Raw genomic sequence first — 72,089 nt, 5'->3', positions numbered from 1 at the left:
GAAGATTGGTAGAGCAGCTTAGTATACATTTTTTGCAAAAAACGTATCAACCAAATACCCTGTTTTTTACATCTTTTACTAGCACTTGCGGATTACTGCAACATTTTTTCAAACTGAGTGTTTTTGGTTTTACTATTCTCTTTTGTGTCTTCACGGCCGAGCACAGAGCAGACACGGCCAAACACGGAGCAGACATGACCGAGCACGGAGCAGGCACAGCCGAACACGGAGCAGACATGGCCGAACACGGAGCAGACATGGCCGAGCACGGAGCAGAAACAGCCAAACACGGAGCAGATAAGGCCGAACACGGGGCAGACACGGCCGAACACGGAGCAGACACGGCCGAGCACGGAGTAGAAACAGCCGAACACAGAGCAGACACGGCCGAACACGGGACAGGCACGGCCAAACACGGAGCAGACACGGCAGAACACGGAGCAGATATGGCCGAGCATGGAGCAGAAACAGCCAAATACGGAGCAGATACGGCTGAACACGGAGCAGAAACAGCCAAACACGGAGCAGACACGGCCGAACACTGGGCAGGCACGGCCGAACACGGAGCAGAAACAGCCAAACACAGAGCAGAAACGGACGAACACGGAGCAGAAACAGCCAAACACGGAGCAGAAACGGACGAACACGGAGCAGAAACAGCCGAAAACGGAGCAGACAAGGCCGAGCACGGAGCAGAAACAGCCAAACACGGAGCAGACACGGCCGAAAATGGGGCAGGCACAGCCAAACACGGAGCAGACACGGCCGAGCACAGAGCAGACACGGCCAAACACGGAGCAGACATGACCGAGCACGGAGCAGGCACAGCCGAACACGGAGCAGACACATCCGAACACGGAGCAGACATGGCCGAGCACGGAGCAGAAACAGCCAAACACGGAGCAGATAAGGCCGAACACGGGGCAGACACGGCCGAACACGGAGCAGACACGGCCGAGCACGGAGTAGAAACAGTCGAACACAGAGCAGAAACGGCCGAACACAGAGCAGACACAGCCGAACACGGAGCAGACACGGCCGAACACGGAGCAGACACGGCCGAACACGGAGCAGACATGGCCGAACACGGAGCAGAAACAGCCAAACACGGAGCAGACACGGCCGAGCACCGAGCAGACACGGCCGAACACGGAGCAGACATGGCCGAACACGGAGCAGACACGGCCGAGCACGGAGCAGAAACAGCCAAACATGGAGCAGACACGGCCGAACACGGGGCAAACACGGCCGAGCACGGAGCAGACACGGCCGAACACGGAGCAGACACGGCCGAACACGGAGCAGACACGGCCGAACACAGAGCAGACATGGCCAAGCACGGAGCAGAAACAGCCAAACACGGAGCAGACACGGCCGAACACGGGGCAGGCACGGCCAAACACGGAGCAGACACGGCCGAGCACGGAGTAGAAACAGCCGAACACAGAGCAGAAACAGCCGAACACAGAGCAGAAACGGCCGAACACGGAGCAGACACGGCTGAACATGGAGCAGACACGGCCGAACATGGAGCAGACATGGCCGATCACGGAGCAGAAACAGCCGAACACGGAGCAGACACGGCCGAACACGGGGCAGACACGGCCGAACACGGAGCAGACACGGCCGAACACGCAGCAGACATGGCCGAGCACGGAGCAGAAACAGCCACAGAGTAGACAAGGCCGAACACGGGGCAGATACGGCCGAACACGGAGCAGACACGGCCGAACACGGAGCAGACATGGCCAAGCACGGAGCAGAAACAGCCAAACACGGAGCAGACACGGCCGAACACGGAGCAGAAACAGCCGAGCACGGAGCAGAAACAGCCGAACACAGACCAGAAACGGCCGAACAAGTAGCAGAAACGGACGTTTTTTTTTTTTTCGCAGCATGTCAAATCTTTTTGCAGATCTGCAGCGTTTCTGCACCCACTGACTTCCATTGTGTCAGGCCATTCCACAGCAAAACCACAGGTTTAAAAAAGATCTGTGGATTTGCGTGCAAGAAACACTGCAGATCGGGAGGGATAGAGTGTGTGTGTGTGTGGGCGGAGACTGTCTGTGTGCAAGTGTAAATAAAAAACACATACACACATACAACATACAGCACATACCAATCACCTAGTCCCCGAAGCCCTTGATCACCTGGAAAAAAATAATAAACCATCGTATACTCCCTGATCTGATGTAATCCATGTAATAACGAGTGTTCCACGGCAATCTCCCATGGAGAGCTGTCACATCGGCAGATGCGACCGCTCTCCAGGGGCTCCGGGATACAGTGACGGAAGGTATCCTTCCGCACTGTATCCCTCTGCCGCTGTGAGTACAGTACAGTTCATACTGTCACTTGCAGCACCTCTGCGTGGGAAAATACTCACGCAGCAGTGCCGTAAAGTGAAAGGCCATTTGACCCTCAGTGATAACACTGCAGGAGCCATTGTCTCCTGTCAGTGTGTCACTGGAGGCCTATAGAGCTGTTACATTTCCTGATGTGACAGCTCTATAGGGGAGATCGTTGTGGGACACTCGTTACTAAATGGACTGCATCGGACCAGGGAGTATTTGTGTTGGTTTATTATTTTTTATATTTTGCAGGCGATCGAGGGCGTCGCATGGATTGGCAGAAAAATAAAGATGGCAAAACTGTGTGGTGTTTTATTTCATTAAAATACTTTATTCTGGGGGGGCGTGGCCTGACTGCTCAGGAGACAAGTCGCATAAATGGAGAGCTCCTACCCAACCCAGGGATTTCTAAAGTTATAAAACTTTACCAACCGAGAAAACTGACCCGAACTCATCCTGGGACATAAGGAGGAAAAATCGGTACCAAAAAGTGTCTCTGCTGCAGCTCTGGCTGAGCTAGGAGACAAACAGTGGAGACGCACCAGGAAGAGAACGGACGCCATCTTCCTAAGACAAAGAGCCGTGACTGTCGGCGGACTGGCTAGCGGTGCATACCACGGAGGTAACATTTATATAGACTGTCCGGGCTTCCTACCTCCCGTCCCCCTGAGTGCTCGGGCTGGAGCTGGCCCTCTCCACATTCCACCAGCTGATTTATGGCACAGGCACGCCGAGTAGTGAAGAGTTCTGCTGCCGGCTCCCTGGGCGCATCTGCCCGGCTCCTCTGAGAGAGCAGGGAGGTCGCTGTGGGGTCACGGCTCACGGCGATTACTCACCGCTGTAGATCTCTCCCGACTCCCTCCATTCTCACCTCTGTTCGTGACGGACTGCAACGGAGCTGGGAGTCTCCCGCCACAATCTGGCGCCATATTGAAAGGTGCCACAGCACGCTGAGGACCAGTGGAAAGGGGACACATAACAGAGGAGGGTGAAGGAGGTTAAAATATAACAAGATCCGCGGGAGCGCTCGGCCGGAACTCCTGCAGGGAAATCCCTGGGGAGTGCGCAGACCGCGCTCCACCGAGGAGGAAGGTGAACAAGGTAGGACTGGTGCTGGTGGGACAGGAGACCCCCCTGGGGCGCCCGCCATAGTGCCCCCAGCGCCGATTATTTTCCCGCCAGTGGGAGGGTGGACGCCATCTTGGGGACGGATCCCCTCGCGGAGAGGCACTCCTGCGTATTGCCTTGCTTATTATCCTTACTGCAGAGGTGGGACAGTCACCCTGCCATTGCCCTTTGCTGAGTTGTCACAGTGCCTTGTCCACATTGGTGCTGGAAAACAGAATCCCAGCATACTACTTAGGGTACGTTCACATTTGCGGTTTGCGCCGCAGCGTCGCCGCCGCAACAAAACGCATGCGTCGTGCGGCCCTATCTTTAACATTGGCGCTGCATGGGGCCGCATGTGCATGCGTTGTGTTGCGTTTTGTTGCGTTTTACGCCGCATGCGGCGTTAGGGCGCACCTGTCTGGGCGCGGCAAACGCAACATGTTGCATTTTTCGGGCGGCGCCGACCTTTTAAAAAACGCATGCGTCGTGTTTGCGTCGTGTTTGCGTCGTCGATGCGCCTTTTCCCCCATAGACTTGTATTGACAACGCAGACGACGCAAGTACCTGCGTCGTGGTGCGTTGTACGACACATGCGTTTTCCAATAAAAAATGCAAAACATTGTCTAGACTTTGTCTAGACACAAAAAAAACAACCTATATATATAAAAGAAAAAGGGGTTTGCCATTGTCTTTCACAAGTCATCAACCAAGAGAGAATCTGGAGAGAATCTGCTTTCCAAACTTGTAAGTATATATTTCTCTTTGCACATTTTGTATTCTGTGTTTTATTTCTTGATTTTTGTTTATTTTTGCAATGTTTGGTCTGTGCTATTTTACGGTTATGGGTTGTTATTGAAAAATTGTTTTTCTGGTTCTGATGTTCTTCTGGCTTTATATGATTGCGTTTATTGTCTTTGGCCTTTTTTTTTTTTACGTTGGTTTTGGATTGGTTTTGTGTTTTGTTCTTGTGTCATGTGGTTGTTCAATGTCTTGATTTTGGCTCATTTTTTCTTGTAAAATTTCAGGTGCATGTTTTTCTGGTTTCTATTGTTGGTGGTAACTGTGTGGCATTTTCTTGGCTCATGTCTTGCTGTGTTTTTATTATGCTGTTGGCTTTATTTTTTCTTTCCTTGAGTGTATTTTCTTGCTGGTGGGGGGGCTACATTTATGATGTCTCATTTGTATTGTATAGTTCCGTGCTGCTATGCCATTATAGTTTCAATTGTACTTTCCCTGTATTTAAAAAAAAAAAACTCTGATGTTTTTACGTCGTTTTCCGTATGGCATATATCTTCCTTCATTGACTGTTTGCATTGCCAAGTGTGTAGTATAATTTTTTTTTGTTTTATTTTTTTTGGGTGGTGCCCTTTTTTAAAATTTCATGTGTTTTCTTTTCTATTTGACTATGGTTTATCTTTGGGTTGCTGTATATTTTTACAGCGGTTGTCCCGTAATGTTTATTGCTTATTATCTAGAATGGTAATTATTGCCTTTTTCTGATGTCTTTTGTCACCAGATGGTGTTTTTTTGGATCATGTCTTGTTGCAATTGTAAAGTATGGCGTTCATTATTTTGCTATTTCATTGTCCTTTTTTGTGCCTGTAATGTTTTTTTGGAAAGTTATGATATGTAAAAATTTGGACATAGGTGTCTATTTTTGCTTAATTTTGTTTGGGTCTATTCTTGTATAGTTTCTTCTATTGTCTTCTCTTGCAATGTATGGCGTTGTGGTGTCGCTTTCTGATTTTTGCATTGTCCTATCAGTCAACAGTCAATTGTGGTTGTTTAAATTTTTGTGCCTATTTTATTGTATGTGCCATAGTTAGGTTTGGATGTGATTTTTTTATTCCATTTTTTCATGGCAGAACAAACTTGCAAGAATGGCGAGTAGGGTTGAGCGAAACGGGTCGTTCATTTTCAAAAGTCGCCGACTTTTGGCAAAGTCGGGTTTCACGAAACCCGATCCGACCCCTGTGCGGGGTCGGCCATGCGGTACGCGACTTTCGCGCCAAAGTCGCGTTTCAATGACGCGAAAAGCGCCATTTCTCAGCCAATGAAGGTAAACGCAGAGTGTGGGCAGCGTGATGACATAGGTCCTGGTCCCCACCATCTTAGAGAAGGGCATTGCAGTGATTGGCTTGCTGTCTGCGGCGTCACAGGGGCTATAAAGGGGAGTTCCCGTCGACCGCCATGTTACTGCTGCTGATCTGAGCTTAGGGAGAGGTTGCTGCCGCTTCGTCAGAAGCAGGGATAGCGTTAGGCAGGGTCCATTAACCACCAAACCGCTTGTGCTGTAGCGATTTCCACTGCCCAACACCACCTTCGGTGTGCAGGGACAGTGGAAGCTACATTTTTTTTTTTTTCCCCCTCAGCGCTGTAGCTCATTGGGCTGCCCTAGAAGGCTCCCTGATAGCTGCATTGCTGTGTGTACGCCGCTGTGCAAACCAACTGCTTTTTTCAAAGCACAAATCCTCTTGTTCCTTCCTTTCTGCACAGCTATCTTTTTGGTTTGTACATACTTTTTATTTAATTTGTGCATCAGTCCACTCCTTATTGCTGCCTGCCATACCTGGCTGAGATTACTGCAGGGAGATAGTAATTGAAGGACACTCCCTGTTTTTTGTTTTTTTTTTGTGGGAGATTAAGATTGACATTTCTGCTAGAGTGCCATCCCTGTCTGTGTCATCTCTCACTCAGTGGGCCATAGAAAGCCTATTTATTTTTTTGCTTGATTTGGGTTATAAAATCTACCTGAAAAAATCACTACATCAATCAGTGGGAGAAAAATATTGGCCTCAGGGCTTGTGTGCCACTCTTGACTCCTGTGTGCATCATCACTCACTCAGTGGGCCATAGAAAGCCTATTTATTTTTTTGCTTGATTTTGGTTCTAAAATCTACCTGAAAAAATCACTACATCAATCAGTGGGAGAAAAATATTGGCCTCAGGGCTTGTGTGCCACTCCTGACTCCTGTGTGCATCATCACTCACTCAGTGGGCCATAGAAAGCCCTTTTTTTTTTTTTTTTGCTTTATTTGGGTTCTAAATTCTACCTGAAAAAATCAATAAATCAATCAGTGGGAGATTAATATTGGCCTTTGGGCTTGTGTGCCAGTCCTAAGCGTGCCATCTCTCTCTCTCAGATAGTGGGCCATAGAAAGCCTATTTATTTTTATTTTTTTTTATTGGGTTTATAAATTTTCCCTGGAAAAAAAAAAAAAGTGGGAGATTAATATTGGCCTCTGGGCTTGTGTGCCAGTCCTGAGCGTGCCATCTCTCTCACAAATAGTGGGCCATAGAAAGCCTATTTATTTATTTTTTTTTGGTTTTATAAATTCTCCCTTAAAAAAAAAAGGGAGATTAATATTGGCCTTTGGGCTTGTGTGCCAGTCCTAAGCGTGCCATCTCTCTCTGTCTCTCAGATAGTGGGCCATAGAAAGCCTATTTATTATTTTTTTTATTGGGTTTATAAATTTTCCCTGGAACAAAAAAAAAAAAGTGGGAGATAAATATTGGCCTCTGGGCTTGTGTGCCACTCCTGACTCCTGTGTGCGTCATCTCTCACTCAGTGGGCCATAGAAAGCCTTTTTTTGTTTTATTTGTTTTCTAAATTCTCCCTGAAAAAATCATTTTATTTTATTTGGTTTCTAAATTCTTCCTGAAAAAATCATTTTATTCTATTTTTTTTTCCTAAAGTCTCCCTGAAAAAAAAACAAAAAAAACAAATCAGTGGGAGATTAATATTGCCCTTTCTGCTTGTGTGCCAGTCTTGACTCCTGGGTGTGCCATCTCTCTCTCTCTCTCCAATTGTGGGCCATAGAAAGCCTATTATTTTTTTAGCTTGATTTGGGTTCCAAAATCTACCTGAAAAAATCACTACATCAATCAGTGGGAGATAAATATTGGCCTCTGGGCTTGTGTGCCACTCCTGACTCCTGTGTGCGTCATCTCTCACTCAGTGGGCCATAGAAAGCCTTTTTTTGTTTTATTTGTTTTCTAAATTCTCCCTGAAAAAATCATTTTATTTTATTTGGTTTCTAAATTCTTCCTGAAAAAATCATTTTATTCTATTTTTTTTTTCCTAAAGTCTCCCTGAAAAAAAAAAAAAAAATCAGTGGGAGATTAATATTGCCCTTTCTGCTTGTGTGCCAGTCTTGACTCCTGGGTGTGCCATCTCTCTCTCTCTCTCCAATTGTGGGCCATAGAAAGCCTATTATTTTTTTTAGCTTGATTTGGGTTCCAAAATCTACCTGAAAAAATCACTACATCAATCAGTGGGAGATAAATATTGGCCTCTGGGCTTGTGTGCCACTCCTGACTCCTGTGTGCGTCATCTCTCACTCAGTGGGCCATAGAAAGCCTTTTTTTGTTTTATTTGTTTTCTAAATTCTCCCTGAAAAAATCATTTTATTTTATTTGGTTTCTAAATTCTTCCTGAAAAAATCATTTTATTCTATTTTTTTTTTCCTAAAGTCTCCCTGAAAAAAAAAACAAAAAACAAATCAGTGGGAGATTAATATTGCCCTTTCTGCTTGTGTGCCAGTCTTGACTCCTGGGTGTGCCATCTCTCTCTCTCTCTCCAATTGTGGGCCATAGAAAGCCTATTATTTTTTTAGCTTGATTTGGGTTCCAAAATCTACCTGAAAAAATCACTACATCAATCAGTGGGAGATAAATATTGGCCTCTGGGCTTGTGTGCCACTCCTGACTTCTGTGTGCGTCATCTCTCACTCAGTGGGCCATAGAAAGCCTTTTTTTGTTTTATTTGTTTTCTAAATTCTCCCTGAAAAAATCATTTTATTTTATTTGGTTTCTAAATTCTTCCTGAAAAAATCATTTTATTCTATTTTTTTTTTCCTAAAGTCTCCCTGAAAAAAAAAAAATCAGTGGGAGATTAATATTGCCCTTTCTGCTTGTGTGCCAGTCTTGACTCCTGGGTGTGCCATCTCTCTCTCTCTCTCTCCAATTGTGGGCCATAGAAAGCCTATTATTTTTTTTAGCTTGATTTGGGTTCCAAAATCTACCTGAAAAAATCACTACATCAATCAGTGGGAGATAAATATTGGCCTCTGGGCTTGTGTGCCACTCCTGACTCCTGTGTGCGTCATCTCTCACTCAGTGGGCCATAGAAAGCCTTTTTTTGTTTTATTTGTTTTCTAAATTCTCCCTGAAAAAATCATTTTATTTTCTTTGGTTTCTAAATTCTTCCTGAAAAAATCATTTTATTCTATTTTTTTTTTTTCCTAAAGTCTCCGAAAAAAAAAAAAAAATCAAATCAGTGGGAGATTAATATTTACATTTGTGCTTCAGTGACAGTCCTGCGTGTGTGGCATCTCTCTCATTTGTTGCCACCAACAACAGAGTGTGTAACATTGTGCCTGATTTTCGTTGTGGTCTCACTCACCTGTAAAGGGGTAGGTAAATCATACTGAAGTTATAGCTCACCGTGTAATTTGTGTGACAGCAACAAATACCGTTAGTTTGTTTACGTTTTTAAAACAATGAGAAAGTATGGTGGAAGAGGTCGTGGCCGGGGGCGTTCATTGTCAGCTGGTAATGAGGGTAGTGGTAGTGGTGGAGCATCAGCTGGTCATGGGAAAAAAAATATTGCACCTAAGTCTGGAGCTGTGGAGCCAGGTTCGTCGTCTGGCTACACAAGGCCTCGAACGCTCCCTTTTCTGGGAGTAGGAAAACCGCTTTTAAAGCCGGAGCAGCAAGAGCAAGTTTTGGCTTATCTTGCTGACTCAGCCTCTAGCTCTTTTGCCTCCTCTCGTGAAACTGGTAAATGTCAAAGCAGCGCGTCGTTAGTGGATGTTCACGGTCAGGGACAAGTCGCTTCCTTGTCCTCTTCAGCAAAAACAACAACAGAGAAGAATGCAGCAGGTGACACAACGGGTTACTCCATGGAGCTCTTTACACATACCGTCCCTGGCTTAGAAAGTGAAGAAGTTAACAGTCCATGCCCATTACAAGTTGAATCTGACATGGAGTGCACTGATGCACAGCCACAGCCAGACTACTATGCTGGTCCTTTGACTCAGACCACAACATTGCCCTCGCAGGGTGCTGGTCAAGAATCAGACCCTGATGAGACTATGTTGCCCCATCACGAACGCTATACCACCGACCGACACGGTGACACAGACGAAGTTGCACACGAGCTACAAGAAGAGGTAATAGATGACCCAGTTCTTGACCCCGATTGGCAGCCATTGGGGGAACAGGGTGCAGGCGGCAGCAGTTCTGAAGCGGAGGAGGAGGGGCCGCAGCAGGCATCAACATCGCAACAGGTTCCATCTGCCGGGCCCGTATCTTGCCCAAAACGCGTGGCAAAGCTAAAACCTGTTGGAGGACAGCGTGGCCATCCGGTTAAAGCTCAGTCTGCAATGCCTGAAAAGGTATCCGATGCTAGAAAGAGTGCAGTCTGGCATTTTTTTAAACAACATCCAATTGATCAGCGCAAAGTCATCTGTCAAAAATGTTCAACTACCTTAAGCAGAGGACAGAATCTGAAAAGTCTCAATACAAGTTGCATGCATAGACATTTAACCACCATGCATTTGCAAGCCTGGACTAACTACCAAACGTCCCTTAAGGTTGTAGTACCCTCGGCCAATGAAGCTAGTCAGCAACGCAACATCCCTTCCGGCAGTGTAGGGCCACCATTTTCCGCACCACCTGCAGTATCTGTGCAGGTTTCTTTGCCAGGCCAAAGCCGTCAGGGTCAGGGAATCACCAGTTTCGTAGTAGGAAACACTGCATCTAGGGCACCGGTGGCAACAATACCATCTCCCACCGTCTCTCAGTCTGCCATGTCCACCGGCACCCCCGCTAGTTCCACGATCTCCAGCTCTCCAGTCCAGCTCACCCTACATGAGACTATGGTTAGAAAAAGGAAGTACTTAGCCTCGCATCCGCGTACACAGGGTTTGAACGCACACATAGCTAGACTAATCTCGTTAGAGATGATGCCCTACCGGTTAGTTGAAAGCGAAGCTTTCAAAGCCCTGATGGACTACGCTGTACCACGCTACGAGCTACCCAGTCGACACTTTTTTTCCAGAAAAGCCATCCCAGCCCTCCACCAGCATGTTAAAGAGCGCATCGTCCATGCACTCAGGCAATCTGTGAGCACAAAGGTGCACCTGACAACAGATGCATGGACCAGTAGGCATGGCCAGGGACGTTACGTGTCCATCACGGCACACTGGGTAAATGTGGTGGATGCAGGGTCCACAGGGGACAGCAAGTTTGGGACAGTTCTGCCTAGCCCACGGTCTAGGAAACAATTGGCTGTAGCCGTTCGCACCCCCTCCTCCTCCTCTTCGTCCTCCTGCAGAAGCGAGAGCTCGTCCACAGACCGCAGTCGCACAACCACTCCATCCGCAGCTGCCACTGTTGCACACCAGGTCTCCCATTATGGGGCAGCTACTGGCAAACGTCAGCAGGCTGTATTGGCTATGAAGTGTTTGGGCGACAACAGACACACCGCGGAAGTTCTGTCCGAGTTCTTGCAGAAAGAAACGCAGTCGTGGCTGGGCACTGTAGATCTTGAGGCAGGCAAGGTAGTGAGTGATAACGGAAGGAATTTCATGGCTGCCATCTCCCTTTCCCAACTGAAACACATTCCTTGCCTGGCTCACACCTTAAACCTGGTGGTGCAGTGCTTCCTGAAAAGTTATCCGGGGTTATCCGACCTGCTCCTCAAAGTGCGTGGACTTTGCTCACATATCCGCCGTTCGCCCGTACACTCCAGCCGTATGCAGACCTATCAGCGTTCTTTGAACCTTCCCCAGCATCGCCTAATCATAGACGTTGCAACAAGGTGGAACTCAACACTGCACATGCTTCAGAGACTGTGTGAACAGAGGCGGGCTGTTATGTTTTTGTGGGAGGATACACATACACGGGCAGGCAGTAGGATGGCAGACATGGAGTTGTCAGGTGTGCAGTGGTCGAAGATTCAAGACATGTGTCAAGTCCTTCAGTGTTTTGAGGAATGCACACGGCTGGTTAGTGCAGACAACGCCATAATAAGCATGAGCATCCACCTAATGCGTCTGCTGATGCAAAGTTTGACGCACATAAAGGATCAGGCGTCTGCAGCTGAGGAAGAGGAAAGCCTTGATGACAGTCAGCCATTGTCTGGCCAGGGCAGTGTACAGGACGAGGTAGCGGGCGAAGAGGAGGAGGAGGACGAGGAGGATGATGGGGATGATTATATTTTTAATGAGGAAGCTTTTCCGGGGCCACTGGAAATTGGTGGCGCGGCAAGGCCGGGTTCTGGTTTTTTGAGGGACACAAGTGACGTGGATTTGCCTGAAACTGCCCCTCAACCAAGCACAACCGCAGATTTGAGAACTGGAACTTTGGCCCACATGGCGGATTATGCCTTACGTATCCTCAAAAGGGACACACGCATAACTAAAATGATGAATGATGACGATTACTGGTTGGCCTGCCTCCTTGATCCTCGCTATAAAGGCAAGTTGCAAAATATAATGCCACATGAGAACTTGGAACTAATATTAGCAACCAAACAATCAACTCTTGTTGACCGTTTGCTTCTGGCATTCCCTGCACACAGCGCCCGTGATCGTTCTCACACGAGCTGCAGGGGCCAGCAGACCAGAGGAGTTAGAGGGGCAGAAATCAGAAGTGGCGTTGGCCAGAGGGGTTTTCTGACCAGGTTGTGGAGTGATTTTGCTATGACCGCAGACAGGACAGGTACTGCAGCATCAATTCAAAGTGACAGGAGACAACATTTGTCCAGTATGGTTACAAACCATTTTTCATCCCTTATCGATGTTCTCCCTCAACCGTCATTCCCATTTGATTACTGGGCATCAAAATTAGACACCTGGCCAGAATTGGCAGAATATGCATTGCAGGAGCTTGCTTGCCCGGCAGCTAGTGTCCTATCAGAAAGAGTATTCAGTGCTGCAGGTTCAATACTAACAGAAAAAAGGACTCGTCTGGCTACCCAAAATGTAGATGATCTAACCTTCATTAAAATGAACCACAACTGGATTTCGAAATCTTTTGCCCCACCTTGCCCGGCTGACACCTAGCTTTCCTATGAAAAGGTCTTGCCTGTGGACTATTCTGAATGCCTTTTCCAATCTCGTAATTTTCTGCACCTGATTGTCCAGCATACGACATGTTTACACCTCACTAAATGGCCAAACTCCCCACACGGGGCCGTGGTATCGACACTTGGCGACAGCACCCGTGAGAGTGCAGTTTGTCTGAAGAGGTGGGTGAGCCCGCTTTTGGTCGACGGCACTGCCACTGGGTCCCTCCTAGTACAATAAAGTGTCTCTGGCGGTGGTGGTGCGCACCCAACGTCAGACACACCGTTGTAATATGAGGGGCCCTGGGCCTGTACCGCCGGCCACAAGACAGTTTTCCCCCACCCCAGCTCAAACAGTGCTCTACCACTTGCAAAATTATCTCACAGCTCCACCAATGTTTAGTCTATGCGCTGACATCCTTCAATGCCTGCCACTGACAATACCATTGTATTGACATTTTTGTTATGTTAGGCCTTCGATGCCTGTCTGTGGTCACTCCTTCCACTAGGCCTCCACTGACCACACCACTGCTGCCCGTGTACCCCTGTAACCAATTTAAAATTGCCTACAGCCATGTGTTATTATTTTAGGCCTTCGATGCCTGTCTGCGGTGACTCCTTCCACTAGGCCTCCACTGACCACACCACTGCTGCCCGTGTACCCCTGGAACCAATTTAAAATTGCCTACAGCCATGTGTTATTATTTTAGGCCTTCGATGCCTGTCTGCGGTCACTCCTTCCACTAGGCCTCCACTGACCACACCACTGCTGCCCGTGTACCCCTGTAACCAATTTAAAATTGCCTACAGCCATGTGTTATTATTTTAGGCCTTCGATGCCTGTCTGCGGTGACTCCTTCCACTAGGCCTCCACTGACCACACCACTGCTGCCCGTGTACCCCTGGAACCAATTTAAAATTGCCTACAGCCATGTGTTATTATTTTAGGCCTTCGATGCCTGTCTGCGGTCACTCCTTCCACTAGGCCTCCACTGACCACACCACTGCTGCCCGTGTACCCCTGTAACCAATTTAAAATTGCCTACAGCCATGTGTTATTATTTTAGGCCTTCGATGCCTGTCTGCGGTGACTCCTTCCACTAGGCCTCCACTGACCACACCACTGCTGCCCGTGTACCCCTGGAACCAATTTAAAATTGCCTACAGCCATGTGTTATTATTTTAGGCCTTCGATGCCTGTCTGCGGTCACTCCTTCCACTAGGCCTCCACTGACCACACCACTGCTGCCCGTGTACCCCTGGAACCAATTTAAAATTGCCTACAGCCATGTGTTATTATTTTAGGCCTTCGATGCCTGTCTGCGGTCACTCCTTCCACTAGGCCTCCACTGACCACACCACTGCTGCCCGTGTACCCCTGGAACCAATTTAAAATTGCCTACAGCCATGTGTTATTATTTTAGGCCTTCGATGCCTGTCTGCGGTCACTCCTTCCACTAGGCCTCCACTGACCACACCACTGCTGCCCGTGTACCCCTGGAACCAATTTAAAATTGCCTACAGCCATGTGTTATTATTTTAGGCCTTCGATGCCTGTCTGCGGTCACTCCTTCCACTAGGCCTCCACTGACCACACCACTGCTGCCCGTGTACCCCTGTAACCAATTTAAAATTGCCTACAGCCATGTGTTATTATTTTAGGCCTTCGATGCCTGTCTGTGGTCACTCCTTCCACTAGGCCTCCACTGACCACACCACTGCTGCCCGTGTACCCCTGGAACCAATTTAAAATTGCCTACAGCCATGTGTTATTATTTTAGGCCTTCGATGCCTGTCTGCGGTCACTCCTTCCACTAGGCCTCCACTGACCACACCACTGCTGCCCGTGTACCCCTGGAACCAATTTAAAATTGCCTACAGCCATGTGTTATTATTTTAGACCTTCGATGCCTGTCTGCGGTCACTCCTTCCACTAGGCCTCCACTGACCACACCACTGCTGCCCGTGTACCCCTGGAACCAACATCAGAAAATATAAAAATAAGTATTTTGCTTATAAAAAAGAAAATACTGGAGAGATATCAAATGCAGACATTTTAACATTAAAAACAAACACATACAACAAAAATCTGGTACAGTACTAAAAATGGCCACCAGCTACAATAACTTTCTCCTGCAAGTAGTTAACTGAAAGGTTTTTTCAATTTTAAACACAGATATGGCATCCACCGAGTGTTGTCCTGTCGCGTCTTCTTTATATTATTGCCAAGAAGATGCAAAACAATGAAAATAATAAAATCATTATTTACCAAAAAAATAGAGTAAGTCAAAACCACATTGCAAATAAACATTCATTACAAATAAAGAAGCAGGGCGCGTCCGAGGGTGAGTATATACCTAATAAGAATATAATCACCCTCGGACGCGCCCTGCTTCTTTCCGACAGCCTTCCTTCCTAAGAATCAGCCCTTCCGTGGTGTAGAGAGAGGGTTTGTTACACTCCAAGGTGTTCCCCAGGTTGCCTTTCCTGGGCTTCGATCTTCCGGCTCTCGTTTAGTAGTTGTTGGAAACTACGCTGCATTGGGCCTACAAATTGGGTATGGGGTGTAGAGAGATGGTGTGTTCCACTCCAAGGTGTTCCCCAGGTTGCCTTTCCTGAGCTTCGATCTTCCGGCTCTCGTTTAGTAGTTGTTGGAAACTACGCTGCATTAGGCCTACAAATTGGGTATGGGGTGTAGAGAGATGGTGTGTTCCACTGTAGAGAGATGGTGTGTTCCACTCCAAGGTGTTCCCCAGGTTTCCTCTCCATTGCTTCGATCTTCCGGCTCTCGTTTAGTAGTTGTTGGAAACTACGCTGCATTAGGCCTACAAATTGGGTATGGGGTGTAGAGAGATGGTGTGTTACACTCCAAGGTGTTCCCCAGGTTTCCTCTCCATTGCTTCGATCTTCCGGCTCTCGTTTAGTAGTTGTTGGAAACTACGCTGCATTAGGCCTACAAATTGGGTATGGGGTGTAGAGAGATGGTGTGTTACACTCCAAGGTGTTCCCCAGGTTTCCTCTCCATTGCTTCGATCTTCCGGCTCTCGTTTAGTAGTTGTTGGAAACTACGCTGCATTGGGCCTACAAATTGGGTATGGGGTGTAGAGAGATGGTGTGTTCCACTCCAAGGTGTTCTCCAGGTTGCCTTTCCTGAGCTTCGATCTTCCGGCTCTCGTTTAGTAGTTGTTGGAAACTACGCTGCATTAGGCCTACAAATTGGGTATGGGGTGTAGAGAGATGGTGTGTTACACTCCAAGGTGTTCCCCAGGTTTCCTCTCCATTGCTTCGATCTTCCGGCTCTCGTTTAGTAGTTGTTGGAAACTACGCTGCATTAGGCCTACAAATTGGGTATGGGGTGTAGAGAGATGGTGTGTTCCACTGTAGAGAGATGGTGTGTTCCACTCCAAGGTGTTCCCCAGGTTTCCTCGCCAATGCTTCGATCATCATGCTCTCGTTTAGTAGTTGTTGGAAACTACGCTGCATTAGGCCTACAAATTGGGTATGGGGTGTAGAGCGATGGTGTGTTCCACTCCAAGGTGTTCTCCAGGTTGCCTTTCCTGAACTTCTATCTTCAGGCTCTCATTAAATTGTGGTTAAACGGAACAACTGCATTTGGCGTACTAGTTGGTTTGGGGCCTACTATCGGTGTCTGCCGCTCCTTGCTGTTCTCCTGGTTTCCTGTCCTGAAATTCCGTTTTCAGGCGCTCGTTAAGTAGTTGTTAATGTTAGACTGCATTTGGCCTACTAGTTGGGTTGGGGCCTACTATCGGTGTCTGCCACTCCTTGCTGTTCTCCTCCACTGAACAAAGCTGTGCCGCCTGTTTACTACTGTTGCCAATTTTGAACTGCATTTCGACTACTTACTGATTTGGGCCTACTCTCTGTGTCAGCCTCTCATTCCAGTTGTCCTCCACTGCAATGCCCCCTGATTAGTCCTGTGTTACCAATTTTGAACTGCATTTAGCCCACTTTATTCTTTGGGCCTATATCTGTGTTTCCTCCTCATCCTGCCCATTGCCCAGCCAGTGATAGATGAGTCTGCTGGTACATTGACCCATAACGCAACATTTCCCGTGCACGCTACACTGCAAGATTGTGACCCTGCTGAAAGTCAGGTCCCCCTTCCCGCATACCATACCACCTTACACGGGGACAAACAGGAAGGTGCAGATGAAAGTGCAGGTTCCTTCATCAGGTGGGGGGAGGAATACTAGTTGGCGACGTCACTGGCACAGGGCCTCTCATGGTACGCAAAAGTGTTGCTGCCGGTGGGAGGCGCCCCCGCCGTGCAAACACACCGCTGTACTTTGAGGGGCCCTGTGCCAGTGCCAATGCCAACGAGTGGGCCCCCCCTGCTTGCTCAGGTTCACAGCACTTGCAAAGTTGAAATACTTACCTCTCCCTGCTCCACTGCCGTGACGTGGTCCAGATTTCCTGGACCCACTAATTACTTGAACCAGCCCTACCCACCACAACTTTAGCCAAATGACCCCCAATTTCAAATGCCTTCCAATTATTATAAGGTAAATTACGCTTGACAAGCTTAAGAATGGATGGTTTTGACATTAAAATGGGCACTCTAGGTGTTTTCCTGGCCCCCACTCACTGCCGACTATGCTGCCCCATTGACTTGCATTGGGTTTCGTGTTTCGGTCGATCCCGACTTTACGTCATAATCGGGCGATTTCACTCGACCCGACTTTTGAGATAGTCGGGTTTCGCGAAACCCGGCTCGACTCTAAAAAGGTCAAGGTCGCTCAACTCTAATGGCGAGTGATTCTGAACATAGCCAATCGGCGCAGGGGAGTGCGGTGAGTAATTATGTCCATTTGCTTACTATTCGCTGTCATTTGTAGTATTGAAAATAATTTCTTTATACAATTTTTACAGGCTTCTTCAAATGAGGGGGAAGGCAGTCAGCGGGAGCAGCGAGGTCAGGGCCAAGGTGTGGCGTCAGGACGGCGAGTGAGTTTTTTTTTTTAACAATTTTTTTTTTTTTTTGAGTAGCATCCTGCTGTGCGGAACATTACATTTGAGTAGCATCCTGCTTTCACTAGGGATGTTTAGTAAGCTTACATTATAACTTTTCAGGGTATCAAGTATTGGGGGAAGGTAACAAAGGTGAAACTTTCAGAACAAAAACATTCCAAAATACAGGTGTAGAAACCATCAATATACATATATCAAATGGCAAAGGATAGGGCCAAGGTACATATCATGACAGGTGCTGGTGGTTGTTAATATTTGCATATTTCTAACCTTTTTGGTTTGTAATTTTTCTAGGTTTCACAACGGGACCAAGGAGTAATTGACGTGGAGCTCCTAATCTCCAGCATCCAGGAGCGTGGCCCGTTGTGGGACAGCTGTGACTCCCGGCACATGGACCAGGTGGTGTTGAGGTGTTTGTGGGTAGAGGTGGCAAAGTCGCTGTGGGAGGGCTTTGACATTGCTCCAGCCAAGGACAAAGCCAACTTTGGTGAGTATTGCTGATACGCCGTGCTGATACGCTGCTATGACCCATCTTTCCAGGATAAACACAACCGTGTGTGATGCAATCAACGCCTAAAGTTTGCATCGCACACGGTTGTTTTATCCTTTTAAAATGCTAAATATGTAACCTTTTTTTTTTCTTTGCATTCACAGTTAAAAGGTTGAGGATCAGATGGCGATCCATGAAGGACCGTTTCAATAAGGGGATCCGGGCTGAGGAGGAGCGATCAAAGAGTGGTGCTGCTGCTGCGGCCAAGTCTGTGCCATACAAATACGGCAAGGCTTTACAGTTCTTAAGACCGATCCTTGGCCGCCGACAGTAAGTATTTTGTCCACAAACCATATTGCACAGCCACATTACAGTGCCCAGCCACATAGCCTACTGCACAGCCACATAGTACATTGCCCAGTCACGTACATTGTGCATCCACATAGTATATTGGCAGGGCACTATATCGCAGCCACATAGTACACGTTCTAGCCACGTATCCACATAGTATATTTCCCAGGCACATAGTGTATTGGCCATCCATGTAGTCAGCGTAACATATTGGCCATCCTCGTAAATTTATCCCTAGTGAAATGGTATATAGGCCATTAGTTATTTTTTGGGTTAAGCGTGAGTCCTTGTAGTCCATGACAGGTTAAGTTCTGAGTCAGGGTAGTTCTGATCGCAGGAATAATGATGAAGTCTCGATCACATGATCCTAACGTCATGGTCGTTCCTGCAATCAGATCAGCGAAATCACTGTGTATTTTTTTTTTTTTTTATCTTGACATTAAATTTTAGAATATTTTTGCGGCATAGGCAGCGTCAAGAAAGAGTTTTCGATTCCAAAATTTTTTTAACCCACAGTGGTATGCGGTCAAAAGGCTTTGGCAGCGGGAATGTCCATGATTGTTATCGTCAGCCATAACGGTCAGCTGGCGATAACAATCAGCAATTTATTATAGGCCACACAGACTGAGAGACAGAGGATTTGTATTGTTGTGTAATGTAATGCTATTTTTATTCCAGGAGTTGGCGTATGGGATAGGTTATTAATTGAAGACTAATTTTTCCATTATCTTTTCACAGGACACACAGCAGCACCCTCGAGAGAGCTCGCCCCGCAGGAGCGGACCTTCATGAATCGCCATCTGACCCATCACAGCCCTCCCACAGCGACAGCAGGCTTGCACCGCCATCTGGAGAACCGGCAGCCGGTACATCAGGTGTTCCCCTGCCCGAGGCCTCTGGCGCACCTTCGTTTGGGAATTCCCGACAGCGCCATCGGGCCTCGGACAGGCCAGCCATGCCCGAATTTTTGCATTTGAGCACGGTTTTCCAGAACTGTTTCAAGGCGTTGAGCGATAAAATGGACACTCGTCTGGCCAATATCGACCGGCGCCTTGAAACTATGGAATCCGAGCTCTCGAGTCCGGCCAAACATTTCTTTAGCACCATTGCTAAGGGCATGGTGGAACACCTTACGCCGGAACTCCAGATTTCGGTGATGCAGGCCTGCAACACTACCTACGTGAGGGCTCTCCAGCAGGCTCGGGTCATGCAGTCAGCGACAATGCCTGTAGTGCCGTCGCTGGCAAGCATGACTCCGACTCCTGCTGGAGAGCCACTCCAGCCACCCCACCGTGGTCCACGTGCCGAGCGACGCCACCACAGGCACCATAGCATAGTGCCACCGACTCCTGCTCCTGCCATGCCCTCATCCTCCCGTAGGCGTCATTCTGGGGGAGCTGCCGCGGGAGCAAAAAAACACAAAAAAAGGAAGAGGAGACACACTCAGGCACACACTGAGGCTCTGGCTGCTCCAGTACAGACACCAAGTGCGCGTCGGGGCTCTAGCCGCAGCAGGAGCAGCCAGGGCCAACCAAGAAAAACTCAAAGGCTTGTGTTGCCTCCTCCCTCCCCTACAGAGGTGGCGGTTTCTTCCCCAGTATACCCTGCGGAGGGTTTGGACCTGCCATCGAGCCTCCTGGACTATAGGACATCATCCTCCTCTTCGCCATCATCCTCCTGTTCATCATCATCCTCCCCTTCCTCTCCCCATTCCAAACAAGACACATACCATTCCCCCATGGTGGCACAGGTTGAAACCCCCTAAGTTTATTTCCCCCTTTTTTTTTCTGTTTACCCCCAAATAAAAAATTTTGGTTTAAAAAAACAATATTTGTTCTTATTTTCCAGAATATTTCTCGGCAAGTCACGCCGTGTGCTGTCTACACATATTATGTGCTTCAAACACCTCATATATGCAATGTCAGACACTATTTTTACAATTGTTAGTTTGCCTTTTTTTGGGTGTCTCTCATTGCTGTATGAGGTGTTCACAAACACTAAAGAGTATGAGGTGTTCACACTTAATGCAGCAGCGAAACAGACAATGATGCAGATCACTGCAGCGTCGCTGTTTGGTCACTGGAGAGCTGTCACACAGACCGCTCTCCAGCGACCAACGATGCAGAGGCCCACGGGTAACCAGGGTAAACATCATGTTGCTAAGCGCAGGGCCACGCTTCCGATATTTACCCTGGTTACCATTGCAAAACATCGCTGTTATCGTTGCTTTTGCTGTAAAACACAAAGATACACGGTGATCAGACAAACAAGTAAATATGTTATGGTATGGTATAAAAATGTTATTTGAATCGTTATAAAATTAGAAAAAAATTTTATTAAACAACAACATTTTAAAAACAACGGGTTCCAGTTTTTTATAGGCACATTAAATTTGTGAACTATAGTTAGATGCCAAATTTGACATATACCCAACCAACCTAAACGGAACATTTATTGCACATTTACTGGAGAATTACTTTATTTTCATACATTGTTAGCACAGTCACAGTAGGGGTATTATTGGTGTAGTTACAATCAGAACACAGTCCAACAGTAACATTACTACACCATTTGATCTTGCCATGACACACGGCCAACATCTGACACAAAATAGGCCGCAAAACGATCACGCATCTGCGCAATTTCCACACTTGTCCTCAGAGGATGATCATGGTAATCGGGCAATGGGTTGGCTATGGGTTCATCGAGTTCCACATTTAGTCTCTCTTTGGCCATAATGAAATTGTGGAGAACCACACAAGCCTTCACCACCTCATCCACTGTTTCAATTTTAAGATTAATGGCGGATCCTAATATCCGCCATTTGGAGACAAGGATGCCAAAGGCGCATTCCACAGTCCTTCTGGCCCTGGACAGTCTGTAATTGAAAACCCTTTTTGTATGGTCCAAGCCCCGACTGGAGTAGGGTTTCAATAGGTTGGCAGACATTTGGAATGCCTCATCCCCAACCACAACAAATGGCATTGCAGGGCCTTCGGTGTGGGGAAGAGGTTGTGGCTGTGGGAAATTAATATTGTTGCCATATAATTTTTGGCCCATATCCGACTCTTTAAATGTACGCGAGTCATTTGCACGCCCAAATGCACCAATGTCCACTGCGAGAAAACGGCAGTCTGCACCGGCAATTGCCATGAGCACAGTTGAAAAGTATTTTTTGTAATTGTAGAAAAGGGATCCACTTTTCGCAGGCTTGGTAATCCGAATGTGCTTTCCATCCACTGCGCCAATACAGTTTGGAAAAGAACACACTTGCTCAAATTTCTGTGCGTTGGCCTCCCAGATTTCGCTTGTAGGGACGGGTAAAAATTCCTCCCGGAGATTATCCCACAATGCGCGGCATGTCTCAGCAATAATTCCTGAAAGAATGGAGACTCCAATCCGGAATTGAAAATGAAGTGATCTCAACGTCTCTCCGGTAGCCAGGAAACTGCCAAGAAGATAAAGAAATTTAGATTAAAGTACATTGTAATTTATAAAAGTACATTGACCATTACAATTAAAAAAATAAAAATTATAAATAAAATAAAAAGTAAATACATATCACAGTCATTCAAACAGCAACGTACCGTAGAGTCACCAGCAGCCGTTCCTCTGTGGAAATAGCTCTCCGGAGCTGCGTGTCCTGCCTGCTAATGGATTTTTCCACCCGACGCAGAAGATAGCGGAAGCTGTCCTGTGACATCCTGGTATATTCAAAATATTTTTCCCGGTTGTCATTCAGTTTGCCGAACAAGCAATGGTATGCTCCACGGCTCTCCCTGACTTCAACGATAGGGTGTATCCAAAAGCGGCGACGACTCCATCTCCGTTTTTCCCTTTCCCTTTGATTAAAACAGGCAACAGCATAGGCATGAGCCAAGGCAAATTCCATCTCCATATCCATGTAGATACTGTCCATGGTTCGCTCCATCATGAATACCAGCAAAATGGGAGGAATTCATCTCTGCCATGGTATATACACATTTTTAACACCAACCCTCTTCTAGCCATTGGTGGTCCTTATCTATTGTGTAGACACTTTTTTTTGTGGGAGGGGGATGAAGAATGACTCACTGCACTAAAAACGCATGCGTCGAAAAACACTGCGCTTTTTGGTAAAAACGCAACTGCGTTTCAAAAAAACGCTGCGTTTTGTGCCGCATGCGTTGAACGCATGTGGCGCAAAACGCTGCGTTTTGCATGCGTTTTGCTGCGTTTTTGTTTGCGTTGTGCGTTGCGGCGACGACGCTGCGGCGCACAACGCAAATGTGAACTTAGACTTAGCAAGCATATAATCTACAAACCCAGACCTCTGGCGACACCTAGTGCTGAGATCGGGTATAACATCTAGAGGTTCATCTTTCCAGGCTCAGGACATTGTATATGCCCCACTAACTGTAAGATCATAATCAAATGCACCTCGGAGGGGGCTTGCTGATGGGGGACTGTGCCTAATGTGGTGATCGCTGCACCCCCCATGTTCCCCTGAACACTACCACGGGCAATTAACAGCAGCAGACATATATGGGTAAAACTAAGAGGACTTCTGGGCAACCCACAAGCTTACACAAGGAGCCTCCTATAGAGGACATGGAACGGTTCTTAAACCAGCCACTTCAAACAAGGAACACCAGATCAACAATGTCGCAAACCCCGCATAAAAATAGTTCCTCCTCAAAAGAGCCACAGACCTCACATATCTCCCCTAAAAAATCAATAGACAACAGTGGTGGAGAAGGAGACTTGCCTGAGGACATGAATATAGCTGAACTGAGTAAATACATTAAAGCTCTTCCAACCAAAATGGACCAGGAAAGTTTTGCGTGCAGGCTTGAGAACTCGTACAAAAAGGAGATACATAATTTGCAGACAGAATTCACATCGCGTATAGAGGATGTGGAAAAGGCTCAGGAGGATATCTCACAGGAACTTCAGGCACACAGAGAAATCTTAATGGACCACACCATGAAACTGGAGAAAATGTCATCTGGTCTTGAAGACCTGGAAAATCGCAATAGGCGTAACAATATCCGTATACGAGGCCTACCAGAATCTGTCAGTCCTCAGGACCTAGATCGTACAGTTCAGAGAATATTTCTGGACATTCTCGGTGACCACGAGGACAACACCATCGAGTTCGACAGGATTCATAGATCCCTTGGTCCTAAACCCACGTCTGAGTCGCGCCCCAGAGACGTCATCTGCAGGGTGCATTACTTCAGAATTAAGGAGACCATCATGATGGCCTCTAGGAAAAAGGGACCCCTCCAGTTTGAAGGTCATCCAATCCTACTCCTGTCAGATCTATCCAGGCGCACTCTATTCTTGCGCAAAGCTCTGAAACCCTTGCTGGAGGTTCTCAAGGAAAGAGATATCCCCTACAGGTGGGGGTTCCCATTTCAACTATCAGCATCCAAAGGTGGCAAAAGCGCATACTTCCGCCGGATTGGGGACCTGGCTAACTTCCTAGGCACGTTTGAACTTCCACTAATAAATCTTCCGGATTGGCCTCTGGCTCCGACACTTCCAGATGCTCCTCCAAGGTGGCTCAAGGTTCCCCGTTCCAAGAATCGTCATACCACCGAAGGCTCCTCAGATCCTCCATGAAGTTTTTCTCTCTTCTCTTGTTCCATTTTCTTCTTAGTTTCAATTAGTTTCTATTCATTGCTGCAATGTACTCAGATACTCTGCTGCAGTTGAGTGGTCTCATGAACACTTATTGTTAATCGGCTGCGTCTCCTGGCAGGGCGGTCTGTCTCACCATGGGCTCGCCTTGGAGGTTTGATCCTATTCTTTGAGCACCCGGGCGCGTGGGGTCCTGCCTGTCATCGGTGAATTTGTCCTTCTTCCCTCTCCCCTAAATTCCCACCCTTTTCCCCCCCTCCCCCCCCTTTTTTTTTTTTTTTCTCCTGTGTTCTCTGATGGCATGCGGGACATCTCGCCGCTGCAGGGACTATTACTATGTTTAACCAGATGTTACATGTTTGCAAGTTCTCGTTTATGGGACCTACCAAGTTCGGGGGGACTGGGGGGGTCGGTGTTTCCATTGGCATCCCTTATCCACCTAAGGTGCACGGGTGAAGGGAGGGGAGGAGACTTCTCCTTCTCCATTCTTTTGCCCTAACTACACAGATGTATAGTCTGACCTGGTGCGTCAATCCTAACGCACCTTCTTTAATGTTTTCCATGTTCTATTATTTCTTCTCTACCCCGCCTTTTTCCCTTCCCTCCTATTGTCTCTTCCCTACTACCCCTGGCTGTCGCGTGGTCTGGCGGATGGGACGCATGGTATTGCGGAATGGCGCAAAGGTATTTGATAATGGATGAAATTAAATTTTGCTCCTTCAACGTTAAGGGGCTAAATATACCATAAAAAAGACGGCGGGTCCTATTTGATAGCCACAAACGGGGGGTCTCTGTGCTACTGCTCCAAGAGACACATTTCAAAACTGGTGTGGTGCCACACTGTATCACGAAAAATTATCCTAAATGGTATCACTGCCCAAATCCATTTTCAAAGTCAAAAGGTGTCTCAATAGCCTTCCACAAATCCTTTGTGCCTGAGATCTTAGACTCACAAATTGACAAAAATGGCAGATATATCTTCCTACTCATCACATGGGCAGCTCATAAACTTGTAATCGCTAACGTATATTTCCCAAACCAAGGGCAACAGAAGTTTGGAGCCGAATGCAAAAGACGCCTCGAGGAGTTTGCTGGTTCCTCTCCTGTGATACTTGGGGGCGACTTTAATATTCCTATGAACCCTGCGGTGGATGTCTCTTCGGGTAAGTCTTCATATCCTGCATCTTCTATTAAAAAAATAAGATCCCAGATGCGCAGCATGAGACTGGTAGATGTCTGGAGGGTTCTTAACCCAACAACTAAGGACTATAGCTTCTTCTCAAAAATACATAACACTTACAGTAGAATAGACTATTTTTTCATTTCACATAAGTTGCTTGACATGCAGGTAAAGGCGGACGTGGGGTCGATATTGTGGTCAGATCACGCTCCTATTTACCTAACAATTTCACTTCATTCTGCCTCGAGACCAGGTTTCTCTTGGCGCCTGAATGAAAACCTGCTACAGGATCCCATATGTAAATCCAGGATTGATCAAACAATCACAGATTTCCTGACTGACCACGAGGAAGACACCACGTCCCCCACTATAAAATGGGAAGCTTTGAAGAGTGTAATAAGAGGCGTCCTCATCTCTCATGGCGCTAGGTTAAAAAAAGAAAGAGCGGCGGAAATACTTAGCTTAACAGAACAAATCCACCAATTAGAAAACAAACATAAACGAGACCTTGAAGCCAGCACATTTGCTAGGCTCTCCTCGGCCAGACAAAAACTGCTATCTATAATAGACCAAAAATCCAAATGCCTCAGAGAAAGACTCAAGAGCCGCTTCTACCAGCTCGGTAATAAAAGTGGTAGACTCTTGGCCAGAGCCCTCAATCAACGTAACCCCAATACCTACATTCCTTTTATTAAAAACAAAGAGGGGAAGAAAGTGTTTAATACCAGAGCTATTCTTTCCAATTTCAGCGAATACTACAAATCTCTATATAACATAGCAGGTCACTATAAAGAGGCCCCACTACATTCTCTCCGTAACAAAATCAAATCATATTTACAGGAACATAAACTACCCACTCTGCCTGAAGGTGATCTACTTGATCTTGAAAGGGAATTCTCAGTGGAGGAGGTTTCTGAAACCATCGGCGCCCTGAAACAGGGCAAGAGCCCGGGCCCTGACGGGTTCTCAGCAGGCTTTTACAAGTCATTCAACACACTGCTAAGTCCAATACTTCTGAAGGCTTGTAATTTTGTCTCTCTTGGGGGCTCTTTCCCTACACAGGCACTCATCGCTCACATAACAGTTCTCCCTAAGCCGGGCAAGGATCCTTCTACGTGCGATAATTACCGCCCGATCTCCTTAATAAACCTAGATATTAAAATATATGCAAAAATGTTAGCCAATAGATTATGTCCCCTTTTACCAAAACTAATAAACCAGGACCAGGTGGGCTTCGTTCCAGGTCGAGAGGCGAGGGATAATACAATCCGAACTATCTCTCTAATTGACAGAGCGGGCAGAGAGGGGGACCCCCTGTGTATCATGTCAATTGATGCTGAAAAGGCCTTTGACCGGGTCCATTGGGAATTTATTTCTCACACCCTAGAGGAAATTGGCCTAAAAGAAAACATGCTGCGTAGGATCTCCGCCCTGTATTCTTCTCCTAGTGCTCAGGTCAAGGTAAACGGCACACTATCGGATATGTTCCCGATCAGAAATGGTACAAGGCAGGGGTGCCCACTCTCTCCCCTCCTATATATCCTAACAATGGAGCATTTAGCTGTGGCCTTGAGAAACAACCCATCGATTAATGGTATAAAACTACGTTCTGAAGAGCATAAGCTAGCACTTTTTGCAGATGACATCCTGCTATATATTACGTCCCCCTCTACGAGTCTACCAAACATCATTTCAGAGCTACATAAATTCGGTCACCTAAGTAACTTCAAAATGAATTCCCATAAATCCGAAATCCTAAACATTTCACTCCAACTCCCTCTGGTAGATCAATTAAGGAGGACCTTCCCATTTAAATGGTGCTTTGATTCCCTTACTTATTTAGGTATCAAAATTACAAGCAAAACGTCTAAACTGTTTGAAACCAACCTAGCACCAACCCTACAGAAAACAAACTCAGACTTGGAGAAGTGGCACAAGCTCCAACTGTCCTGGCTGGGTAGGATCAATGCAGTTAAGATGGACCTCCTGCCTCGCCTCTTATATTTTTTTCAAACAATCCCCCTATACCTACCGGCTTCCTTCTTTTCCCGCCTCAAACAAATAATTACTTGTTTTATTTGGTCTCATAATCGGGCACGTATTTCATATACAACATTAGGTAGATCTAAACTGATGGGTGGATTGGGTCTCCCGGATCTCGCGATTTATAGTTATGCATCAATGGGAACTTGTATCCTAGACCTTTATCACAGTAAAAACAACAAAAAGTGGGTAAACCTAGAAAACGATCTTAATGGATGCGACTCCCAAGTTGTTCTTTGGACAGGAGGCAGGGGGCTAGGACCAGGCACCTACATACCCTTCCTCACGCGAAACATATTGCTTCTTATTAAAAACCGAAACAAAGACCTTCAGATTACAACTCTCCCGGGCCCCTTAATTCCAATTTATGACAATTCTGCTTTTCCGGCGGGGCTGAATAGAGAGACATTTCTAAATAAGAGAAAAGATTCCAAACCCATCATCCATGACTACTTAAAAGAAACTGGGATGAAGTCCCTTCGGGAATTATTCCCAGAGGAGGAAACACACTCTGTTGATTGGTTCTTCTATGAACAACTAAAAAGTTATATCCACTCAATCTCTAAACAAGCCAATATCAGCAGGCCGCTAACTCCCTTTGAGAAGCTTTGCATATCAGCAAATCCCCCAGATCATACTGTCTCGCTGCTGTATAAAATCTTCCAAGAGGGGAGGGCTCCGCTGCAGGGTTGGCCATTGTTTTTCTCGAAATGGGAGGGCGATCTGGGAAGGCCCTTGTCATCTGAAGACAGGGGAAAAATTCTTCTCTTCTCGTCTAGATCGTCATTATGCGCGGTATCACAGGAGAGGCGTTATAAGATTCTAGCAAGATGGTATAGATGCCCCTCCATGCATGCGGTGTTCCCCACGACCCCTGACACCTGCTGGAGATGTCTAAAGGAGATAGGCTCTTACATGCATATCTGGTGGGACTGCCCCCCATAAAGGATTTGTGGTTGGCTGACTTTGAACTTCATAACAGGTTGTCTATCACACAGATCCAACCTTCACCAAGTCTAGCATTGTTGTCTCTATGCGACTTGTCAATATCTAGGTTCAAGAGGGGTATCCTCAGACACTTTCTTACCGCAGTCAGAAATCTAATCCCTCGGTTTTGGAAACAAGAAAAATTTCCTTCCCGTACAGAATTTGTGGCGGAACTTAATAGCATTTATAGAATGGAGCAGCTGATAAACCAGTCACCAGGAAACGCAGAAAAAACCTACAACGTATGGGCACCCTGGATCGCTTTTAGGGAAACTCCTGAACTAGATCTCTGGGTTTCCAGAACCCGACACACTGTATAGCCTATTTTCGTGTACTTCCGGGCCGTTTCTTGGCGTGCGTTCTGTCCGCTGGGGTACGGAGGCAGCCACACTCCTTCCCTGAATTTCCCACACCCTCTTCCATCCCTCTCTTCTTCTTCCTGCCCTCCTTTCTTTCCCCTTTCTGACTTTCTATGTTTGTCCTCCCCATATCCAGTTTGATTATATATATAGTATTTTAAATGAATACAAAGGAACCAATCAATGGTTACCAACTATCCCGGCTGTTTTCTATTGTTATTATCTCATAATCTCGGGACAGCCAATAGCATTATTAATCAGACAGTTAAATTATAAGACTTAAATGATGTAACAATGCTCCTCTTGTTCGACTTGTAATTACTGCCTACCATCGCACAGATTTACCAGTTTGTACTGTTTACCTTTATTCTTTATTGCTGTGACCAATAAAAATGATTTATACAAAATACTTTATTCTGCATGTGTGTGTTTATTTAACCCATTAACAACTATAGGATTAGTAATGGATAGGTGTCTTATTGACACCTCTCCATTACTAAGCCGGCTTAATGTCACCTTACAACTCAAAGGTGACATTAACCCGCTATTACCCCATATGCCACAGCTACAGGGCAGTGGGAAGAGAGAGGCTAAGTGCCGGAATTGGCGCATCTTACAGATGCGCCATTTCTGGGGCGGCAGAGTGCTGGTGTTTGTAGCAGGGGGGGCCAATATCCATGGTCTTTTCCTAGGCTATGAATATCAGCCTGTAGCTGTCTGCATAGCCTTTTCTGGCTATAAATTATAGGGGGACCCTGTTGTGAATTCTGTTGTCGAGCTCCCTCCTGTGGTCGTGAATGGTACTTCGGCGAGTTCTGTCTATGGGCTCCCTCTGGTGGCTATGAATGAAGCTGCGGCTTCTGAGGTTCCTTACACAGGTGACGTGGTTTGTTCTTTGGTTGGCTGCTCTATTTAACTCCCTCAGATCGTTACTCCATGCCAGCTGTCAATGTTTTAGCATTGGTTCAGTTCGCTCCTGGATCTGTCTGGTGTCCTGTCTTCTCCTGCAGAAGCTAAGTTCCTGATTATTATTTTTGCTCATTGTTTCTTGTCCAGCTGGTTATCATGATTTTGTCTTGCTAGCTGGAAGCTCTGGAATGCAGAGTGGCCCCGCCGCACCGTGAGTCGGTGCGGAGGTCTTTTTTGCACACTCTGCGTGGTCTTTAGTAGGTTTTTGTGCTGATCGCAAAGTTACCTTTCCTATCCTCTGTCTATTTAGTAAGTCTGGCCTCCCTTTGCTGAACCTGTCTCATTTCTGAGTTTGTGACTTTCATCTTTACTCACAGTCAATATATGTGGGGGGCTTCCTTTACCTTTGGGGAATTTCTCTGAGGCAAGGTAGGCTTTATTTTCCATCTCTAGGGCTAGATAGTTCTTAGGCTGTGACGAGGCGCCTAGGGTCTGGTCAGGTGCGCTCCACGGCTATTTCTAGTGTGTGTTATAGGATTAGGGCTTGCGGTCAGCAGAGCTCCCACATCCCAGAGCTCGTCCTGTATGAGGTTTAACTATCAGGTCATTCCGGGTGCTCCTAACCACCAGGTCATAACAGTACAGCTGGCCCAAAGTATTAATGCATCTCAATAGAGGGATAAGAGAAGTTCTGAGACCATTTTTTTTTCTTTGCACTGTGTTTTGTCTTTCTTTTCCCCTAAACCTTTGGGTGGTTCAGGACACAGGTGTAGAGATGGACATTCAAGGTCTGTCCTCTTGTGTGGATCATCTCACTGCAAGGGTACAAAACATTCAAGATTTTGTGGTTCAGAATCCGATGTTAGAGCCTAGAATTCCTACTCCTGATTTATTTTCTGGAAATAGATCTAAGTTTCTGAATTTCAAAAATAATTGTAAACTGTTTCTAGCTTTGAAACCCCGCTCCTCTGGTGACCCCGCTCAACAAGTAAAAATCATTATTTCTTTATTGCGTGGTGACCCTCAAGACTGGGCATTTTCCCTTGCACCAGGAGATCCTGCATTGCGTGATGTTGATGCGTTTTTTCTGGCGCTAGGATTGCTTTATGATGAACCAAATTCCATGGATCAGGCAGAGAAAATCTTGCTGGCTTTGTGTCATGGTCAGGATGAGGCGGAGGTGTACTGTCAGAAGTTTAGAAAGTGGTCTGTGCTTACTCAGTGGAATGAATGTGCCCTGGTGGCAATTTTCAGAAAGGGTCTTTCTGAAGCCCTTAAGGATGTCATGGTGGGATTTCCCACGCCTGCTGGTCTGAATGAGTCTATGTCATTGGCCATTCAGATCGATCGGCGCTTGTGTGAGCGCAAAGCTGTGCACCATTTGGCGGTGTTCTCTGAGAATAGGCCTGAGCCTATGCAGTGTGATAGAACTTTGACCAGAGCTGAACGGCAAGAACACAGACGTCGGAATGGACTGTGTTTTTACTGTGGTGATTCCACTCATGCTATCTCCGATTGTCCTAAGCGCACTAAGCGGTTCGCTAGGTCTGTCACCATTGGTACGGTACAGTCAAAATTTCTTTTGTCCGTTACTCTGATTTGCTCTCTGTCGTCATATTCTGTTATGGCATTTGTGGATTCAGGCGCTGCCCTGAATTTGATGGACTTGGAGTTTGCCAGGCGCTGTGGTTTTTCCTTGGAGCCCTTGCAGCATCCTATTCCATTGAGAGGAATTGATGCTACGCCGTTGGCCAAGAATAAGCCTCAGTACTGGACTCAATTGACCATGTGCATGGCTCCTGCACATCAGGAGGATATTCGCTTTTTGGTGTTGCATAATCTGCATGATGTGGTCGTTTTGGGGTTGCCATGGCTACAGGTTCATAATCCAGTGTTGGATTGGAAATCTATGTCTGTGTCCGGCTGGGGTTGTCAAGGGGTACATGGTGATGTTCCATTGTTGTCAATTTCGCCTTCCACTCCTTCTGAAGTCCCTGAGTTTTTATCAAATTACCGGGATGTATTTGAGGAGCCCAAATCCGGTGCCCTACCTTCTCATAGGGACTGCGATTGTGCTATTAATTTGATTCCCGGTAGTAAGTTTCCTAAGGGCCGTCTGTTTAATTTATCTGTGCCAGAGCACGCTGCTATGCGGAGTTATATAAAGGAATCCTTGGAGAAGGGTCATATTCGCCCGTCGTCGTCACCATTGGGAGCAGGGTTCTTTTTTGTGGCCAAGAAGGATGGCTCTTTAAGACCTTGTATTGATTACCGCCTTCTTAATAAGATCACAGTCAAATTTCAGTATCCTTTGCCGCTGATGTCTGATCTGTTTGCTCGGATTAAGGGGGCTAGTTGGTTCACCAAGATAGATCTTCGAGGGGCGTATAATCTGGTGCGAATTAAACAGGGCGATGAATGGAAAACGGCATTTAATACGCCCGAGGGCCATTTTGAGTACCTGGTTATGCCATTCGGGCTTTCTAATGCTCCATCTGTGTTTCAGTCCTTTATGCATGACATCTTCCGAGAGTACCTGGATAGATTCATGATTGTATATTTGGATGACATTTTGGTCTTTTCGGATGATTGGGAGTCTCATGTGAAGCAGGTCAGAATGGTGTTCCAGGTCCTTCATGCAAATTCCTTGTTTGTGAAGGGGTCAAAGTGTCTCTTTGGGAGTTCAGAAGGTTTCATTTTTGGGTTTCATTTTTTCCCCTTCTACTATCGAGATGGACCCTGTTAAAGTTCAGGCCATTTACGATTGGACTCAGCCAACATCTGTGAAGAGCTTGCAGAAGTTCCTGGGCTTTGCTAATTTTTATCGTTGCTTCATCGCTAATTTTTCCAGTATTGCTAAACCGTTGACTGATTTGACCAAGAAAGGTGCTGATGTGGTCAATTGGTCCTCTGCGGCTGTAGACGCTTTTCAGGAGTTGAAGCAACGTTTTGCTTCTGCCCCTGTGTTGTGCCAGCCAGATGTTTCGCTCCCTTTTCAGGTTGAGGTTGATGCTTCTGAAATTGGAGCAGGGGCTGTTTTGTCGCAAAGAAGTTCTGATGGCTCAGTGATGAAACCCTGTGCATTCTTTTCTAGAAAATTATAGCCTGCTGAGCGCAATTATGATGTGGGCAATCGGGAGTTGTTGGCCATGAAGTGGGCATTCGAGGAGTGGCGACATTGGCTTGAAGGAGCTAAACATCGCGTGGTGGTCTTGACGGATCACAAGAATTTAACTTATCTCGAGTCTGCCAAACGGTTGAATTCTAGACAGGCTCGGTGGTCGCTCTTTTTCTCCCGTTTTGATTTTGTGGTTTCATACCTTCCGGGATCTAAGAATGTGAAGGCTGACGCCCTGTCAAGGAGTTTTGTGCCTCACTCTCCGGGTGTTCCGGAGCCGGCGGGTATTCTTAAAGAAGGGGTAATTTTGTCTGCCATTTCCCCCGATTTGCGGCGTGTGCTGCAAAAGTTTCAGGCTGATAGACCTGACCGTTGTCCTACGGAGAAACTGTTTGTCCCTGATAGATGGACTAGTAGAGTTATCTCTGAGATTCATTGTTCAGTGTTGGCTGGTCATCCTGGAATCTTTGGTACCAGAGATTTGGTGGCTAGATCCTTTTGGTGGCCTTGTCACGAGATGTGCGCTCTTTTGTGCAGTCCTGTGGGACTTGTGCTCGGGCTAAGCCCTGCTGTTCTCGTGCCAGTGGGTTGCTTTTGCCCTTGCCGATCCCGAAGAGGCCCTGGACACATATTTCTATGGATTTTATTTCAGATCTCCCTGTTTCTCAAAGGATGTCGGTCATTTGAGTGGTTTGTGATCGCTTCTCTAAGATGGTCCATTTGGTACCCTTATCTAAATTGCCTTCCTCCTCTGATTTGGTGCCATTGTTTTTCCAGCATGTGGTTCGTTTGCATGGCATTCCAGAGAACATCGTTTCGGACAGAGGTTCCCAGTTTGTTTCGAGGTTTTGGCGGTCCTTTTGCGCTAAGATGGGCATTGATTTGTCTTTTTCTTCGGCTTTCCATCCTCAGACTAATGGCCAAACCGAACGAACTAATCAGACTTTGGAGACATATCTGAGATGCTTTGTTTCTGCTGATCAGGATGATTGGGTGTCCTTCTTGCCTTTGGCTGAGTTCGCCCTCAATAATTGGGCCAGCTCGGCTACTTTAGTTTCTCCTTTTTTCTGTAATTCTGGTTTCCATCCTCGTTTCTCTTCAGGGCAGGTTGAGCCTTCGGACTGTCCTGGTGTGGATGCGGTGGTGGACAGGTTGCAGCAGATTTGGACTCATGTGGTGGACAATTTGACATTGTCCCAGGAGAAGGCTCAATGTTTCGCTAACCGCCGGCGTTGTGTTGGTCCCCGACTTCGTGTTGGGGATTTGGTTTGGTTGTCATCTCGTCACGTTCCTATGAAGGTTTCCTCTCCTAAGTTTAAGCCTCGTTTCATTGGGCCTTATAAGATTTCTGAAGTTCTTTATCCTGTGTCATTTCGTTTGGACCTTCCAGCTTCTTTTGCCATCCATAATGTGTTCCATAGGTCGTTGTTACGGAGATACGTGGCGCCTATGGTTTCCTCCGTTGATCCCCCTGCCCCGGTGTTGGTTGAGGGGGAGTTGGAGTATGTGGTGGAGAAGATTTTGGATTCTCGTGTTTCGAGACGGAAACTTCAGTACCTGGTCAAGTGGAAGGGTTATGGTCAGGAAGATAATTCCTGGGTTTTTACCTCTGATGTTCATGCTGCCGATCTTGTTCGTGCCTTTCATCTGGCTCATCCTGATTGGCCTGGGGGCTCTGGTGAGGGTTCGGTGACCCCTCCTCAAGGGGGGGGGGGGTACTGTTGTGAATTCTGTTGTCGAGCTCCCTCCTGTGGTCGTGAATGGTACTTCGGCGAGTTCTGTCTATGGGCTCCCTCTGGTGGCTATGAATGAAGCTGCGGCTTCTGAGGTTCCTTACACAGGTGACGTGGTTTGTTCTTTGGTTGGCTGCTCTATTTAACTCCCTCAGATCGTTACTCCATGCCAGCTGTCAATGTTTTAGCATTGGTTCAGTTCGCTCCTGGATCTGTCTGGTGTCCTGTCTTCTCCTGCAGAAGCTAAGTTCCTGATTATTATTTTTGCTCATTGTTTCTTGTCCAGCTGGTTATCATGATTTTGCCTTGCTAGCTGGAAGCTCTGGAATGCAGAGTGGCCCCGCCGCACCGTGAGTCGGTGCGGAGGCCTTTTTTGCACACTCTGCGTGGTCTTTAGTAGGTTTTTGTGCTGATTGCAGAGTTACCTTTCCTATCCTCTGTCTATTTAGTAAGTCTGGCCTCCCTTTGCTGAACCTGTCTCATTTCTGAGTTTGTGACTTTCATCTTTACTCACAGTCAATATATGTGGGGGGCTTCCTTTACCTTTGGGGAATTTCTCTGAGGCAAGGTAGGCTTTATTTTCCATCTCTAGGGCTAGATAGTTCTTAGGCTGTGACGAGGCGCCTAGGGTCTGGTCAGGTACGCTCCACGGCTATTTCTAGTGTGTGTTATAGGATTAGAGCTTGCGGTCAGCAGAGCTCCCACATCCCAGAGCTCGTCCTGTATGAGGTTTAACTATCAGGTCATTCCGGGTGCTCCTAACCACCAGGTCATAACAGGACCCCACGTCGTTTTTCTGGGGGAGGTCCACCTATTTTATTAGCCAGTAAAGGCTAAATATTTAGCTACAGGCTGATATTCATAGCCTGGGAAGATCCATGGGTATTAACCCCTTCCCAGGCTATAAACATCGGCCCCTAGTCGCTGGCTTTCCCTCTCTGGCGCAGAAAATTGCGCAGGAGCCCACTCCATTTTTTTTTCAAATTTTTTTATAAATTAAACAGATATTGCGTTTAAGGCCGGGGGTTACACTTGTGAGAAACTTGCACGAGTCTCTCGCATCAATACACGGCACAGTCGCCGACACTCGGGAGCATGTATTTCTATTCACAGCTAGATCATCCAAGATGTGGATGAAGGACCACCACATCAAATCCCTGTCATGGGCAGCCCAATCTCCAGACCTGAACCCCATTGAAACCTATGGAATGTAATCAAGAGGATGATGGATAGTCACAAGCCATCAAAGAAGAACTGCTTACATTTTTGAACCAGGAGTGGCATAAGGTCACCCAAAAGCAGTGTGAAAGACTGGTGGAAATCATGCCAAGACGCATGTGATTAAAAATCATGGTTATTCTACAAAATACTGATTTTTGAACTCTTCCTGAGTAAAAACATTAGTATTGTTGTTTCTAAATGATTATGAACTTTTTTGCAAACAAATGTATTGCTTGGAAATTCGGAGACATGTCAGAAGTTTATAGAATAAAAGAGCAATTTACATTTTAATAATAAATAATAATAATCTTTATTTTTATATAGCGCTAACATAGTCCACAGCGCTTTACAGTTTGCACACATTATCATCGCTGTCCCCATTTGGGCTCACAATCTAGAATTCCTATCAGTATGGCTTTGGAATGTGGGAGGAAACCGGGGGAAACCCACGCAAACACGGAGAGACCATACAAACTCTTTGCAGATGTTGTCCTGGGTGGGATTAGAGCCCAGGACCCCAGCGCAGCAAGGCTGCTGTGCTATCCACAGCGCCACCGTGCTGCCCCTCATTTTACTCAAAAATATACCTATAAAGAGAAAAATCAAGACAAACTGAACATTTTGCAGTGGTCTCTTAATTTTTGCCAGAGTCGTGTCTATTATCTGTCTATCTTTCTGTGTGTGTAAACATTATTCTTCATGGAGTATGTAAATGAGGAGGTTGGACAAGAAATAACATCACAATTCTTTTTTTTTTGTGTTCAATAAATCTTTATTTAGCTTTCAAAAACGCATCCAAATCCACATAAAAAACGCATCAAATCCGAGTGGATTTTTCTGTGCTTTTTTCTGGCAAGAGATGCAGATTCTGGCAAAAATCTGCATACCCTTAGGGGATGAAACTGAGGAGGTTTGCAGAAGATTTGGCTCAGATCCCTCCTATAAGATCATGTAATGTGGCCCCGTACACAGGGCCAGTCACACACACACCGGTGATTACCTGCAGGTGCCACTAGTGGGCGCACTGTACAGCGCGGATTACATTCAGGTTGTATAAATTCGTGTGTAGTGGGCGCCCCCTAGTGGCCACCACAGTTATCTCATGAATATTCCTGTTTGTCAAGGCTGAGGCCGGAATAACTGCTTCTAGTTCCAGCAGAGGAGGGGACACGAAAACAGCCAAGCACAGCTGCGCTACGCTATTTCCGTAACTCTCACAAAACTTAAGAGTTACGGAAACAGCGTAGGAAAACCAGCTACGCTATTGGCGTAAGTCCTCTCATTTTCTATCCTGTACAACATATCCTACCCCAGCGGTAGTCTCCTATCACGATGCACGATAGTCTCCTATCACGATGCACGATAGTCTGCTCCACCAGCAATCCCTCGTCCCCAGCTCCATTACACTGAATAACTGAATAATCCCAGCACGACCTCATCGACTGAAGTGGGTGGAGCCAGGACGTCAGGTGACCCCTGAACAACACGTGACTCTGACGTCACCTGGACGGGAGCAACTCCATTGTAGACAAAGCAGCAGCGGTCGCAAAATGGACATGAAGAAGAGGATTCACCTGGAGCTGCGGAACCGGACCCCGGCAGATGTAAGCGCGCCGCCCGGGGGAGAGCGGCTGCTGGGGGCGCCGGGGCCGCGGCGGGGGAGGCGGGCGGAGCTCAGGCCCCGGGGGAGAGCGGCTGCCGCCGGCGCGATACTGTGTGCACATAGCGTCCAGCCGGGAGGGCTCCAGTGCGATCACATCGGCTGCTGCTGCTACCGCTGAATCCGGGAGGCGATCGGCCGGTACCTGCACATAGACGAGGAGACCGGGCTACGGGATCAGAGGTTTCCCCGGATGTGCGCGATTGTCCACGAGGAATGATTCATGTGGTGCGGGAACAGCGCCCCACAGTCACCGGGGCCGCCGGGCAGGAGCGATACTGGGCGGCAGAGCCTGCTCACTCGTACCGCACACAAAGCGGTCTCCATTACTAATGGTGAAGCCATTGCGCTCGCTCCATCCGGCCGTGTATGTGTGCCCTGTGCCAGCAGCGGGTGGAGGCACGGTGTGACCTGTATGTGGCCGGCCGTACTCTGTGCCCTGTACACTGTGCCCCCTGTTTGTGTGCCAGCAGCGGGTGGAGGCACGGTGTGACCTGTATGTGACCAGCCGTACTCTGTGCCCTGTACACTGTGCCCCCTGTTTGTGTGCCAGCAGCGGGTGGAGGCATGGCGTGACCTGTATATGTGACCAGCCATACTCTGTGCCGTGTGCCCTGTGCCAGCAGCGGGTGTAGGGCATGGCGTGACCTGTATACGTGACCAGCCATACTCTGTGCCGTGTACACTGTGCCAGCAGCGGGTGGTGGCATGGGGTGACCTGTATATGTGACCAGCCATACTCTGTGCCGTGTACACTGTGCCTGCAGCGGGTGGAGGGCACGGTGTGACCTGTAAACGTGACCAGCCATACTCTGTGCCGTGTACACTGTGCCAGCAGCGGGTGGTGGCATGGGGTGACCTGTATATGTGACCAGCCATACTCTGTGCCGTGTACACTGTGCCTGCAGCGGGTGGAGGGCACGGTGTGACCTGTAAACGTGACCAGCCATACTCTGTGCCGTGTACACTGTGCCAGCAGCGGGTGGAGGCACGGCGTGACCAGTATGTGGCCCGGCCTTACTCTGTGCCCTGTATGTGTGACCAGCCATACTGTGTGTACACTGTGTCGGCAGTGGGTGTGATCAGGGCTCATGGTGCCCCTGTGTACTACCTGTTGGTCTCCCCCTAATAATGCCTCCAGGGCGGTGGTCTCTGGGTGTCACTACACTGGCACAGTTCCCCAAATATCTGGCACGTGTGGCCACTGAGGAGCTGCTGTGTAAGCCACGAGTTGTCAGACACACAGGATGATCGCTGCTTGCATTGGGAGGGCCGTGGTGACGAGGACCCCGGGCCACAGACCTGCGGCCGCTCCGTACATCGTGGTCTGGACTCGGCGTAACCCAGTCATGTGAATCCGTCCTCGGGCTACGAGCGATTGTGATTCTCAGACAAGTCGTGCGACCAAGAACATCAGTTCATCATCGGACTTGTGGTTCTCGCTGTTACACGTCTATTTTAAAGTTGTAATTTTGCCCCCTCCAAAAAAAAAAGCCAAATCACAACTGCGTCCGGTGTGAGCCGTACATGCCTCTGATATTGAGGTCTTAGGTGGGACGTGTGTGACTGTGGTGGGTCACGGTGCGGAGTTGTAGGAGATCATCTATGTGGCGGTGTGCTCTCATGTTGTTGTGCCTCCAGCATTGTACGTACTTATCATCATCATTGGCCACAGTAATATGGGCAGCGTCTGGCTTATTTAAAGGGGCTGTCCATCACTTTTATATTGATCTCTCATATGGATGACCATCATCAGACGAGTGGGGTCCGGCAGCCCCCCACCTTCAGCTGTTATAAGCCCTGATGGCGACGGGATGTAAGCAGAGAATGGATCAGAATAACACGGCTTTGCACATTGTCGGGGGCTGGACCCCCATCTATTATTGATGAGCTAATCTAAGGACAGGTTGCCAGTATAACCCATCCCTTAAAGATGATTGGCCGTCTCTCCAGACACGCCTGTATTAGTTAATACTTGTATCCCTCATAATTGTACAATTGGGACCCTTTTTTCTTGGAACCAGTGTCTTGATCACTTGGTCTTCTGGCCTCATGCAGTTACCACTTGTATGTCTCCATGCGGCTACCCCATATATGCCCATGAAGCCTTTAGCTCTAGGCGGGTAACTGGGGGGATGGGCCGGGTCTTCTGATGGGAGATCAGACCTTATTATGCGTTGCTTATATAGCGCCATTACCTCCAGACACCATCATCACTGTCCCCATTGGGGCTCAGTCTGAAATCCCCATCAGTATAAAGTGTGAAACTGATCTTGGTCAGTGTTGGGGGAGGGGCGCCCAACCTAGATGTTGTTGTTTTAAGTGCCCTGGTAACCATGCCTGTGTCTCCCTGCTAGACGTTTTGGTAATGGATTGTTGGTCTGCTGACTATAACATGCATGTCCCCTGCAGATGTAGTGCCCGTCAGGGTGTTGCCAGTGCCTGTGACATGCCAGGCTCTACTCACATTCCCGCTAGGGGCCCTGTTTGGAGCCTTCTTTCCAGATTCCATCAGAGTTGAACATTAATGCTGCACGTATCTCTAATCTTCCCACCATAGTGATGGGCGCCAGGGTGGCAGGATGGGTCCGTCGGGCACTCGTGGTATCGATCAGTCTGATGGGGCACTGAATGGTGGCTTCTGTGTGTCAGTACGAGGCGCCGCCACTCCCCTGGGTCTTATAAATCCTCTTACGCTGTACAATAAATGCTGATGACCGCTGCCAAATAATTGGATTATTGTAGATCATTTTATAAACATTTTAAGGGTTGGAATACTTGATGGATTAGGCGGGGGCTGCCTGGCGATACCTTCATGCCAGGAGACGTATGTGGATGTTACTACAGGTGACGTGATGCCACCATGATGGGACGGTTAGATGACCCAAAACTTTGGCCATAGGTAAGTCAAGTGCGACTATTAATGTAGCAACTCCCACGTTGCTGGCATCTCGCTACCTAAAACAATTCGGCAACCACAAGTATGATGAGTAAAGTCTTTCTGGACTATTGGATGGCGGATTGAAGGAACTTTATTTGGTGTCACTTTCTGCCCAGTCTGATCGGAGTCTGTAAAGGTTTTTATTACTTATTTCACCACGTCATTGGTGTGAGGACAATCGCGGCGTTGGACCACGTGGCTAATTCTCAGCCTACCCAAAGTGGCCCAATGGGCGCACAATTGTCGGAAGAAAAAACAACCCATTGCGGTGGTTGGCATTTGGGCGTAGTGTCGCCCAACAAATGACAGAGGACGCGTTATTTTCTTAATGGTTTATAGGAATGGTATATGGAATCCTCACATTTATTTCTTCGTGATTGCCACGTGTTTCTGGTTCACCCCTCATGCTCTATGGCACGGGTGGGGAACGCCTTTTGGATATGTCTGGCATTCTTCGGGGGCTGTACGAATTGTGCTAACCCCTCCCACAAGGTACGTCCTGACGCTGGCACTGGTGTCAGGACATAATCTTTCACTGCGGGTGCCTCAACATTCAGTAGTGAACGCTACGTGCGTGTGCTGACAGAGCAAAGATGACATTAAAGGACTGGCGGCTGCCAAACACAGCGGCCATCTGTAGTCCCTGGGAATCTGCCTGGGGGCCGGAGAAAAGGTCATCGAGGGTCCCACCCCTACTCTATGGACATATTTGGTAATCGCACCATACTAGGGAACTGTCCTTTGAGCAGTTTTCTGGAACCCTCCTGCACTGCCTCCACATTGAGAGGCTCGGGAGGGTTTACCTGCGGGGCACTCTGTGTACAGATGAGGCTGGTTAATATTTTAGGACGCACTTTCCGTCTAATTGGAGGAGCGCAGCGTGCCGCCGTGACATGTGCTTGTTGTTCTGACGCCACAGTCCGGATAATGGCAGCGTGCATGGCGGCGCAGTGCTGACTATATAACCTGTGCGGATATGGGAATGTGTAATGTGTTGGGCTGCGTTCACATCTGCGTCTGGTGCAGATTTCATGGTTTTTGATAGGATAATTGCTCTGTGTGTGACAGATGGACACGACATCGCGGTTTCTGGTTATTCTTTGCACATATGACCAGAATCTGATAGGAGTCTAGGCAGTACTGATACTTCTACCGAGTGCATTGGGTCCTGACACACTGGTTCCACTCGACAGGGAGAATCTCTTGGTCAAACATTGTCCCTCAAGCGCCCTGCGGGGCACAACACGGTGGGGGACATTTACTAAGGAGCATGCACCAGTGTGCGTCCTCTCTATTATGTGTTTTTAATCATTTTCTTTTTTCCACCTTTAGTAAACGGTGTAAAAAAAAAAAAAAATTTGTACAAGAGTAATGAAATGTGCCAGATTAATTATCACTGGAGGAGGCCTGGAGGCAAAATAAGGAGAAAAGTGGCCTAACATGTCTAGCAGGGTGTGCCATTGTGACAAGCCTAGGACTGGTTCTTTCTGTAACTTATGACCTTACTAATGTATCGCAGCTCAGAGAATGGCCACCACACAGTGTACGGAGCTGTGCTGTTCCAGCACCATACACTGGCGACTGCCAGCAGTGTTAACAGCTGATTGATGGGGAAGCTGAGTGTCAGACCACACCAATATGATATTGGAGACCTCTTCATCAATATTGTAAGCCTGGAGAATCTTTTTAAATTCTGACATTGACTTATAGACCATCTATCTCCAATAAGTGGTACCTGGGAGCCAGCGTCCTTCACTTCCTCCCCACCCCATGGGGCATTACTTGTCCTGCCATGCTGGGTGTCTGTTGAATTGGCATTTAGCATCCACCCTATCGGTGCAGGAGTTTGACACGCACGGTTGTGTAACACTGACAGCGCTTCCTTTTTCTGCAGGTAAAAGAGCTCGTTCTGGATAATTGCCGGTCAAAAGATGGAAAAATAGAGGGCTTGACTGACGAATTTGAAGAACTGGAATTTCTGAGCACAATCAATGTCTGCCTCAGCTCTGTGGCAAATTTACCAAAGTTAATCAAATTGAAAAAGGTAAAAGTAGATTGTGCTTTGTTTTTTTAAAAATGTTTTTCATTTATATACTGACTAGATAGATGGTGGCCCGATTCTAATGCATCGGGTATTTTAGAATATGCATGTCCACGTAGTATATAGCACAGCCCACAAAGCATATTGCCCAGTTACCGTACAAAGTATATTGCCCAGCCACGTTGCACAGCCCACGTAGTATATTGCCCAGCCCACGTAGTATATAGCAATGTGGGCATCATATCCCTGTTAAAAAAAAAGAATTAAAATAAAAAATAGTTATACTCACCTTCCGGAGCCCCGGATCCAAGCGAAGCGGTTACCGACGCTCCTCGCGCACTCCGGTCTCAAGTGCATTGTGGTCTCGTGAGATCGCAGCATGGACCGGTTACCGGAGCATTGTGAGCGGGAAAGGCCTGTTGTGGATCCGAGGGGCCGACGGACGGTGAGTAAATAACGATTTTTTTATTTTTTTTTTTAATTATTTTTTAAATTAGATCTTTTTACTATTGATGCCGCATAGGCAGCATCAATAGTAAAACGTTGGTCACACAGGGTTAATAGCAGCGTTAACCGAGTGCGTTACACCGCGGCATAGCGCGGTTGGTTAACGCTGCCATTAACCCTGTGTAAGCGCTGAGTGGAGGGGAGTATGGAGCGGGCACTGACTGCGGGGAGGAAGGAGCGGCCATGTTGCCGCCGGACTGTGCCCGTCGCTGATTGGTCGCGGCAAAACAGCCACGACCAATCAGCAACCTGGATTTCCTTGACAGACAGAGGCTGCGACCAATGAATATCCGTGACAGACGGAAGTGACCCTTAGACAATTGTATAGTAGATGCGTTGGGGAAGGCAGGGTTTTCACATGGTAGATGATGGTATGGCTGACGTCCACTCTGAAGATTCACCTTGGCAAAGTGTGATAAACCAAGGGCTTGCTACAGCCGCTCTCCCACTACTCAGAAACCCAACGTTAGGTGACATCCACCTCGGAGTGGTTGTCCCACCATGGACACTTGTGCATATAGAGTGGATAAACCATGACGCTATCAATGTATGTGATAAACACCTGATTTATGTCTACCTCTCAAAAGGAGAATTGCACACTGTTCTCCCAATATTAAATTTTTTTACTGATAACCCTCCCTATATACAGCTCTGGCAAAAATTAAGAGACCACCACATCAAAACCCTGTCATGGGCAGCCCAATCTCCAGCCTGAACCCCACTGAAAACCTCTGGAATGTAATGAAGAGGATGATGGATGGTCACAAGCCATCAAACAGGAGGATGATGGATAGTCACAAGCCATCAAACAAAGAAGAACTGCATAAATGTTTGTGCCAGGAGCCGTGTGAAAGACTGGTGGAAAGCACGCCAAGACACATCAAAGCTGTGATTAAAATTCATGGTTATTCCACAAAATATTGATTTCTGAACTCTTCCCGAGTTAAAACATTAGTATTGTTGTTTCTAAATGATTATGAAATGTTTTCTTTGCATTATTTGAGGCGTGAAAGCATTGTTGTTGTTTGTTTTAATTTTGACCATTTCTCCTTTTCAGAAAAAAAAAATACAAAATGTATTGCTTGGAAATTCAGAGTCATGTTGTCTGAAGTTTATAGACTAAAAGAACAATTTACATTTTACTCCAAAATATACCTATAAAGGGAAAAATCAGACAAACTGAACATTTTGCAGTGGTCTCTTAATTTTTGCCAGAGCTATATATTATAATGTGTGTGTATAATGGATTTATTGTCCAGTAATGTGTAAATACTTCTTCCGCCTCCTGTCAAAGGTGAAATATTTGGGGTCGTTGAATCATTTCCACAATTCTGAACAATTATTCCCAGCATATGCTCCACAGTAGATGCGTGCCCTTGGGTACATTCCTACAGTGCGAGTATGCGGTGACTTTACCCCTGTGGACTTGCTTGTGGAATATCCACTGTGCTACAGGAAGTGTAGAGCATGAGATTTCTGCCTCTGAAATCTGCAGCAATTCCTTTTGTGCTGTGGATGTCACTACGGATTTTGCTGTTTGCGAGTCCACATCAGCAGTGACATTCCTCAGCAGAGCGGTGCTGTGGGAACATTCTCCCCACCAGGAAGCCTGAAACCACGCACTGGCATTTCATCAAGTGCGACAACTCGCACTGGCTGGACTAACATTCTCCTCTCTGCTGCCCTCTGGAGGCCACCAGCAAAATTTGTCTCCATTTACATTTTTCAGCACATTGCAGAACCCCCTGTAGCTTCTCTGGATACATATTATGATAGCAGAAAAAAAAGAAATCTATTTTTCTCTAGTAACCTTCCACGACGGCATACGGAGGTTGCCTCTTTGCCCTAATGGGGAACAGGAAATGGAGAGGTTAAAAGGCCCTCCCACCTCCCTCTCACCAGTGTCTTTCCTGTTCCCCATGGGACAGGAGAGGTTTACTTCGTATGCAGTGGTGGCCGGTAACTACTGCTATGCAGGCTCTGCCTAAAAATTATAACCGGGCAGCATGGGGTCGTTTCTTACCTCCCCTTCCCGCTTATGCTGCTCCCGTCGCGCCGCGCTGCGGTGTCCTCGGGACCTGGTCCTAGCCTTCCCGCGCCCCCGTGAGGGCAAAGCAGGCTAGTGTTCCTATCCGGAGTCCTCCTGGAGCTCTCCGGTGTCCTCTCCTCCACATGCCGCTGGCAACCCGGAAGTGAGCGCGCGCGTCACTTCCGGTCTTCTCTGGGCGCCTAGAGACAATTCCGCCGGCGGCATCTCGTGCAGGACGGCGTCCTCCACCCTGGGCCATGGAGGGGAGGAGGAATTCCAATCGCTGGGGGCTGGGACATGCCTTAGAGCATAAAACCTGCCAGAAGACGTCGCAGGTAAGACTATCCTATCATGGAGAGCAGTACCTGCCCTGCACTTGCAGAGCCCAGCGCTGCCCCTGCCACAGTAAGTGTTGCAGGGACAAGGGGTCCTTAGATGGTATTTTTGGGATATTACTATTAGCATGACTCCCTCTCCCCTCTCATTGCAGGGAGAAAAGTCTACCCCCAAAACTACTACAAAAAAGAAGTGTGCCATCTGTAACGTTAAGCTGCCACCAACTTGGGAGAAAAAACTCTGCAAGACCTGTACTGACAAGATTGTCAGGGCAGAGCAACCTTCTTTATTAGAAGAAATACGCTCCTTGGTCAAACAAGAGGTGCAATCCTCCCTAGCGGCCTTTACCCCCCCACCCCCACAGCCACCCTCCCCAGCTAAAAAAAGGAAAATCCAGGAGGAGGATTCTGAATCCGAATCAGACCTCTCCTATGCCTCATCCTCGGGTAGACGGGAGGAACCTACGTCCCCTATAACCTCTGAAGTTCGGAAATACCTTTTCTCTTCAGAATGGGTTGAGGATTTAGTAGCTGCTGTACGCAGTACTATGGGGCTGGAGGAAGAGCCAGAACCACAGTCCATACAGGACCAGATGTTTGGCGGTATATCCAAGGGTAAACGGGTGGGGTTCCCGATCCACTCAAATATATCTGATATGATCGATCAGGAGTGGGAACTTCCTGAAAAACGTCTCAGTACTCCATCTGAGATGAAGCATAGATTCCCCTTAGAAGGAGATCTGACTAAATGGGATGTTCCGAAAGTTGATTCACAGGTGGCAAGAGTGGCTAAAAGAACGGCTCTTCCATTCGAAGACTCGTCTCAATTGAAAGACCCGATGGACAGAAAAAATTGAAAGTCTGTTAAAAAAATCGTGGGAAACCTCCTCGGTAGCCCTCAAAGCCAACATTGCTTCAACCTGCGTGGCTAGAGCACTTTTTCGTTGGTTAGGTGAACTAGAATCTCATATATCCCAAGGTACATCTAGGGCTGAATTATTGGAATCACTACCCAGTCTCCTTAGAGCCACGGGTTTCCTAGCAGACTCTTCTATGGAAACCATCAGAGTTGCTGCCAGGTCATTAGTACAGACCAATTCGGCTAGAAGGGCGCTTTGGTTAAAAATGTGGTCTGGTGACATCACCTCCAAGGCTAAATTATGCGCCATACCATTTAAAGGTAATTATGTCTTCGGACCTTCCCTGGATGACATCTTGGAGAAGGCAACCGATAAAAAGAAAGCCCTCCCAGAGCAAAAAACTCCCAAAAAGAAGTTTTTTCGTCCCTTTCAGGGCCAAACCTCTCAGAGAGGGAAAGGCAAGTCTGGGAGATGGAGTTACCCGAAGGGAGGCGGGAGAAACATCCTTATCCCTCAGCAACAGCAGCAGCAGTCTCAACAAGAGAAGCGGTGACTTCGACCCGGTGGGGGGGAGACTCTCAGTTTTTATTTCCCAGTGGCAAAAAATTACCAATTGCTCCTGGGTCCTCAAGGTCATCGAAGAGGGTCTTCTAATAGAACTCATCTCCTCTCCCCCACGGGGTCTAAAAATCACCTCCCTTCCCTCCATGAAAGACCAGTCCACTCTAGAGTCGGGTCTCAGGACCCTGAAGATGTCAAATGTGATATCACAGGTTCCGGAATCAGAGAAGGATCGGGGACACTACTCTCGTCTATTTCTGGTTCCCAAACCATCGGGCGAGTCCCGTATTATTATAAATCTGAAGGGCCTCAACCGGCATGTCAAATACCGGAAATTCAAGATGGAATCAGTGAAAAATGCGATTCCCTTGATAAGCCCGCACTCCTACATGGCCACTATCGATTTGAAAGATGCTTACTTTCACATCCCCATTCATCAGAGGCATCGCCAATATCTCAAGTTTGCAGTGCAGAAGGGACATATGATAGAACACTATCAGTTCAACGTCCTTCCATTTGGGATCTCCTCTGCTCCAAGAGTTTTTTCCAAAGTAATGGGGGAAGTAGTCTCCTTCATCCGGAGGCAAGGCGTCTGTATAGTGCCATACCTAGACGACCTTTTATTAGTGGCTCCCACCAAACAATCTCTGGAGTCTCATGTATCAAAGACCCTCGATATTCTGACATCTCTGGGATGGGTGCCGAATGTAGAGAAATCTCACCTACGACCCTCCAAATGCAGAAAATTCCTGGGAGTTCTGGACTCTGCAAGACAAATGTCCTTCCTCCCTTTGGAACATCGTCTAACTCTACTATCAAAAGTCAAGATGTTCAGAGACACCAGATCTCCTACAATCAGAGAAGGCATGTCTCTACTAGGATCGATGACAGCTTGCATCCAATCGGTACCCTGGGCCCAAGCCCATTCCAGGATTCTTCAGGCACATATCCTACAGAATTGGAATGGTCAGCCCAGTTCTTTGAACAGGAGACTATACACACCGGGCTGTGTCAAGGCCTCTCTGGCATGGTGGATGACTCCGAAAAATTTACAAAAAGGAGTCAGTTGGTCTCAGATTCCTCTGACTACGGTCACAACAGATGCCAGCAAAAGAGGCTGGGGGGCCATGATAAATCACACACCTCTCCAAGGGCTCTGGGATCAATCGACGAGCAGAAAATCATCCAACTACAGAGAGCTAAAAGCTGTAGAGGAAGCCCTCCTGATGGGGGGTCATCTTATCAAGGGACATCATGTCCGAATATATTCAGACAATGTGACCACGGTGGCTCACATCAGACATCAGGGCAGTTCAAAAAACAACAACCTGAAGAAACTATCTGCCAGAATATGTTCCTGGGCAGAAAGACATCTGTTATCCCTGACAGCAGTTCACCTGAAAGGCTCATCCAACACTCAGGCGGATTATCTAAGCCGTCAGGACATTCACCCTGGGGAATGGGGTTTGAGCAACCAAAGTTTCGAAATGCTGGTGGACAAATGGGGTCTTCCAGAAATCGACCTTTTTGCATCTCGGCAAAATGCGAAAGTCGAAGCATTCTTCTCCCTAAACCCCAGAGACGGCTCCAGAGGAGTGGATGCATTGGCCCAGGAATGGAATTTTCGACTGGCATATGCGTTTCCACCAATTCCGTTATTGGCAAAGGTCTTGCAGAAGATTCGGGAAGAACGTACACCAACTATATTGGTAGCTCCTTTGTGGCCAAAGAGGAGTTGGTACAACCTGATTGTGGAATTACAAGTGGATGGGCCATTCCAGTTTCCGATGGAAGAAAATCTTCTCTCTCAAGGACCAATACATCTCCTAGACGTCCACAAATGGAATCTGGCGGCATGGCTACTGAAGCCCAGGTGTTGAGAGCCAAAGGACTATCAGAAGCAGTGGTTTCCACACTTCAAAAATCAAGGAAACCGGTGACCATTGCTATATATAATAAAATCTGGAAGAAATTTTCATCCTTTTGTCTTCCCGAAGTACCAGATCCTCTTAATCCAAATCTGTCGCAAATTCTAGATTTTTTACAAAAAGGCCTAGAAATAGGCCTCAGGCCGAGTACCTTAAAAGTACAAGTTTCCGCACTCAGTTCAATATTTGACCAGGATCTGGCAAATCATCGCTGGATTAAGAGGTTCATGACATCAGCCTCTAGGATGAATCCTAAAAAACAAATAACAGTACCTTTATGGGACCTGAACCTGGTATTACAAGGACTTACAGGTGCACCCTTTGAACCATTATCCTCCTGCTCGCAGAAAAATCTGATTTATAAAACAATTTTTCTAGTGGCCATTACCTCAGCAAGGAGGGTAGGAGAATTACAGGCTCTCTCAATGAGAGAACCATATTTGTCTATCCGTGATGACTCTATAATACTGCGCCTTGACCCCTCTTTTCTTCCAAAGGTCGTATCAGATTTCCACCGCTCTCAGGAAATCATTTTACCTTCTTTTTGCCAGAATCCAACAAATCCAAAAGAAGAGAAATTTCATACTCTGGATGTCAGACGCATTGTATTATTTTACCTAGAGCAGACCAGCTCGTACAGAATTGATCAGAATCTGTTTGTCCATCCATCAGGACAAAATAAAGGAAAGAAAGTAGCAAAAAGCACTATTGCCAACTGGATAAAGAAAGCAATAGCAGAAGCATATCTCGCTCAAGATAAAACTCCTCCAGTAGGAATCAAGGCTCATTCGACTAGATCAACCTCAGTCTCTTGGGCAGAAAGAGCAGGTGCATCAACAGAGCAAATCTGCAGGGCAGCCACGTGGTCTTCGTTGCATACTTTCACCAGACATTACAGACTAGACGTAATGTCCAACAAGGATTTAGTCTTCGGCCGGAAAGTTCTCCAGGCTGTTGTCCCTCCCTAGCGCCAATATTAGTTGGTATTCCTCCGTATGCCGTCGTGGAAGGTTACTAGAGAAAATAGAATTATTCTTACCGTTAATTCGGTTTCTAGGAACCTTCCACGACGGCGCTAGTTCCCTCCCTATATACTCCTGGATTAAAATCTGGGATTTAAGGTAAACCGGTGCTATGGTTTTCAGTTATAAGTCACTGGTGAGAGGGAGGTGGGAGGGCCTTTTAACCTCTCCATTTCCTGTTCCCCATTAGGGCAAAGAGGCAACCTCCGTATGCCGTCGTGGAAGGTTCCTAGAAACCGAATTAACGGTAAGAATAATTCTATTTTTTTTTTCTTTTCTTTTTTTTTGTACAGAGAAATGATACTGGTAATAGATGAAAGATATAAAAAAAAAAAAGGTAAAAACAAAATGAGCAAATGCCCTTTAGTAAGAAAATGAATAAATCGTAACAGAGCATGGGGTACTTAAAGTGGACGTGTCAGCAGTTTTGGCCAATGTGAAGTAAGGCCGTCACCTTTTAGGGCTGATGTATAACACTAGATGGTAGCCCGATTCTAACGCATCGGGTATTCTAGAACATGTATGTAGTTTATTTATGAAGATTTTAGAATAATACATTGAATACACAGGATTCGGCCGGCCACGACCAATTAGCAAAGCGTGGTTCAAATCTCGCGCCAATTCGCGGCCGGACTGCGCCTGTCGCTGATTGTTCGCAGCCGGCCACGTAGTATATTGCACAGCCACGTAGTATATTGCACAGCCCACGGAGTATATAGCACAGCCCGCGCACTACCACGCACGCAGTACATAACACAGGCCACACAGAGTATAGCACAGCCCACGCAGTCTATAGCAATGTGGGCACCATATCCCTGTTAAAAAAAAAAAAAAAAAAAAGAATTAAAGTAAAAAATAGTTATATACTCACCCTCCATTGGCCCCCGGATCCAAGCGAAGCGTTTTCCGATGCTCCTTGCGCGCTCCGGTCTCAAGAGTGCATTGCGGTCTCGTGAGATGATGATGTAGCGGTCTTGCGATACCGCTACGTCGTCATCTCGCGAGACCGCAATGCATGGAGCGGTCACCGGGGCGTCACGAGGAGCGGCAAAGGCCTGTTCCTGATCCGGGGGGCCGACGGACGGTGAGTATATAACAATTTTTTTTTTATTTTTAACATTAGATCTTTTTACTATTAATGCTGCATAGGCAGCATCAATAGTAAAAAGTTGGTCACACAGGGTTAATAGCAGCGTTAACCGAGTGCGTTACACCGCGGTCAACGCTGCCATTAACCCTGTGTGAGTGCTGACTGGAGGGGATTATGGAGCGGGCACTGACTGCGGGGAGGAAGGAGCGGCCATTTTTCCGCCGGACTGTGCCAGTCGCTGATTGTGGTCGTGGCTGTTTTGCCATGACCAATCAGCGACTTGGATTCCATGACAGACAGAGGCCGCGACCAATGAATAGCCGTGACAGAAAGACAGACAGACGGAAGTGACCCTTAGACAATTATATAGTAGATTCTATAATTCTGTAAATGGCCACAGTGTGAATGCGCACCTACACATTACACTTCTACCAACTTATATCCCGGCTGATTTCTTTAGTTTCACTATAGCTGAGTTGATGGCATGGTCTTTATAACATTCTTCTGTAAAACTGATCGAACATCGATATTTTTTTTATTCCTGTTTTTCTATCTGTAGTTGGAATTGAGTGATAACAACATCTCTGGTGGACTGGAAGTGCTGTCAGAAAAGTGTCCAAACCTCACACACCTTAACCTAAGTGGAAACCGAATAAAGGACCTGAGCACAATAGAGCCGCTGGTGAGTCGAGGATCCAGAACCACTTTGCCCGCTCAGGTTGTCGGGTCGGATTTCCTCTCGGAGCCAGACACTCTCACTAACAAACTCTCCTCTTTTCAGAAAAAATTAGAGACCCTAAAGAGCTTAGACCTGTTCAACTGCGAAGTCACCAACCTAGGTGACTACCGAGACAACGTCTTCAAGCTCCTTCCCCAGCTCACATATTTAGATGGGTACGACCGCGATGAGAAAGAAGCGCCTGACTCTGATGCAGAAGCCTATGTGGAGGATTTAGATGATGAAGATGATGATGACGAGGATGGTGAGTAGTGGAGAACTCGTCTTGATATAAAAGTATTTTATTTTTTTGGGCTCTCCACTTGTCACGTAAGACCCATTATTAGGACTGCTTTTATCCAATGCCTCGCTGTTTAGCCTCGGGAGATGAGATGTGACTGACATGGCATTAACTGCGGATTACTAGTAATCAGCAGGTATCGTGTACGAGTCCTATGTTAATTAATAGGAAAGGGGCTTGTTACCTTCTAGCCATACATGAGACCTGCCAATATCTGTCAGGTGGCCATCAACACCATGACAGCAGCGCCTCTGATCTCACAATGCAGCAGTGAGAAATGCTGGATCGCTCGCTTATTATTCCCCAACCTGCACGTATCGTGTATGAATCTGGATAGTTGAGCCATTAAAGGGAATGTCATCAGAAAATGGCCTACTGCTTTAATCACAGTTTTATGTTAAATGTATTTACCATATTTTTCAGATTATAAGACGCACTTCCCCCCCCCCCCCCCGAAAAAAAAAAAAAATTTGGGGGGCAAAATGGGAGTGTGTCTTATAGTGCGGATATACCTTACCGGTTGTCATATAATGCGGATATACCTTACCGGTACCGTTGCTGCAGGCTGGGATGATGTCTGGCGCTGCTGCGGGGGGGCTCTGCTGACATTTTGTGAAAGGCCAGAGCCCCCCCGCAGTTCCATGGTTTCCTGTGCGGTGGATGCCGGGAAAATGGCCGCGCATGCGCAGATGGAGATCTCGGCACCAAGATCTCGGGAGATAAGATTTCAACCCTTTTGTGAGGTCCCCCTAACCATTGACATTTTTAGGTTTTGGGCCCCTGTCGGTGTGACGGGGAGAGTAATTGCACTCACCTCTGAATATTAGAGTAGAGCGAGATCTGCTGACATTAGATCTCTCATCTTTGAGGTTAATCCTAGCAGCAAAACCAAAAACCCCATTGCAGAGAGACATAGCCATTAGTTATACTCGGAGGTGTATTTAGTGATGGCGGAAGTGACTAGTTAGCGAGTACGGAGGGAGTAATTGACTGAGCGCGTATGACACGGGAGTGCACATGATGGCAGAGGAAGATGCATTATTAAAGAAGATGCAGATAATAGTCTGTGGGGGAGGCACAAAGCCAATCTAACTGTATCTCGACAGCCCCTATAGTGTTGGTATAAAAATATTCTCAATTTTTACTAGTTCCCTTGGAAACCATTGCTCTGTTCGTCTTCTTGTGTAACACGTTGTTTCCTTATGTTACATGTCTCTTTGCAATTTTGGGGGTTTCTCCTACTAGATTAGCACAAATTATACAGAAGGTATTAAAATGATTTTGTACTCGACGTGTATCATACAGTGTGGGTGTCACCCCTGCAAAATTGGTAAATCCTTGTAACAAAAAGCCGTCCGTTTAGAACAAGGAACCTGTAAAAAGACTTCTGTCCTGCTCCTGCGACGCGCGTTTCGTAGGGTGTGCCTCTCTTTGCCAATCTTTAGGTACTGTAGATGTAAAAAAATAAATAAATAAAAAATTGGCAATGAAAAGAAACGTGGAATAAAAATCCAGCCGCAGCCAATGTATAGGAAGGTCATTATGAGCCGGAGTCTGGTTTTAGAAAATAAATTTTTTTTTTTTTATTATTATTGGAAAACGTTGTAATATTTTTCTGTATCCATTCTTCAGTTTCAAGATCTCACGAATTAGACAGAATTGTTATTTATTTGCTGGGTATAAAGTTCTGATGATGTGATGGACACAGGTGATAACTGTCACGAGCCATGTACCTGTGTGACCATGACATGACCAGGACAGAATTTACACCCTGGAAATACAGAGCGAAGCCGGGAATTAGATCTCTACAGGCCCGGAGCCAATTACAATAGATCGTATTCTCAGAACGGAGCCAGTTACTTTGTGACGACCTCTCTTCTCACTGCGTTCTCAGAATACAGATTGCTACACATGACCAGTGCCATTACTGCACTCGCTACTTATCGCTTAGCTGTGGGCTTTCCCTCTGTAATGTACACGGTGTGGTCACATCGTAGACACCCATCACATGCCCTGTATTGGCTGATGCTTTGTTACTCCCTCTGTCTGTGGCTCACAGACTGGAGACTATATTACACACCTCTCCAGTCTGTTGGTGACTGAGGCTGCCCCCCCCCCACACAGAGGAAGACTATGATGAGGACGCTCCCCCGGGTGAAGAGGGCGAGGAAGAGGACGATGAAGATGAGGTAGAAGAGGAGGACGTTAGCGGCGAAGAGGAGGTGCGACTCTACTTTTTATATCCTTGCTTACTGTGGTATTACTACTTTACATTACTAGGATTCTACAGCAGATGGCACCTACTTTTATATTTTATTTATTACCAGTGTTTTGTGTTTGCCCAAAAATTATCAATATCCCCGTCTAAAAATAAGAAACGCGATTTTATGTGTGTATGTATGTATGTATGTATATATATATATATATATATATATATATATATATATATATATATATATATATATATATATATATATATATATATATATATATATATATATATATATATAAATAAATAAATTTTGTGTGGCACGCTATCAGTTCACATTTAAGTCTACGTCCCCCCCTATCAGGAACTATCTGGTTCAACAAACTCACAGGACCACTCAGCCGGCGATTTTATTATTTTTTGTTTATTTTTTTTCTCTCCCCCCACCCCCCTCTAGACACTCTAAGGGTTAATCAGTATTAGGGAATCTCGGTAATCCAGCATTAATCTGCATTTTGGTTTTTTGTTTTATTTTTCTCCTAAAGGAGGATGAGGACGCTTCTAAAGAAGAAGAGGACGAGGCCGACCAGGACGGTATGTGGCTAATCCCTCAGATACAGATGGTATAGGCAGCATTTTGTTCCGTAGTATTTGCAATTCATTGACCTAATTGTAGCTACGAGGGGCTTTTTTTTTTTTAGAACTCCTTAGTGACCAAGACAAATTTTTCAAATCTAACCTGTTACTTTATGTGGCTATTACACTAGAATGTTTCAACATATCTCAGAGATATTTTATTTTTTTTAATTTATTTTTAATTTTTGTTTTGTACTTTGTTAGTGGTAAATTTGGGTAAATATGTTTGTTTATTTATAAAAACAAACAAACAGATATTTGACAAAAAAAGCAATTTTCAAACTTGAATGATTATATCTTTATATCAGATAGTCACAAAAAACGGTTATTAAATGACATTTACCTTCTGTCTCCCTGACATCAGCACCATCTGTAAAATGTCCTTTTATTTTGTTAGGATGTTAGAAAATTTTTTTAAAAAAGAGAGAGAATTGCAGCAATTTTTCTCTTCTGTACATTTTCTTGAGGAAAAACGAAAACTTATTTTTTTTAGTGACATATTGTTTTGAAGTGACTTTAACCCCTTAATGACAGCCAATACTTCTTTTAACTGACCTGAGATATAAGAGAATAGCCTCCCTATACAGGTGACAATCCAGCAGCTGTCAGCTCTTCACTATAGCTGACAACTTGCTGTATCAGCCACAATCACTGTTTGCCCCATCCAAATCTGTTTAACCTCTTAGCTGCTGCAATCAATAGTGACTACATCATATAAATGGTTAACAGAGTGTGGGGGCTTCCTCCTTATCCCAATTGGTGCCCTCAGATCATGATTTTGTGGTCCTGGTATTTGCTATGGCAATTCATGACCAAATAGCGGCCTTAGAGTCTGACGGCTGTTGTAACCTGTTCAGAAGTTAGAGGCATTTAGGTGGTAAAAATGCACATTTTTATTTCTGTCATACCACTTTGCATTAATTCCTGAAAATCACCTGAAGGGTTAATAAACTACCTAACTGCAGTTTTCAATATGTCATGGGGTGCTGTTCTTAAAATGGTATAACTTTTGGGGGGTTTCCCAATTTATGGGACCCCTAAAGGCACTTCGAACATGGGTAGGTCCCTTAAAAATTGCATTTTGTAAATTTCCTTGAAAAAATGAAAAATGACTGTTACATTTTTAAACCTCATAAAATACAAACAAAATAAAAGAACATTTTATAAATGGTGCTGACATAAAGCCAACATGTGGGAAATGTTAGTCATTAATGTTTTGTTGCGGTATGACTATATGGATTAAAGGGATAATCATTCAAAGTTTGAAAATTGCAAATTTTTTAAAAATTTTCTCAAATTTCTGATATTTTTTATAAATAAACACAAAACATATCGACCTAAATTAACCATTATCATAAAGTATAATGTGTCACAAAAAATAATCTCAAAATCACTGGGATTTGTTAAAGCATTCCAGAGTTATTAACACATAAAGTGACACTGATCAGATTTTAAAAATTTGGCTCCGTCACTAAGGGGTTAAAGGAGCCATACATTGGTAAACCCCCAAAAGTGATACTATTTTTAAAAACCGCACCCCTCACTATATTCATAACTGTTGTCAGGTAGTTTATTAACTCTCCAGGTGCTTTTCAGGAATTAATGCAAATGGAGGGGTCTGTAATTTTTATCGCCGGTACACTTCAACTGTGAGACATGGAATGTAAAAATTAAAAAAAAAAAACACACAAAATCACATTCTATGATTTTTTTTTTTTTTTTTATATATTTCATTTAATTGCATGAAATAAGTATTTGATACAATAGAAAAACAGAACTTTTATATTTGGTACAGAAACCTTTGTTTGCAATTACGGAGGTCAGACGTTTCCTGTAGTTCGTGACCAAGTTTGCACACACTGCAGCAGGATTGTGGCCCACTCCTCCATACAGAACCTCTGCAGATCTTTTAGGATTCGGGGCTGTCGCTGGGCAACATTGAGTTTCAGCTCCCTCCAAAGATTTTCTACTGGGCTCAGGTCTGGAGACTAGCTCGGTCACTCCAGGACCTTGAAATGCTTCTTATGGAGCCACTCCTTAGTTGTCCTGACTGTCTGTTTCGGATCATTATCATGCTGGAAGACCCAGCCACGACCCATCTTCAATGCTTTTACTGAGTGAAGGAGGTTGTTGGCCAAAATCTCGCAATTAATGACCCTATCCATTCTCCCTTTAGTATGGTGCAGTGGCCCTGTTCCATTTGCAGAAAAGCACCCTCAAAGTATGATGTTTCCCCCACCATGCTTCACAGTTGGGACAGTGTTCTTGGGGTTGCATTCATCCTCCTTCTACCTTCAAACACGGCGAGTAGAGTTGATACCAAAAAGTTCTATTTTGGTCTCATCTGACCACATGACCTTCTCCCATGCCTCCCCTGGATCATCCAGATGGTCATTGGCGAGCTTCAAATGGCCCCGGACATGTGCTGGCATGACCAGAGGGACCTTGTACGCCATGCAGGATTTTTATCCATGATGGCGTAGTGTGTTACTAATGGTAATGTTTGAGACCTTGGTCCCAGCTCTCTTCAGGTCATTGACCAGGTCCTCCTGTATAGTTCTGGGCTGATTCCTGACCTTTCTTAGAATCCTCCATACTCCACGAGCTGAGACCTTGCATGGAGCCCCAGACCGAGGAGGATTGACAGTCATCTTGTATTTCTTCAATTTTCTAATAATTGTGCTAGCAGTTGTTGTCTTCTCAACAAGCTGCTCGCCTATTGTCCTGTAACCCATCCCAGCCTTGTGCAGGTCTCCAATTGTGTCCCTGTGTCCTTAAACAGTTCTTTGGTCTTGGCCATTGTGGAGAGGTTGGAGTGTGATTGATTGAGTGTGTGGACAGGTGTCTTTTATACAGGTAACGAGTTCAAACGATTGCAATTAATACAGGTAATGAGTGCAGAGTAGGAGGGCTCCTTAAAGGGAACCTGTCACCTGAATTTGGCGGGACCAGTTTTGGGTCATATGGGCGGAGTTTTCAGGTGTTTGATTCACCCTTTCCTTACCCGCTGGCTGCATGCTGGCCGGAATATTGGATTGAAGTTCATTCTCTGTCCTCCGTAGTACACGCCTGCGCAAAGCAAGATTACCTTGCACAGGCGTGTACTACGGAGGACAGAGAATGAACTTCAATCCAATATTGCGGCCAGCATGCAGCCAGCGGGTAAGGAAAGGGTGAATCAAACACCTGAAAACTCCGCCCATATGACCCAAAACTGGTCCCGCCAAATTCAGGTGACAGGTTCCCTTTAAAGAAAAACCAACAGGTCTGTGATAGCCAGAATTCTTACTGGTTGGTAGATGATCAAATACTTATTTCATGCAATAAAATGCAATTTAAATATGTAAAAATCATAGTGCAATTTTTTTTTTTTAATTTTTAGATTCTTTCAGTTGAAGTGTATAGACCTCTCCATTCTTTGTAGGTGGGAAAACTTGTAAAATTGGCAGAGTATCAAGTACTTATTTTTTCCCCCTATTGACAGCAGCATCTAATTGGTTAAAGGGCCATAGTCTGTGCCAACACTGATCTGATCATGAGTGATGCACCAGGGTGTCAGCTGTTGTGTACAGCTAACAGCTACTCCATCGTCACCCATCGGGGGACGCTATTTTCTTATATCTTAGGTCAGTAAAAAGATGTATTGTGGTCATTAAGGGGTTAAATTAATTTAGAGTAAAAATTCACTTGAAAATGTTAAAATTTATTTGTAAAAATAAATCTTTATCTGGGACACACTTCCAGACATGTTTTTTTAATTCCAGAGGATTCCTTAATTGGTTCTAAAAAAAAAAATATATATATGGTGCACCCCCCTCCCCAAACCCTGACCACATTTCTCTCTGACAACATTGAGATTAATAGGGCTGAACTACAACACTGAACATAGCCAATTTAGGATTTTTTTTTCTTTACTTACACAGCCTCTTTAAGAGGATTTATTGCTTTTTTTTTTCTTTATTCCCTGTATTTTTCTAGATATGAGGCTTTTTTTTAATTTAGTGCTAATTTTCATGGTGTTTACAAGGGGGTGTGTATTTACCCTGTGAGCCATGCCCCCTTGTAAAGAAAAACAATCATTAGACCCATATTTCTAAAACGTACGGTGGATTAAAAAAATAAATTAGAAAAGACCTGAATACTCTGGTGAGCAGCTTGAAAAAATAAGAGCAAAAACCATCCACTTTTTTGACCAGATGGTAGGGCCTCTTTAGGTCTTGTTAGCGAGATTAAGGCCATGCCTGTAGTTGCGGCAGAGCTTCGGGTTTTAATAGATTCTGTGCAATTTTACAAAGATCTGTTCACTTTAGCATTGTACGTACATGGTGTCTAGTTGATGATGGCAAGATCTCCTACACCGTAAGTAAAGTGGCGTTGACCGCTCAGTAGTCTGTGATCCACTCATGTACGTTTCTCACCTCCAAAGCAGAAAAAGGTCAAAAAAGAAAACGGGACCTTGAAGACGAAGGAGAAGAGGATGATTAACTTGCAGGACAAGGTACACGTGGAGCGAGTCTTGTGACTGAAAGCGGACTGAACCCCCAAGAACCTTTTTGGAAAAAAAAGCTGTTGTACTTTTGACTGTTTTTACCTTGAATTTCCCTGACTTTTATCTCCAGATTGTAAGGTTGCCGTGTGCTGGACAGAAACCACACAAGAAGAGTCATGCTTGGTATTTTTACTGCTGTTCTTGCAAGTTTTTCTAATTCTTAAGTTTTATTTTGTGTTTTTAGAACTTATTTCAGTACAGCCCCGGTCTTTTCAATGCCCATTGCTAATTGGTTATTCTCATTTTATGTTTTTATTTTTTATGTTTGGCTTTTATTTGTTTTCTCTTTACTCTGTGTATCTTGTAGCTGTCTTTAAAAAAAAAAAAAAAAAGTTAAAGTGGACCTCAAGTATGAAACCGGTCTCAGAATAAAAAGCAGTACTCTTGCACATTAACCATTTTTTATTCTGCAACTAGAAAATAGATCTGTTTTTTTTCTCTTTTCTTTAGACCTTGTTAATACTTGAGGACCAGGGATTGACCATTAAGGGTTCTCCAGTCGTATACAGTGACTATAACTACTGGCTTCCTTCGCTGTAGTGATGTGGTAACTATATGACTGTTACCCAGCAGTAGCCTCCGATTACATTATTTGGTGTAGATGGTACTCCGGGCCTAAAACCAATTTCACAAGTCCAGTGTTCATGGCCCAAACGTGGATCTCTATGTTCAAACCAGCCACAAGTCTCCTGAGCCAAATTCGTCGGCCTCAGACATCTATGAAGCTGTTGAGGTGTAGATAGGGACCCCCAGCAAGTCTAAACATCCCAGTCCGTACCCAGACAATGAATATCGGACGTGTAAAGCCAGCTCAGCTAGACCTAAATGGTCCTATTTGTCACATGATTATGGCTGGTGTCCCCTGTAACTGGGGCTCCAATTATCTCTAATGTTACAGGGATAATCTGTATTGTAATAATGAGCAGAAAGTCTGCCAAATTGTTTGCTAAGCTTTGGAGAACAAGCCATAAAAAGGTAAAATAAGGACCTTCCCCCCCCCCAAATCCTATCTAAATGTATTTTACATAAATATATGGGGGACAATGGCTTAGAAAAATATAGGTCGTAATTTATAGGATTTTTTTTTTTTAGCTAAAAAATTGTAAAGCAATATTTTTAATATTTTTCACTAAATGAAAACAATCACAGTGGCTAAATATTTGTAAGAAAAAAATGTTAAGATTACTTTCTAAATCTAGAAAGTAAATCTCTAGAAGTCATTTGATCATGAAATGTAAAAAAGTCCATATAGATCAGTCTATAAAATGTTTTGCGAATCATTGCTGCTGCATGAAGGAGGAGTTCTCATTATAGTCACTGTACATTTGGCTGGAAAACCACGTAGGAATCCAGACAGCAGTGCAGTAATGCGTGCAGTAATGCGTGCACGTCTGATCGGGCATTCTGCCTGCACAGACTCATCCCAGGGCTGGTGGGTGCACTTACCCCAGACAGCTTCCCCGAGCGCAGAGCTACAGCACTAGCTAGTAATCCAGAGCCTTATTGAAAGACCCCCACCCTGCATACCCTAAAAGGACACGTAGGGGGGGCTTGTCTAAATCTGCCAACCATATGTGTATACACATTCTTCAATCATAGGCCTCATTCACATGAGTGTGCCATGTCCCTTATCTGTATTTTGCCGTTTATTGAATACAAATTTGGTAGTTTCGGCAACTATTTACATTGCCCTTTTCTTTTTTACTTTACCAAGGAGTCCCAGGAATATACATTAATGGCCCATCTTAGAGATTTGTAGGGCTTTGGATAGGGCTGTATGTATAAAAAGCTATGCAATGCCTGGATAAAGATTATACTTATTGGTCGGAGTCCTGGTAGTCACATCCTAACACCTTTTATAATGCAGTCTGTATCTGATGAATCCATACAAGGGAGACCCAAATGCTTCCTTTTATTTTATCCTCATTTCCATCATTATTGTTGATCTGCCACATAATGGCGGTTTCATACTTCCAACATTCGTAGTCTGAGTATGGGCCGACCGCCTGTAACCTGACCTGAACTCGGCAGCCTTATATATGCCTCTGAGATTGCCGAGACCAGGTCAGGAGACCGGCGGCCGGACTGACCGGTCTGTACCAACATTGTAAATGTCAGAAGAGAATGAGAATCACAGACGAAGCCGGGCTTAACATTTCCCTATTTATCTATACAAGTACACTCATGTGAATGCAGCCCTTCACTATGGAGGAACTACAAGGCTCATCACTTTTCTCATATAGTAGTGGCTTTAAGAACGTGCACGATTGTAGTGATTTCTTAATGGCTTCAGAACACGATGAATTTTGTGCTATAATAAAGTGATAGGAGCATTATAACATAGTAATATAAGACGATAAGGTGTAGTATTCCTATAATTCGGGGAATGCAAAATAATATGCAGACACCATGAAGACCCCCTACAGGTACAATGAATACCCTGATCTAGTTACAATGGCGCCTGAGGGATGGTATATATTTGGGCAACATGTGAACGGATGGCATATGTCTACATGATGTTTGTAAATTTCTTTATATCCCAAATTTGCTTCAATTTTATCATGATTTTAGAAAATTTCAGCAATTAATTCAACACGATTGCATTTTGCGAACATGCCCCTAGGGAGAATCCATCCGATGCGGCTGAAACCATGGTGGCCAATAATCGCCAGATCTTCCTGCAAGATCGATTTGTCTGCCCGTCACTACTTGTATTTCATATTGTAGAGGCGTTAATGGACAGATGGTTTTATTATTATGGCTGGATTACATGCTACTGTAGATGGGGATACAAATTTCTGATACAATCAGGTTCCCTTTGGCGGCCAAGTGACCGATCTGCCCCTTTATCAAGAGTTTTATAGTGGAGAAGATAACAAAAAAAATAAAATAAAGTGGTAACAGGACAGACATGTTTTACTAGGACTTTTATAGTAAAGGGAACCGTTGATATCATCGTTGAGCATAGAGTTTATACATAAATTATTCTAGGCAGGTAACTTGGAGCAGTGAGTATATTTATCCATGAATCTTGTATTCTGTACAACCACTAGGAAATCATATATATATATTTTTTTTCCAGTGACTTTCCACAAAATTGCTGCATGTTGGTAACTTTCTTTATTCAATCACTGAAATCTTTGTGTTGTGTGTGTCCCGACCCAGTGAGGTTCTGTCTCTGTCAGAGGAGTCCATACTAATCTGATTTGGTTTAGATCCAGGTGACCCAGCTGTATTATAAACCACTAGCAAATTATAGCGGCTTCCCCTTGTCAGGAGGCCAAGACAATACAACTTCTGTCTGTTTGTCACTGCTAATTTTCAATAAAGTTGTTTTTTATAGAGTTGTTCAACTATAATTCTAGTCTCTGTGTATATTGTATTCCAAGTGTGACTTCCATTACGGCTTCACTATTGTGGTTTTATAAATGTATACCGATGCATGTCTAGGCATCTTCTGGTTTGCCTTTACAGAAAACATGAATGATTACATGCCACCATTTAAATAGAAGCTACATCCACGGTATACTATGGAATTTTCATGTTTTTAAAGGGAATCTGTCACCAGATTTTTTGCTAGCCGTCGCTGATAACAGTGATGTTTCACTTACTAGGCTGCTTGCTGCAGACTTGATAAAAATCCGTTTTATCTGTTGCAGATCTAATGGTTCTATGAATGCTGAGCTCTGCATAACTCCACCCACACCACTGATTGGCAGCTTTCTGCCTATGCACAGAAAGCTGCCAATCGGTGGGGTTATACCGTGCTCCTGAATGTGGAGGACTCCATGGCAGCACGGTTACTAGTCCTTTAGTAACGATCTCTTGCTAATATAATCAACATTATATCAATAACTGCAGCAAGCAGCCCAGTAAGTGACATTTCACTCGAATCCGGGTCTCTACCACTTTATTATGCTGCTCTCAGATTAGGTGGCAAAAGCTGGTGACCGACAGATTCCCTTTAGTGGGCTAAAATGTTTGGGCTTTAATCAAATTTTGTTGGCCTCTCCAAAGGATATATTACATAGATTGAGAAAAAGACTCTAGCCCACCAAGTTCAAGCTTTTCCTATTCTCACTCGCTAAATTACTTGTAACCCAAAATGCCATTTCTTGTGACGAGTCTAGTTCTTTAAAAGGAAAAGTAGTAACTTCCATTATTACCTCCTGAGGTCGGGCATGCCTCAGTCTTACTGCTTTAATGTTAAAGAATCCTTTCCTGTTTAGCTGCTGGAATCGCCTTTCTTCTGCTCCTAATGAATGTCCGCCGGCTGTTTTGTAAGGTGTTTGGAGGAAATAAATCATGTGCCAAACCTTTGTACTGACCACACATGTATTCATGCAGAGAAAAAAAGAAGCCTCGTGAGATCTCATTTACAAGCTATGTAATAATTAGGGTGACATGGCGGCTGGGGCCATTCTGAAGGCATTAGTGTCTCCCAGCAAGATCGCAAGTTCAAGATGCCAAAGGGGACTAATAATAAAAAGTGGGAAAACCGCCTTTGAACTGAACTTAACTTTCCAATATCCTTTTTATATAAGGACAGGTTTATATCTAGAATCGGACACAGCATATTTTTATACCTGAGGAAGATTCCTGAGTTTTTGGCATTGAAACCCGTTAGTTTTACCCTAATCAAGCTTCAACTCCTACATACTGGCCTTCCTCCTGATTTAATCCTCCGCATGAACATTACCCTTGGATGCCCATTGCAGTCGGTGTTGGTTGCACCTGTGTAACTGTTCTTTATATCACGCTGTGAGGTTTAGATTCTCTCTGCTGGAGCGATAAGTTGACAACTGTTCTTGCAACACATCTTCAGTGGTGCTGTTCTTGTAGTGCAACTGCACCAGGTGCAAGGATATTGTCTATTTATTTTGTTCTTATTGACCACAATAATACACAAGGGAGCACCATTACTTATCTTTACTTTTCTCATTTTGGCCTCACCAGTGATGTATAGAGCGGTAGTAAGACATTGAGATCATAGCATTGTACGTCTCTTTTTATACATCCTAATATCTGGTTTGCTTTTGCAGCTGCTGCTTGACATTGAGCACTGCTCAGCTTAGTAGTAATTGGAATCCCCAAGTCCTTCTGTAGTCCCAAGTACATTTCCAATTAACCCCCTCATTACCTATGACGTGTGCAGTACACATCATAGGCCTCCTTCCCCTCCACAATGGGCCCGCACCTTTTCCGACACTTGACAACTGATCTAATCAGCTGACATGTGCCCCTAACAGCCGGGGGTGGAATGTGATCCACCCGCAGCTGTTAACTAGCTAAATGCCACTGTCAAAACCAGATGCGTGTCTTAACACCGCCCATCGGCGCCTGTGTCACATGACTGCGGGTCTCTGATGGATTGGCATGACAACCAAGGGTCTGCAGGAGATCCCTGTGGTTGTTATTGCTGAACTGCTGTGAGCACCGCCCAGTGGCCGACGCTCGTAGCAGATGAGCATTTTAGCTACACATAGCGGGTCTTAAGCACTGCTATGTGTAACGCAAGCGATCAGATGATCGCAGCTTATAGTCTCCCAGACTATTGAAGCCAGTGAAAAGTAAAAAAAAAAATAGAAAAAATAATAATGGGACTTTGCCCCATTAAAGCTAAAACCAATTTTAAAAAAAAAATACACATATTTTGTATTGCTTCGTTTAGAATCACCCGACCTATCAAGATATAAGAATTAATCCGATATGTAAACGGCGTAACGAGAAATCAAACTGCCAGAATTATGTTTTTTTTTAGTTACTGCAACACTGCAGTAAACTGCATTAACAGGTGATCAAAACATCGTATTGCCCTCAAACTGGTATCAATAAAAACATCATCTCGGCACACAAAAAATAAGCCCTCACCCAGCCCTAGATCACGAAATATGGAGACTCTATGGGTCTTTTTCACCACTTAAATCAGAAAGACCCTAATACATGTTTGGTATCTACGACTTCGTAGTGACCTGGAGAATCATAGTGGAAAATCAGTTTTATCATTTAGTCAGCATGCTAAAAAAAAAATGGTGGAATTGCACTTTCATTGCAGATTCACAGCGCTTAGAATTTTTTTTTCCTGTTTTCTAGTATGGTAAAATCAATGGTGTCATTCAAAAGTATAACTTGTCCTGCAAGAAACAAGCCCTCACATGGCCAAATTGCTGGAAAAAATAAAGTTATGGCTCTGGGAAGCAAAAAATGGAATTACCCCTGGTCCTTAAGGGGTTAATGTATAAGCAGCAATAGGCTTACTGCTGCATTACTTCATTTATCAACATTAATATTCATTGGCCATGTTTTTGCCAATGCAGTCTTATTATCTGGATCGGTCTGTAATATAATCAAGCTCATCTGAGTTTTCATTGTCCTGCAAAGTTTTTACACTATAAGGCATATCCATTATTATTCCAATAGTAATAAAGGGTTGCAAATGCACACACTAGGAAAAAAGTATTTTAATGAAATAAATACACATGGTGTTGTAATGGCTTTATTATACGCTCAATCCAAATGATGACCCTTGTCTTCTGGAAAAAAAAAGTTAAAATTAAAAAAAACAGTATCCCATACCTGTCCACCGTACAGTCATGTCCCACGATGTAAATCCATCTGAAGGGGTTAAATTTACAACCAGAAGCCTGCTAATGCAGCTGCTCCTGGCTGTAAAAAGTGGGGAATGCAGGGGAAGGTAGCTACCTAGACTTGAGGTGCTGTGCCCCCTGCTGGCATAACCTCATATGAACCCTAGTGTGGGAATTATTCATTGTATCTGCAGCAAAATGGTATCATTCTGTCAGGTTGGCGTGCAAAAAATAAGCCCTCACCCAACCCGAGATCATGAAAAATGGAGATACTTTTTTTTTGCAATTTCACCGCACTTGGAATCTTTTTCCCATTTTCCAGTACGCGATATGTTAAAACTAATGGTGTCCTTCAAAAGTACAACTCGTCCCGCGAAAAACAAGCCCTCACATGGCCATTTTGACCAAAAAAAAAAAAAAGTTAAGGCTTTGGGAAGGAGAGCAAAAAGTGAAAATACAAAACCAAAAATGCCTCTGGTCGTTAAGGGGTTAATCGCAATCCCATTCACAATGTCATTAAGAGACTAAAAAGAATTGGCTGTAATGCAGGTACCGTATATACTCGTGTATAAGCCGAGATTTTCAGCACAATTTTTTTGTGCTGAAAACGCCTCCCCCCTCGGCTTATACACGCGTCAATTGTCCAGAACGCTGGCGGGGGGAGCGGACATCATACTCTCTCCGTCGCTGCATCTCTGTTGTCCCGACAGCTCTTCACTCCTGTGCTCAGCAGTCATATGGTACCGCTCATTAAGGTAATGAATATGGACGCGTCTCCACTCCCATAGGCGTGGAGCGCATATTCATTACCTTAATGAACGGAGGAGAGGCGCCGGACATTGGAGATGCAGGCGCGAGGAGGGTGAGTATTAGGCCGGGATCACACATGTGAGAAACACGTCCGTGTCTCGCATGTGAAATCCAAGCTCTGGCGCCGGCACTGTGGAGCGGAGCTTTCAGCCGCATAGCAACACATGGAGCCGCACGCTCTGCTCCACAGTGGCGGCGCCAGAGCTTGGATTTCACATGCGAGACACGGACGTGTTTCTCGCATGTGTGATCCCGGCCTTACGAGGAGGGGCAATATGAGCCATGCATACAACCAGGGGAAGAGAGGGAGCTGAGCAATGCAGGACTGGGGGAGCCATGCATTACAACGAGGGGAGCCACATATATCAGGACGGATGAGGGGGACAATACATACCCGACTTATACTCAATAAGCTTACCCAGTTTTCCATGGCAAAAGTAGGTGCCTTGGCTTATACTCGGTTCGGCTTATACTCGAGTATATATGGTACTTTTAATTCCCATTGCTTCCAGTACAGATCTTTGTGGTCCTCACTGCTGACTGTATCCCATTTAGACAATGTACCATTTAAAATGTCTGTTTCCTGTCTCTTAACCAGTTCTTTACCCAAGTATATTTAGTGTCCAATAGTCTCTGCTGCTTCTTGTACAGTATCAAATGCCTTTACAAAGTAAAGAAATACCACATTAGCCACATGACCAATATCCAGATTTGCACTTCCCTCGTAGAAACCCAACATGTTAGACACGACCTATCGTTTATGAATCCATGCTGGTTGTCAGTTATTATATTCTCTGCAATATATTTCTGCTGGTCATGTCTTACAATATTTTGCACGTTACAAATGTCCGAGTTACTGGGTGGAAGTTGCCTGGATCCACCTTCTAACCCTTTTTAAATATGTCACCTCAGCCATTCTCCAATCCTCTGACACTATCCCTGTGATTTATAACATTGTCTAAGAAGATGAGATACATTGCTTTGTCAATTACTGAGCTTAACTCCCTTAATATCCATGAATGAATGCCACCCTGTCCTGTGGCTTTGTCAATATTTAATTTTTTCAGATAGCTGTTATTCATGTTAATTTAGTTGTATTGGGTGGTGAACTTTGCTTTCTGCCATTCTGAATGATACCTGGCACAGGGACTTCGTTAGTGAACACAGATGAAAAGTAAATATTTCACCCCCGAAGCTTTTTCCGTGTTTTTTTTTTTTTTCATTTTCGTTTTTCGCTCCCCTCCTTCCCAGAGCCATAACTTTTTTTATTTTTCCGTCAATATGGCCATGTGAGGGCTTATTTTTTGCGGGACAAGATGTACTTTTGAACGACACCATTGGTTTTACCATGCCGTGTAACAGAAAACGGAAAAAAAATTCCAGGTGAGATGAAATTGCAAAAAAAGTGCAATCTCACACTTGTTTTTTGTTTGGCTTTTTTGCTAGGTTCACCAAATGCTAAAACTAACCTGCCATTATGATTCTCTAGGTCAGTACGAGTTCATAGACACCAAACATGTCTAGGTTATTTTTTATCTAAGTGGTGAAAAAAATTTCCAAAGTTTGCTAAAAAAAAAAAAAAAAAAATTGCGCGATTTTCCGATACCCGTAGCATCTCCAATTTTCGTGATCTGGGGTCAGGTGAAGGCTTATTTTTTGCAAGCGGAGCTGGCGTTTTTAATGATACCATTTTAGTGTAGATACGTTCTTTTGATCGCCCGTTATTGCATTTTAATGCAATGTCGCGGCGACCAAAAAAACATAATTTTGGCGTTTTGATTTTTTTTCTCGCTGCGCCATTTAGCGGTCAGGTTAATCCTTTGTTTTTATTGATAGATCGGGTGATTCTGAACGCGGCGATACCAAATATGTGTATGTTTGATTTTTTTTAATTGTTTTATTTTGATTGGGGCGAAAGGGTGGTGATTTGAACTTTTATATTTATATATATATATATATATATATATATATATATATATATATTTTTATATTTTTAAACACTTTTTTTTTAAATTTTTGGCATGCTTCAATAGCCTCCATAGGAGGCTAGAAGCATGCACTACACGATCGGCTCTGCTAGATAGAGGTGAAGTACAGATCACCTCTATGCAGCAGAAATGCAGGTGTACTTTGAACGCCGACCACAGGGTGGCGCTCAAAGCAATCGGCCATCAACAACCATAGAGGTCTCAAGGAGACCTCTGGTTGTTATGGCAATGCACTGTTGACCCCCGATCATGTGACGGGGGTCAGCGGTGCGAGCACTTCCGGCCGGGAGCGCTAGTTAAATGCCGCTGTCAGCGCTTGACGGCGTTATTTAACTAGATAATGGGCGGGGGCGGATCGCGATTCCGCTCGCGCTTATTGCGCGCACATGTCAGCTGTACAAAACAGCTGACATGTCGCGGCTTTGAGGTGGGCTCACCGCCGGAGCCCACCTCAAAGCAGGGGATCTGCCAGCTGACGTACTATTCCGTCAGCTGGCAGAAAGGGGTTAATATCTCATTCAGTGTTGCATTTTTTGGCATTAACATGCTGCTCAAAAAAATAAAGGGAACACTAAAATCCCACATCCTGGATATCACTAAATTAAATATTCCAGTTGCAAATCTTTATTCAATACATAGTGGAATGTGTTGAGAGCAATAAAACATAATCAGTGTAAATCAAAATGTATATCCCATGGAGGTCTGGATTTGGAATGATCCTCAAGACCAACGTGGAAAATCAAATTACAGGTTGATCCAACTTCAGTGGAAATACTTCAAAACAAGGAAACGATGTTCAGTAGTGCGTGTGGCTTCCACGTGCCTGTATGATCACTCTACAATATCTGGGAATGCTCCTGATTAGGTGGCAGTTGTCTCCCGAGGGATCTCCCAGACATGGATTAAAGCATCAGGCAACTCCTGGACAGTCTGTGGTACAATGTGGCGTTGGTGGATGTAATGAAATATGTCCCTGTTGTGCTCAATTGGATTCACATATGAGGAATGGGTAGGCCAGTCCGTAGTGTCCATGCCTCCATCATGCAGGAACTGCTGACACACTTCAGTCACATGAGGCCTAGCATTGCCATGCATAAGAAGGAACCCGGGGCCCAGTGCACCTGCATATGGTCTCACAATGGGTCTGAGGATCTCATCCTGATACCTAATGGCAGTTATGGTACCTATTGCTAGCACATGGAGGGCTCCTGCCTCCCGACACCATTAGTGACCCACTGCAAAAGCGGGCATGCTGGAGGATGTCACAGGCAGCAGAACGTTATCCACGGCGTCTTCAGATTCTGTCATGTGTGTCACATGTGCTCAGTGTGAACCTGCTCTCATCCGTGAAAAGCACAGGGCGACAATGTCAAATCTTGGTGTTCTCTGGCAAATGCCAATCACCCTGCACGGTGTTGGGCTGTAAGCACAACATCCACTTGTGAACTTCAGGCCCTCATACCACCCTCATGGAGTCTGTTTCTGACAGTTTGAGCAGACACATGGATGTTAGTGGCCTGCTGGAGGTCAATTTGCAGGGCTCTGGCTCTGCTCCTCCTGTTCCTTCTTACACAAAGGAGGAGGTACCAGTCCTGCTGCTGGGTTGTTGCCCTCCTACGACCCCCTCCATGTCTCCTGATGTACTGGCCTGTCTCCTGGTATCTGTTCCATGCTCTGGACACTGTGCTGACAGACCAATTCCCCATTTATGTTCAGTATCCCCAGTTACCAGGACATTCTCAGTCTACAAGTTTAAGCTCTACTAGTGAATTTAGCTTTCCTAAAATTTCAGGTTTTGGTACTTACCCATTGAAATGTTTTATTGAATATTACTTTTACTCACAATATTGTGGTCGCTGCAGCTCAAATGCTCCTGGACTTGTAGATCTGATATTGTATTCGGTCTATTTGACAGAACCAGATTCAGTAGATTACTTCCCCTGGTTGGTTCATCCACCGAGAGAGGTACGGTATTTTCTGGTGTATAAGATGACTGGGCGTATAAGACGACCCCCAACTTTTCCATATAAAATATGTAATTTGGGATATGCCCTCCGTATAAGACGGGGGTCATCTTATACACCCAGTCATCTTATACGGCGTGTGGTTCCCAGGGTCTGGAGAAGAGGAGACTCTCCTTCAGGCCCTGGGATCCATATTCATGTAAAAAATAAAGAATAAAAATAAGACATGGATATACTTACCCTCGGACGGCCCCTGGCTCACAGCTCTGCTAGCGTCTGCCTCCGTTCCTGAGAATGCAGTGAGTGAAGGACCTTCGATGACGTCGCGGTCACATGAGCGGTCAGGTGACCGGTCACCTGACCGCGACGTCATCGAAGGTCCTTCACTCACTGCATTCTCAGGAACGGAGGCAGACTCTAGCAGAGCTGTGAGCCAGGGGCCGTCCGAGGGTGAGTATATCCATGTTTTTTATTTTTATTCTTTATTTTTTACATGAATATGGATCCCAGGGCCTGAAGGAGAGACTACGCTCCTCCAGACCCTGTGAACCACACGCCGACATCCAGGATCGCTCCCTGCACACGCCGTACCCGGCGTATAAGACGACCCCCGACTTTTGGGACAATTTTTAGGGGTCAAAAAGTCGTCTTATACGCCGGAAAATACGGTAATTGTCTTGATTTGGGGATAATAACTTGTAGCTTTAAGACCAGCCAAAGGACTCTATATCCCATTTAATGTCTGGATAGTTAAAATCCCTCTCAACCCCTGTAATAAGTAGCATACAGTTATTTGCTGCTTTTTCCATTTGTTGTACATATTAGTCCAAAAAGAAGGGGGGTACAGAACACATTCACTATATCAATACCTCAGAAAGACCTAGTAGATATATAAACCAGGCTACAGAATGTTTAAGTTCAAAAACTGGAAAACTTTATTTAACAAAAATAGAATAAAACATACATACAGTGATATAACAGGATGCCTCCAATCCAAAAACCGGCACTGCAAGTGTTTATCAGGTATATAGCCAAACCAAATATATAAGGAACATTACCATTGTAGTCATGTGACTAATACTTAGTGGCTAAAGACGTATAAACGTAGGTCACTGGGGGGAAATTACTATACTCAGGTGCTAATAAGGCTGTATGCAAATACTAAAACAAGCCTATTGCATATATTGATGTTATTTTCTTATATTACTGGCCACCATGCCTAATATATGTGTGCTCCCAAACTGTGTGCACCTCCCTACCAGGATATGAATGACTACAGGTGACAATCACAAAGGTACCTCTCTTTGACCTGCTCTGTGAGTGTTTAGAGGTAACTATGGAATATTATTAGGTTGTTGCTGGGACTTTATGTGTGCCTTTCCTCTACCACTGAGGGGTATAGTATCTGGATTCCAGTGTATATAGTATTCCTGATTGATAGTCATAATGATGCTGTACCTTTGTGATTGTCACCTGTAGTCATTCATATCCTGGTAGGGAGGTGCACACAGTTTGGGAGCACACATATATTAGGCATGGTGGCCAGTAATATAAGAAAATAACATCAATATATGCAATAGGCTTGTTTTAGTATTTGCATACAGCCTTATTAGCACCTGAGTATAGTAATTTCCCCCCAGTGACCTACGTTTATACGTCTTTAGCCACTAAGTATTAGTCACATGACTACAATGGTAATGTTCCTTATATATTTGGTTTGGCTATATACCTGCTAAACACTTGCAGTGCTGGTTTTTGGATTGGAGGCATCCTGTTATATCACTGTATGTATGTTTTATTCTATTTTTGTTAAA

The 72,089-nt window shown here is 45.4% G+C and overlaps 1 protein-coding gene across 4 annotated transcripts; it reads left to right on the top strand.

Annotated features, from left to right (window-relative positions):
• The first annotated feature begins 36,851 nt into the window (after positions 1 to 36,851).
• On the top strand, positions 36,852 to 62,285 carry ANP32A (acidic nuclear phosphoprotein 32 family member A). Of its 4 annotated transcripts, none has more exons than XM_069766426.1 (8): positions 36,994 to 37,143; positions 42,035 to 42,184; positions 51,073 to 51,195; positions 51,295 to 51,496; positions 53,657 to 53,754; positions 54,287 to 54,335; positions 58,807 to 58,875; positions 58,997 to 62,285. In XM_069766426.1, exons 1-7 carry the CDS (start codon positions 37,090 to 37,092, stop codon positions 58,860 to 58,862), a joined length of 732 nt encoding a protein of 243 aa, XP_069622527.1. In that variant the 5' UTR covers positions 36,994 to 37,089; the 3' UTR covers positions 58,863 to 58,875; positions 58,997 to 62,285. The 4 variants fall into 4 exon arrangements, with proteins under 4 accessions (XP_069622524.1, XP_069622527.1, XP_069622525.1 ...); XM_069766424.1 differs by having other exon boundaries at positions 58,804 to 58,875; XM_069766423.1 differs by having other exon boundaries at positions 36,852 to 37,143; positions 58,804 to 62,285.
• The last annotated feature ends 9,804 nt before the right edge of the window (positions 62,286 to 72,089 follow it).

Source organism: Ranitomeya imitator, chromosome 4 (genome assembly GCF_032444005.1).
Source record: "Ranitomeya imitator isolate aRanImi1 chromosome 4, aRanImi1.pri, whole genome shotgun sequence".
NCBI lineage: Eukaryota > Metazoa > Chordata > Amphibia > Anura > Dendrobatidae > Ranitomeya > Ranitomeya imitator.
Note: the sequence above shows the minus strand (reverse complement) of the source record. Positions and strands in the feature narration are given on the sequence as shown.

Excerpts from the sequence above, each read along its gene's own strand:
- ANP32A (XM_069766423.1), top strand. The coding sequence starts at position 37,090 with ATGGACATGAAGAAGAGGATTCACCTGGAGCTGCGGAACCGGACCCCG. Across the intron at positions 42,185-51,072 it reads AGTTAATCAAATTGAAAAAG|TTGGAATTGAGTGATAACAA; the intron begins GTAAAAGTAGAT and ends TTCTATCTGTAG. Across the intron at positions 51,196-51,294 it reads TGAGCACAATAGAGCCGCTG|AAAAAATTAGAGACCCTAAA; the intron begins GTGAGTCGAGGA and ends TCCTCTTTTCAG.